General features: G+C 34.6%; 1 protein-coding gene and 1 long non-coding RNA gene across 2 annotated transcripts; one reads left to right on the top strand and one right to left on the bottom strand.

Moving 5' to 3' along the window:
- The first annotated feature begins 19,707 nt into the window (after nucleotides 1–19,707).
- LOC101257415 (uncharacterized) lies at nucleotides 19,708–23,326 on the top strand. The gene is made up of 4 exons (XR_183191.5): nucleotides 19,708–19,929; nucleotides 21,967–22,058; nucleotides 22,160–22,261; nucleotides 22,780–23,326. It is a non-coding gene; the product is annotated as an uncharacterized lncRNA (long non-coding RNA).
- Nucleotides 23,327–53,578: 30,252 nt separating this feature from the next.
- LOC101257119 (putative casein kinase II subunit beta-4) lies at nucleotides 53,579–70,585 on the bottom strand. The gene is made up of 5 exons (XM_004248934.5): nucleotides 70,094–70,585; nucleotides 68,391–68,609; nucleotides 54,801–54,910; nucleotides 54,480–54,645; nucleotides 53,579–53,870 (listed from the first exon to the last, which is right to left on the bottom strand). Exons 1-5 carry the CDS (start codon nucleotides 70,344–70,346, stop codon nucleotides 53,740–53,742), a joined length of 879 nt encoding a protein of 292 aa, XP_004248982.1. The 5' UTR covers nucleotides 70,347–70,585; the 3' UTR covers nucleotides 53,579–53,739.
- Nucleotides 70,586–72,089: the final 1,504 nt, after the last annotated feature.

Here is a 72,089-nt window from a genome sequence, read left to right as displayed (position 1 = left end):
CTCAGCAACATTATTGTCTCTTAATTTAAGAATAACGGAGGGTAAAATGAGAATATGGTTCGACAGCATTCCCCCCTCGCCTTGATGGTACCAAAAATCTTGGAAGGTACATATTCATTTTCAAGAAGGTATTGGTCATCAGCCTATTGAGACCTTACTGAAACATGAAAATTCACATGTGCTTCTGCCTGGGAGAGCATCAGAAAGAAAAGATCAACAACTAAAGTAAACAAATATACTTGGCATAAATACATTCCTTTCAAGGTTTCCTTTAACATGAAAATTCACATGTGCTTCTTCATGGGAGAGCATCAGAAAGAAAAGATCGACAACTAAAGTAAAAAAATATACTTGGCACAAATACATTCCTTTCAAGGTTTACTTTCTTCTTTGGAGAGCCTTACACAAGAAAGTACCCACTAATGACAAAGCAGTTTCCTTTGGAGTTGCGCCTGTAAGATGTTCCTGTTGCATCCAGTTGGGCTGGGATAACATTGAGCATATCTTTATGACCGGGCATTTTGCTAATTATATTTGGCTATTTCACTCAGATATTTTTGGGGTCAAGAAAGACAAATTTTTTGAAGAATCTGATCTTGAGATGGTGGAATATGAATTATGACAAAGACATTCAGAGAATTCTATTTCATGAACTTCCTATCATCATCAAATATTTGTATGAATAGATGTGCAGCCAAATATGGAGGAAAACAATCTAGTACTACAACGGTTAAGTTCATGATCTTTAAAGACATTTCCATACTCCTTAACACTATGTTTCCTTACTTATAATGGCCAAGCTCATGGCATGAATTGTGCAGCTACGTCCAAGCTCGTGGCATGAATTGTGCAGCTACGTCTAACAATGCTCTCATGAAATAGGGGCCAAGCATGTCATTTGGATCAAACCTCCTGTCGGCTGCTATAAGTTGAACACTAGTGGCAGTGCTTTAGCTAATCCGGGTAAAATAAGAGGGGATGCATTCTAAGAGATCAAACAGGGAACCTTATTTTTGCTTTCACAGTACCACTTGGTACAGACACCAACAAGTAAGTCTCGCAGTGGAACCGATAAATCCCGGTTACAGTTCGGTCCATCTCGATCCAGTTTGGTACCGGTTAGTCCCGATATAGACCGATTCGGTCTTGTTTTGGGACAGGTAACGGGACGAAAACTGGGATTTACCGGTCCCTCCTAGTTTTGGAAAACCGGTCAGGTCCGGTCTGGTCAATTTTTTTAAAAAAATACATCCGTTTATAGCCATTGGGTAACGGCTAGTGCCCCCCCCCCTCTAACGGCTATTTGACCCAAATTTAAGCCAATTACACTACTACCCCACTCCAAACTTTTTTAATACCCTAAAGTTTTAAAAATTATACTTTGACCCATTTTTTTACTTATAAATACCATAAATTTCATTCTTTTAAATCACAAAATCGTCTATTCATCTTCTACTCTCTAATCTCTAATTCTCTAATATATAATATATTAAATTCTGGTGTTGCCTTATTTGATCTTTGGAAATTAGATCTAGAGCTTCAAAATTCAACTTTCAACTTTCCACGTTCGACTTTCGGCGGCCATAAACGTCTACTTTTTTAAGTAGACGTTCGGTACATTCGTTCCAACTTTTATTTTACATTTCATTTATATTTAAATAATTATTTATTTATTTTTTGATTTATTATTTGCATTACATTTTTCGTATTATATATAATCTCACGTTTAATATTCTAATATGGATTTCGGTAAAAATATTGTTAAAAGTGCATTAGAGCGTGTAAAAGAATGTGTGTAACTTTACATCCTCCGATAATGCAAAAACACACATATTTTTTTACACGCTCTAATGTACTTTTAACAATATTTTTACCGAAATCCATATTAAATTATTAAACGTGAGAATATATATAATACGAAAAATGTAATGCAAAAAATAAATCACAAAATAAATAAATAAAATATTTAAATATAAATAAAATGTAAAATAAAAGTTGGAACGAATGTACCGAATGTCTACTTAAAAAAGTAGACGTTTATGACCGCCGAAAGCCAAACGTGAAAAGTTGAAAGCTGAAAGTTGAATTTTGAAGCTCCAAATCCAATTTCCAAAGACCAAATAAAGCAACACCGGAATTTAAGTTATTATATATTAGAGAATTAGATAGTAGAGAGTAGAGAGTTGAGAGAGTAGAAGATGAATAGATGATTTTGTGATTTAAAAGAATTAAATATAGGGGTATTTATAAGTAAACAATTTATTTAAAGTGTAATTCTTAAATATATAGGGTATTAAAAAAGTTTGGGGTGGGGTAGGAGTGTAATTGGCTTAAATTTGGGTCAAATAGCCGTTGGGGGGACCACTAGCCGTTACCCAACGGCTATAAACGGATAAATTTTAAAAAAAATTGACTGGACCAGTAACGGACCGGTAATTTATTGAACCGAGAGGGACTGGTAAATCACGGTTTCCGTCCCGTTACCTGTTCCGGTACCGGACCGAACCGGTCTATGCCTGGACTAACCGGTACCGTACAGGTAACCGAGATTTACTAGTTTCATTGCCGAAGTTAGTCATACCAACAACTAGGAAGAGGTGAAGGCTGCTGTCTTTGGATTAAATTTGTGTTTTCAGCATGAGTACAGGAAGGTGGTGTTGGAGGTGGATTCAGAACTCCTCACTTATTGGTTATATCACCACAATAACCCTCCATGGAAAATGCAACATTACGTTAGGGAGATGAATCACCTCATTTAACAGATTGAATCATTTCACCGCATACATACATACAGGGAAATCAACACAATTGTCGACTGCTTAGCCAAACTGAGTCAAAGGCAAGACATTCAAACAAAATTGTACTCTCAATCAACGACCAATTCCAGTTAATGGAAGCTACTTATTGTATAAGATGAGCATGGTCAACTTAAGAAAAAGGAAGCTGAAAAGAATTAAAAAAAAACCTTGAACTGTTTTTGGTCTATAGTCTGTTATGTATCCTTTTCAACTTAACTATGTCTAGTTTAGGTATAGTTGCTTTGAATAGGTTTTACTTGTGAGGGGAGAGTATCCCTTATTTATGCATTTTTATAATTTGTAATTAGAGGAGATATCTCCTTAGGTGCATCGTTCTAGTTTCCTTTTCTTGTAAGGGGATGAGTGGAATTGCCTTGATAGGAAAGTCCACTCAGAACCACCAAGGATTAGAGATAAGGTTTCTGCCTCCCTCCTCGTAATTATTTTTTGTCTATCTATTCTAAGGCCTGGGGGTGTTTCTAAGCCCCTAACCCCTCCAAGGGTCATCTCTAATTGACTAAAAGTGGCCCACAACAAAAGATTTCCATTTTTTTGCTTCACATTCAACTTTATAATAACACAACAAATAATAATATATATACATAATTCTGTTTGATTTGATTGAATAAATATTCTTTATACACCGTGAATGTATAAAACTTAAACTTCTTCTCTTCCATGCCTCATTCCTATATAGGCATTGGCAATTTAAATTTTTTCACATAATCAAATCAATCAGTAAGATTTTCTTTATTATGTCATTATTCATAAGATGAGTGGAATTGGTAACTTGAATAATGTTATTATAGTGGCATCCAAAACTATAAATTATAAACCCTCAATCTAACTTTACATAACAAAAAATTATTACAGTTTCAATTTTTTTCTCTAAACTATGGAAAGCCTTAAAATGTAAGCACAGACAAGTCTCAATTTTTTATTTAATTGACTAAAAGTGGTCCACAATAAAAGATTCCTAAAAACATAAAGTGGTATGTAGACATGAATGAATACAAGATAAAAAGATTCCCACAAAAGATAAAGTGGTGGTACAACATGAATGCAAACAAATATTTCTTTAACACTTTACCAAACCAACAAACAAAAAAAATATTTTTAAGAAAATGTGAACTTCATTTCTAGAATGTATACTTCACCAAAACTTAGAACGAATTTCACTATAAAACAAATATTATACAAAATAAAGAAAGAAACAACAAGAAAATACAACAACAACAGATAGATTCGACGAAAACCAAAAAGTAGGAAAACTTCAAAATTGAATGGGCACCTTTAACGAGCACACGATAGATTAGACGAAAACATGTTCCAATCTAGGAAGACAAAGCTGAATTGCAGAGGAGACGACTAGGATTTTGGGTGAAACGCGGCGGAGACGATCGACTACTTGGCCTTTGATTTGTGAATCGTGGCGGAGAGATCTAGGATTATTGGGTGAATAACGGCGGATTTTTCTTTGGATGTTTAGTTTAGGGTGTGTGTGTTTAGGATTATGGGGCGGGTTATGGCTATGGGTTAAAAAAAGGGATGAAACGGGTAGTATAATAGGATCATGATACGTGTTACAAAATATGGGTTTGTTAATGACAAGGTTATATATGTACCACACGTGTACGCATAGTATTATGGAGGGTATATACACACCTTTTAGTAAAGTACGGGGGTAAATGTATCCCTTTTTCCTTAGAGATATGAACTCAACTCTTGTTCTTTACGTAACTTGAATTTTTAACTCTTAGAGATTACTTAGTTCCCTAATATCTTTTGAGAATTTAACTCAACTATTTTCTCTCTACTAGTCTTGTAACTTGAGCCTTAAATCAAAGTTAAAATGATTGTTTAAGAAACTTTGAAAACTTTAAGAACTAACTTTGACTTGCTTCTTAATTTTTAAACTTGACTCTTAATTTCTTTGACTTTGATCTTAGCCTCCCTTGAATTGGATTATGGATTCAAAGATCATGATATCATGTGGATGACATAATTTTCAACTTGGAGGGTTCATGTGGAATTATGAGCATGAACTATTCAACTCAAGAACTCAAAGATACTTCTTAACTCAAGATTGTTCGACTTATAGGGTTCATGCGGAATTATGGGCATGAACAACTCGACTCGACTCGAATTTCTAAGTAACAATATGGAACTCATGCATATAAACCTTCTGATTACCTTACTTACTTGCTCAAAAAATTAGTTCAAACCAATGATGGATCTCAAAGAATTGATAATTGAACTTAAAGGCTTCCTTGAACTGTACTCTTAACACTCTCTTGAATGTGAATTATGAATTCAAGAGTTTTGGTTCATGACACAGAAGATCTCATGATGACAATGCTCATGAATAAAATTCTTTTCATCCTCATACTAACTTACTTGAGTCTTGAAACAAGTTACTAGAAGTTCTGGAAGACTCCCCAAAAGGACTCAAAGGGACATTCTTAGTATGCTCGAAAGAATTCTCAAAACTTAATATAAACTCTACCTTGAATTTTAATTATGAATTTAAGGTTATGATCATGTTAGGAATGATTTTAGGTGTTTAAAAGTAGCTTAGATTAGTTAGAATCTAAAAGGAGTGAAGGTTCGCTTTAAACGAACTCAAATGGAACAACTGGGGGCAAACTGGATAGGGCAGGCGACCCTGGGGTTATGCGTGGCCCGGAGAGCCAACCCTTGAAGTACAAAGATGGGTTTGGGGCGCTCTGGCAGGGTTGCACCAGGCCCCTACCCTAAAAATTTGCCAAGCACTTTTGCTCGTTTCTCACCCTATTGAAGTGATTAAGTGAAGTAGACTAGGATGTATGCTTGAATGAAGTTATTCTTGTTAATTGATTTATGAAACTTTTTATAAGAAGTAGGTCAAGATTATGTTTAAAGGACTTATATGATTATGTGAAGCATGTATGATGCGTGATGTGATAAATGACGGTCTAAGCATGTATAATAGTTAAATATGAATGAAGTGAAGCTTATGTGCAAGGTGTGATCACATGTTAAATATGAATGAAGTGAAGATTATGTGCAAGGAGTTCTCACATGTACACACACACTCACACTTGAATGAATTAATGAAGTTAAGTTAAGTCCTAAACGGGATTTTTAGGGTGAACACTCTTCGTGAGTTGTGATGAAGTTTTTAGTAGCAACCCCAATGCATCCCATGAGCTTTCTAACATAGGTTAGAGGATGAATGCCCTTTGTGAGTTGAGATGTGGTGTTCACTAGTTATCCTTAACCTATAGTTGAAAAGTGTTTAGAATCTATGGGGGTTATGTCTAGCACCGAGAGGATATAAAGAAGATATGGTTACACTTCGTGAGTTGAGATATCGTATTCCGATGCACTTTTAGATGAGTACTCCTCGTGAGTAGAGAATAAGTTACTTAGTAGCAATCTCCTTATCCCTTAACTATGCGCCCGCATAGGTGTAGCTATTGGGAAAGTCATGTAAAAGCTAAAAAGAATCACCTCATTCTAGGCAAGTGAGGATCCCTCATCTGATAGGGGTTAATATCGAGACTCCATTCTAGATCTCATGGTCTATGTCGGTTAAGGTAACCTCCCCCCCCCCCCCCACACACACAAAAGAATTGATCTAAGTCTTCTAAAAGAACGTACTACTTAGGGTTGGTGGTGGTATGGGATGGTATCTACTCATTGCACTTAGGTAGGACCTTCCAAAATGGAAGACTTGGTGCCAAACCTTCTAAAAGAATGTACTAGTTAGGGTAGGTGGTGGCATGGGACGCTATCTACTCATTGCACTAAGTAGCCATTTAGAGGGAATATTTTGGTGGTTTCTTCGGTGTCTTTTAATGTCTTTCCATTGATTGAATGGCTTGTTTCTCCCAAGTTTAGTAAGTTTAAACGGGTAGTCTTGCGGATTGCTTTGGTGTGTATTGAAGGAAGCATATGCATACTTCCTTCATGTCTTACCTTAGTGAGTCTTATGATAATACTGAGGTAGGGAAACTCTTACGGAAAATGAGTTAACTTTCTCTTTCACTTGGACTTGGAAGTCTACTCATTTAGAATAGGATGATTCATTGTCAATGCCTTAAATAATTCATTATTCAAGTTCCAATTTGTTCACTGTAATGTTAGTAGAGTTCACTGTAAGTTTTTGGGGGTTTACTATAAATGCCTCTTTTTGGTTAAAATTATTAAAATTCTTCTCTAAGTGTTAAATGATGATTCTTATGATGTTTTGATTTTATATTCTTGAATGTTTTACTTAAATTTGGCATGGAATGATATTTTACTAAAATGTCACTTTTCGCATGTTTTTGCTTATGCCATACTTAGTACATTATTTGTACTAATATCATACTTTTCTACACTATATAAGTATAGGTTGGAAGCAAGGTTGAAGAATAAAAGGCAAAGCTTGGGAAAGTTTGTCTCAAGACAAAGTGTCCTCATATATTCGAGGGCATAATTTCTATCTTCTTAGTTTCCTTATGTTAGGACTTATTATGTATTTTATTTCAATGTAAAGTGTCGTGTCCCTATGTTGTTTATGACGTGTATTTAAGTTTGGATTGTGACGATGAGATCTCTTAAGAATTTATAAAAGAATTTCTTTTTATATTAAATTATTCGTGAAAAGTTTTAATTCTGCATTACTTTTCATGTCTTCTGTGATGAATCCTAGTTAAAGGGTTTGTGCGAGACCCCAAAGGGTTAAGTACGCCAGGTCACAAAAAAAAGATTCCTCCTAACTTCTAGGGGTTAGTTTTGGGTCGTGACAGGTTTCTATGTACATGAAAATGAATGTATGGGCATGTTATGAATATGTCTTATATTCAATAATGTGAAGTATATGGTATGATGAAGTATGATTATGCCTAGTGTCTAAATGTGTTTACATAAAAGAATTGGTCATATAGCTACACTTGTACTTATGCATGAATTAGATGAAGTATGAACATGTATGGTTTTAATGTGTTATGTGAAAGGATTTCTCACATTATATTCTATAATGTGAAGTATATGGTATGATGAAGTATGATTATACCTAGTGTCTAAATGTGTTTACATGAAATGTTTTGTCATATAGTTACACTTATACTTATGTATGAATTAGATGAAATATGAACATGTGTGGTTTTAATGTGTTATGTGAAAAGATTTCTCACATATATGTATACACACACACACATGAATGATGATCTAGTCATAGAGGGGAACTTGAAGGTGTTCTCAATGGTACCCTAAACTAGATGGTTCTTTACATATGCTATGTCCATGTTAAAGGGTTTCTCACATAATTTAGGTTGATGAACTCTTATCTATTACCAAATGAGCTAAGTATATGAGCAGGCAATCTCCTAAAGCCTATGTTTTATAATGTAATGTTAATAAAGGCTTTTCAATAAAGGGAACTTATCTTAGAACCGAGTGAACTTGAAGATGAGAGGTTTCCCTTCCCATTATAGGAAGGTAGGTCATCATAATCCTCATGAGGTGGATAGATACAATTCCTCAATAGGCATAAAGAGGCCCCATTTGGAATAATTAGGGTTTTGACATGTACCTTCAAGTTCCATAACTATGCTTGCCGCATAGGAACTAGCAAGTGATTTCACTTAGTATGCTAGCATGTGTTAATGTTCTACCTTGGCTAGGTAAGAGCACTTTCCATTGGTGTAAGGCTCTACATCATAAAATTCCATGTAGAACCTATGTTTTTAGTGTCGGTTAAGGCTATAGTTTCCATAAAGTAAAATGGACAATGGAAGTAAAGTAAGAACTCCAACTAGGATAACCTAAGGTTAGTTACTTAGTGTAGGTCGGGGTATCGGAATTAACCTATGAATTGAAAAAATGGCTCTTGAGGAATTCCTAGGAAGGTTTTCTAATGCATGTGTCTATGTATATGTTCCTTATTCATGACTTTGTAGTAATTGTCTACTTGTTGTAATGAAGTGCATGGTAAGAGTCCTAATGGATCTATGTAATGTGGTCTTTTTGTATATGCATAATATTGATCTTAATGACTACATTATTAAGGTTTTTTAACATGAATGAAGTTGTCTTCACTTACTATGTTAGCATATGAAATGGATTTTAAGGCTTGTGTTCTCATAATAGGTTTACTCAGTATGTGTGAGGTTATGGGGCTTCACATGTACATTGAACTAGTATACTTATATTGGTATTGTGAGTAAGGTTCATAATGTTCTATTTGAAGTGACATTAGTATGTGTGCAAGTGAATAGAGTTCACTTTAATGTCCCTATGTTCTTGACCTAAATGTGTCTATGACTATACTTCTATAATGGTATGTATTGGCTTGTGTATGTTTTATGTATGGTTTCCTTGTGGTCCTAAGGTGATGCATTGCACCAAGTATCACTAGAGGGTTACTTGGGAGGTTAAGCAGTTAAAGAAAAAATGTTCACTGTAAAAGGGAATTAGTCATTGTACTTTGTATCAATTGAGAGATATTTCTCATATATGGTACACCCAATGGAAGGATAATAGGCCGGAAGAATAGGGTCCTACTGAGTTGGAAGAATTTAAGGAAGCTTTTCTCGGTAAGTACTTTCCCCAAGAGAGTAGAGAAATTAGGGTGGATGAGTTTATCAATCTCAAACAAGTCAATATGAGTGTTGAGGAGTACTCTTTGAAATTCTCAACTTTTTCTAGGTATTCCCCTTCTCTTGTGTCTAATCCAAGATATGAAATGAGTCGTTTTGTGATGGGAGTAGCCGACTTAGCGATGGAGGAATGCCATACCGCTGTGCTACATGATGATACAACTCTAGCTAGACTCATGGTGTATGCACAATCGATTGAAGAGTCTAAACTTAGGAGGATGGCTAGAAGTTTAAAAAGGGGTGGTGGTAATGATTAAGAGCAAACTAGGTTTAAGAAGAGGGCTCAAACTCAATAAGAACCTAAGAATGCTAAGGTGAAATTGGAGAAAGGAGGTGGTTCTCAAAAGGTCAAACCTACTTGTGCCAAATATGGAAAGAAACATTATGGTGAGTGTCTATTGGGTACCAGAGTTGCTTTTTGTTGTTGTAAGGAAGGACAGAAGGTGATATATTGTCCTATGATTGCTTCTAGAGAAAGAGAGGGTACTTGCTCCTAGTGTTCCAAAGGATGATGCTATAACAAAGAGGCATTTCCATGCACTCCGATCTAGAGGGGAGAAGCCGGATGAGAGTGATGATGATGTTGGTAAGTTCTCTTTATCTTGTTTTAATATGAGTTCCTTCTAAGTGGGGGAGTATAGTTAGTTGGGACAGAATGGTATAGAAGCATGTTGCATGTGCATAATGTTTAGGAGTTTTGTTGAAATTGAATTTCATTTTCTTGTACTCTATGTTTTATGAATCCATGATTGTGTTTTAAGATGTGTTTATATGATGTTAATTTGCATATTAGCATGTTTATATCATGAATTTCCTAAAAGTTGCATTTTTGGAAAGATTGCTAAAAATCACTATATGCTTGAGACTGCTCACTGTAAAATTTTTGGAAAAGTGACTAATTGATTCTTTGGTATAAAATTGTTTTAATTTGTTTATAATTTATGTATATAAGTATGATATTGATTATAAAATGAGTTTTTACTATTTGGAGTTAAGCCTGTGAGTTTTGTAGCATAATGAGTTATAGAATGGTTTTCTAGTTTCTTTTTGTGTTGTTACTCTCTTGACTATGTGAAATTGATTTTTTATTTTTGGTTATGTTTTGTATGGAGTGGTCATTAGCTTCTAGTTAGATCTCTATTATATGAAGTGTTTGGAGAGTGGCAAGTGTCATTTGAGGACGAATGTTGTCCAAGTGGGGGAGAGTGTAATACCCCGAAAATGACTTAGGCGAACTAGAGTCTAACATTTGGTCTTGATGGTATAAGGTACTAAATAGGTCTAATATATGGTGTAGAGGCAGTATCTAAAGTATTAGGTGCATTAGAAGTCAAACGTCAAGGGACGACCAAGACGTTCGACGACTAAGTCACCTAGGTGCCTCATATGTGTTTCTATGTGTTTAGGTGTTATTAATTAGGTTGTAAGGTCCTTAAATGAGTTATTATAGCATGTATAGGAAGTGTGTCAAGTTTTTTGGTGTTTGGAGGTCAAACGTCCAAGAACGTCCATGAAGTTTGAAAGATGTGCTTTGAGATGACCTTGTGTGTCTAGGCATGTTTTTTCGAGTTTTACGTGTTTGTGTTGGGTGAAATTCATGTGAGAGGTGCTAAACTCATACACGGTCATGTTTGGGTTGGACCCATGTTGGTGGCCAAAACTGCCCAAAGGCAGTCCACCTACGGAGGGCAATCGACGGCTTGTAGCCTGGTCGACGCCCTGTAGGAGGTGGGCATTGTTGGAGCCTTAGCCTAGGAAGACAAGCTTTCATTTACAGTCTCTTACACGATGGACAGCACGGTCCATAAGTGGACTGACGCACCGTCGATGGGTCAGTCGTCTGTGAGTCTGTGCTTGCGTGCAGCGCACTATTAAGTTAAGGGGTGATGTTGTAATTTCACTCCACTTCCAAATAAGAGTATTGATAGTTTATTAAGGGTATTTTAGGTATTTTAACCAACTATATAAGTGTTTAACACTTAGAATATTTCATTCTTCCAAATCAAAACCCCAAAATCCCTTAAGAACTCCCAAAGATTCCATTGAAGTACAAAATCAAGGAAGATGTTGGTGTTACATTTTGAATGGAAATTCTTCATCAAAGTGAAGAATTAGCTTCATCAAGCAATGGATATTGATCCTTGAAACTCGTTTCATCAAGGAGCCCCAATCCTCAAGATGTTTTCTATGTTTTCAAAGTTGAATTGTCCAATTTCATGATTCTACAATGGGTTCTTGCATAAATGATTTCTAAACATTTAATAATGATTTAATTGATTGTATTGATGTTTTTAATCTAAATAACCTATGAACCCATGAATATGGATGAACCCTAGTTTTTGATTAAGCTGTGGGTTACTTGATATTGATCTAATGTTGACGAATTCTTATGTAGTTGTATGTGGGTTACTCATTGATGTAATAATTGTAGTAAATTGATATCCAGATTGTATTAGATTGATAATTTACATTGATTTGACCTAGTTCATTGATTATTGTAGTTTTTATGTTGAATTGTTGGTTATGGCCTTGGGTAAGGGTCTTGTGTTATCGAATTCAGTAAGTTGACTTTGGATTGAAGTGTTGAAGATGATTTGGGGGTATGCTTCCCTTTTTCCTTTAATTTGATATTATTTATACTTCGATTCTATTATGATTGGTAAGGTCCACTTATGGTGGCGGTGTTATGTGTTTTACTTGAAATTGATATGGTTTTGTCGGCGTTACTTTATGCAATATGATGATCTTAGCCTTGTTGACAACTAATTGAAGTAATATGACTATTTGTATAGTTTGATTATGTGAAGCATGACAATATTTATCTACATGTGAAGTCATATGTGTATTCTTCTATTCATGTTCTCTTAGGTGACCATGTTAGACCATGTTAGGGTTGAGTCTTGGTTATTTCTACTTAACTATATGAGTCTATGTTTATTACATTAATGATGTTATCATAGTATATAAGATGACTTGAAGATGTTAGGGTTTTTCAGGTGCTTCTAGAATGACTTGCATTATGGGTTAAAAGTGAAGTATGTGTTGACTTGTCTTGGTTGACTTGTATCTCTTGCTTGATGTATATATGATTATGAATGTGTGTTGTATTGATTTAGAGTGTTAGAAATACTAGTCTTGAATGTATGAATGACATGCGACCTTAATGAACATAAGAGAGTCTTTTATGGGAAAACCTTGACTTAGTGGTAAGGTTAAGATTTTTTAAAGTCGTAAGTCGTAATGGTATCCTTCAAAGTAAAGGAATGATAGACTTAAGGTTAATTGGATGGAACGACATCATATTAATCCTTAGGAAAGTCATCATGAACTTCTTGTCGCCATTGTGAGGTAGCCCTAGTGGACCTTCTTTGGTAGGGTAAATGTTGTTGGGTTATGAACTTTTTATGGAACCCTTTTATGTGACCCTAATTTGTGAATTACTCTATGAGAAAGAAGGCTAGCACCGAGTGAGTATGGTTAGGGGAAGTAGTTCTAGCTAAAGAGTGGGACTAGATTACAAAGTATGCCCTTCATATTTCTTAACCATGTGCCTGCATTGGATGTGTCTAAGTTCTATCCTTGGCAAGTAGAACTACCTCATCAGAGTAGGGTAGAACTCCGGATTCCATGTCTTGCTATCATGGTCTATGTCAGTTATTGTCTATTCTCATCATATCGAATACCTATTAGCATTAGAGAAGTTTATGAGGTTTAGGTGGTGGTATGGGACGTTATCTAGACATTGCACAATAGATTTTGAAGGTGTTACTTGGAGTTCCTAGGTCTTGTCAAAGACCAATACTTCAAGTCCTCTATGTGATGTATGAGTCTTAATGAACTAATGACTTAGGTTATTAAGTATGTAAATGAAATAAGTACCTAATCCAAAGTGACTTAAGGATTCCTTAGCTAAAGTGTGAAGAGGACACAAGAGGTGATCTCTTCATGTCTTATCTTTTGAAGTCTTGAGGATGAATCTAGTTGGGGAAGATGTTTGGTGTTGTGGACATGATCTAAGCTTTATTTTGTCTTAATGACTACTTAGGTAATCTTGAAGAGGTTATTATGGACGTTATCTTCTTGATTTACTTGAGTAGGTCTTTTGATAGCCTTTGGAAAGAGAATGTCATATCATCTATGTATTGGTTTGTTAAGTGAGAATGATTCTAGTCTAGGGAGTCTATAGGATCTCTTAAGTGTGTGTGTAAGTCGCTTCACAACTCACTCAAGTGAGACTTAGAGTCACCTTTGGTAGAAGAATCTTACCTTGATGTTTATGATGCTTTGTAAGTGTGTATCTGACTCATTATAAGTAATCTTAAGGGTCGTTTAGGCAAATCTAGAGAGAACAATTTACCTTAAAGTTACCAAGCTGCTTCCAAGGCCAATCAGTCAGAAATCCAGGAGTATTAGCCATTAATTACTCTCTAATAATAATTACCTTAATGCATCACCAATTTATCGACTCAATGTTTGGTATATTAGGTGACTAACTTTTATTTCATTAATTAAAAAATATGAAAATAACTATGTCTTCTATATTTAACAATTTTCTCAAACTTTCCTTTATTTTAATTATTAATTATATAGTAGTAATCAAAAATAAGTTACACTCCCTCTATTTTAAAATAAATTATGTTTTTATATTTTTATTTTATTTCATTTCAAAAGTAATGGTATTTCACAAAATTAACTTCTCTTCTTATTTTAGATAAGTGAAGTTATTTTTGTTGGTCAGATTTGTTAATCAATTAACTATAAATATTTATACTTTCGGCTCATTGTACTCTAACATGGGGAACTATATTCAGAATGTCTAGTTAATACTCCTCGCCATTTACATTTTTGGCCAACTATCTATAACATTCCAACTATATCCTAACTCTATTTGTTATCTCTTATATTCAGATGAACAAATCAAAAATGATAAAAGATGTAAAGAAAAACAAAGAACTATTCGAGTCTACAATACCCATTGTGTCAACTTAAATAATTATATTTAATCCATTCAAGACTCGAGGTTGTACATTAGTTCGTTCCAACATAAAATGTATTAAACCATTAAAAAAGTAATCATACATCAAACTTCAATAATTTTAACGAACTCAAAATGACAACAATGAATCATTCACACAGATATGATCGATCGAATTTATTTTGTAAGAAATGTATGCAACAGAAGTGAAGAATTAAGTACAGAAAAATGAGAGAAAACCTCTCTATTTATAGCCAACAAAGGGTAAAGGTCACAACTCTTTGGAAAGAAGACAACCTTTCAGAAAGGTCACAACACTTTGGAAATTAAAGGTGCAACCTTTCAAATGGTCACAACCCTTTCGAAAGGACACAACCTTTCATAAAGGTCACAATCCTTAGGAATAGTCACAACCCTTCAGGAGAGTCACAACCCTTTATTTCCTATTCACACCTTTAAAACCCAACAATTCCCCACATGAATAGGAATAACTATTGTTAAAACATATGCATGAAAAATTGTGTGATTCGTAAGTAAGGATTGATTACATCTGGATAAGTGGGATTTTCCTTTCAACTATCCATAGTGAGCATACATCCGATATGATCGGGCAATTGATAAATTTGATATCTTTGAACCATTGAGTTTTGGTGTATACCTAGACAAGATAAGTCACACAATCAACCCTTCAACTGTTTTTGGTTCTCATTATTTTGTTCATTTCAGCCATGAACACGTCTTGGTTTATAAGTGCATGGAGAACTGGTATTATCGGATTCTCCTTGAAGTAGTTTACATTTCAAACTTAGATAAGTGATTTATAAATGTGTTATCCTGTAGATACACAATTTGATATACCTTGTATCAAACTTAGAAACCATTAAAAAGTCCTAATGTCTTTACCTTTGTTATTGAACATTGTCGTATCATGAGAATGGATCATAAAAAATATTTTGATAATGTTGAACCGTCACCAGTGACTTTGTTTGATCTCCTTGAACCTTGATCTTGGGATCTCCAGTATTCTAGGTAGATTTATCACCAAAATGACTTGTCCTCGGTCATAGTATCATTCCCTTTGATAATCTATAAACTCCCTCTCTAGTTAGTTATTTTGAAAGTTGATCTGAAAAATTATCCTTTTATTTTACATAGTCAATTATGATACTTTTCCACCAGAGAGTAGTTCTCTAATAACAATACAATGTCTACGTCATATATGACAAGACTTTCCGTTATATATCATGCTTCATGCCCTACCTATTGTAAATTAACTCTCACTTTGTCTACATATTGGAGCTAAGGATTTTGATCAAAAATCTTTCAAGAAATTTTGGAGTAATTAAACTTCTTCACCGACTTATATAGAGTGATAAGCTCTGGTTTCATAGTAGAGGGAGCGATACATTTCTAGTTGGAAGATTTCCAAGAAATTGCTCTTCCACAAGGAGTAAATACATATCCACTTGTGGATTTTACTTCATTTGACCTGGTGATTCAATTTGCATCATTACATTCTTTCAATATTGTTGAATATTAGTTATAATGCAAAACAACCGTTTTAGTATGTTTAAATACTCCAAAACTTTTTCATTGTCATCTGAGTTTGATAGATATTACTTGTGAACCAACTCAATTTACTAATAGCATATTCTATATCTGATCGTGCACACTTCAAAATATATATCATACTTCTCAATACTCTAGCATAATTCAAATGCGAGTCATTTTTGCCTTTATTCTGCTGAAGTACAAAGCTCACATTTACTAGAGTCTTGACAATATTGAAATTCAAATACTTGAACTTATCAAGTACCTTTTCAATCACATCAGTAATTTCAATATCTTTCATATCAAAGTTACTTTCTAGCATATGCTTAATAGCATCCATGTCAGAATTGTCTCTTTTGATGATAAATATGTCATCAACATAAAACAAACAACGATCTTTTTATTTGGAGTGCCTTCAATGTAAAAATATTTATCACATTCATTAATTTTGAATTCATTTACCATCATAGATTGGTCAAACTTCGCATATCATTATTTAGGCGCTTGTTTTTAGTCTATAAGTGACTTAACAATTTGACAGACTTTCTTTTCTTTACAAGGAACCACAAATCCATTGGGTTATTCCATGTAAATTTCTTCCTCCAATCATATTTTTTTTTTAAAAAAATGTTTTCACATCCTATTTGAAAAATTTAAAGGTCATATACCGCAACTAGTGCAATTAACATCTGAATTGACGTAATCCTAGTTAGTGGCTATTATGTGTCAAAATAATCAACACTTTCTTATTGTCTAAAGCCTATGATAACAAGTCTTGCTTTGTATTTGTCAATAGTTTCATCAAATTTCTTTTCCTTCTGAGATCCACTTTGATCCCAAAGTTTTATTTTCTTGAGGAAGATCAATCAACTCTCAAGTTCGATTGCTCAAGATTGAATTTATGTTACTAGAGACAGCATCTTTCAAAAAAAATAATTCCACAATGGGCATAACTTCTTCGAATTTATGAGACTAATTATCAAGAAGAAATGTTATAAAATTAAAGTCGAAGGAAGTAATTTGTCCATTGATATTTACTACGCCTCTGTATCTCTTTATTAAGTAGATTCTCCTTTGGTTCATTACAAGGTTATTTAGACCCTTCACTTAACTACCCGATGATTCGAACATATGAACCATAAATTGACATGTCTTACTATTTGTAGCATATCCAATGAACATACAATTGATAGTCTAAGGTCCTATTTTGACCCGTTTGGAAATAGTTTCCTCATTTCCATTTCTCATATGAAATAGACTGTATTGGAAATTGTTAAATCACTATCTTTCAAGAATTGTTTCTTGTATATACTTTAAAGTGAAATATGCAGTTCTCTATCAGGATACAACAAAGCGTGAACAAATAAAAAATTTTGTTACTCAATTTTTTAAAAACAATTTTTTTAACTTATTGCTCTTTTTACTAATAAATAAAACTTTAGTTCCTCTCTGTTTGAACAGACAAACTTTTTGTTGTTCTCTTTTGCTATAATGATAGCATCCACACAAATTTTGTGGTAAAATTGAACTTATAATTATGACATTCAACATTTCTTTCAAAATTTAGTTTTATCCTATCAATAATTTCATTAAATTTAGGTGAGTATATGCAAGAATTTGATGGATGCTTCCTTTTTCAAATAAATATATTCAAAAGAAGATTCATATTATCCACTTCTACCACTTTAATTCATGACAATTTTTTATCCAACTGATTTTCAACTTTAGTTTGTAGTGTTTATATGTTCCATTGTTTTATCCTTACCATTATAGACAATAGACAAAAGACTATGTAGTGCAATTATCAATAAAATTTGTGAAACACTTTTTTCCACCAAAAGATGATGTTCACTCCAACAAGTATCAATGTAAATCAATTCTAAAGGATTAAAATTTCTTTCCGCAAATTTATAAGTATTCTTAACATACTTAGATTCAACATATATTTGCTATTTTAGTTTATTTTACTAGAACTTAGGCCAAATTTTTAAGTTGATCAATTTTTGTAAGATTTTTATAATTTACATGTCCAAAGCATTTATGTTACAAACAATTTAATTCAAATAAGAAAGAACAAACAATAATAATGGGTTTGAAAAGACCTCTATGAGGTAATTTTTTTCTACAAATATTTTATTCTTTACTTTTTATATCTTTATAAAATACAGACACTGTTTTAGAGTTAGTACCTTGTCAGATGTTCTTTGCAAAAGGACCTCCCCATAACATTCAATTTGTTATAAAATTACCCATGACCATAGTATCTTCGGTTCAATAAGGACAATATGAACCAACTGTTTCTTTTACAACACAAACATAACATATCATTTTTCACCAGTGTTCATGTCGATACAAATAGACATATCTTTTCATAAAAAAATCACAATATATTAAGTGACATTTTTTTATCAAAGAATATAATTCTTTGAACGAGTAATATAATTTTGTGATTTTATACTAGTCATATCATATACTAGTAAAGAGAGACTCAATGACCACAATATCAAATATACTTCAAGAATTTTGTGGGTCTAACATAATATAAGTATGTCATTTGATTTCATGTCTTGTACTTTTAAATTTAAATTAGATAGTAAGTTTAATTTTGTCTTTATCACAAGTAAAGAGCCCCCCATATTTTAAATATGTTCTCAAAAATATTTTTCAAGTATTTGAAATTATTTTCACATATTTTTTTTCCATGCTTTCAAATTATGCATCATTAAAATCTTACATTGGCAACACGAAACCTTCTTTTGGAGATTTAATCCATAGAAACATCCATTGCAGACACAAAAATCACTAATATTATGTTACTAATATGTTCTCAAAAATATTTTTCAAGTATTTGAAATTATTTCCAAATATTTTTTCCTTGCTTTCAAATTATGTATCATCAAAATCTTACATTGAAAACATGTAGCCTTCTTTTGGAGATTTAATCCATAGAGACACCCATTGCAGACACAAAAAACATTAATTTTATTTTACTAGTGTTTTTTTCACTTTCTGTCACAACAAGACAGGTCACGTAGTATTTAGAATATTAACAATAAAGATTCAATCTTTATACAACTTTTCTCTAGTTTAACGATGATGTTTTTATATTCTTCTAATTGTAATTGAATGAACCTTGAATTCTGATGAACTTTTAATATTCTTCTAATCAGTTTCACATTGAGACATAGTAGTAAATCAAAAAAGTTTTAATCTTCAGAATCCTTAAATACAACATTGTTTCTATCTAAAGAGGAAGATTTTATCTCTTTCAAATCATTTAGCCTTAATATTCCTGACGAAGATTATGTACTGTTCAAGTTAGAATATTTATTTAAACAAATTATTTAATAAATTGGTGAAGTTTCTATATTCTTCAAACCAATGCAGTGTTCTTATATTCTTCAAATCGAAGGAGTAAAAAAGTCAGAAGATTTTAGTGTCCAAAAGTCAAACACAATCAAATTTCACATGTAAAAAACTAAAAAAGTTTAATTTTCCTCCTCAAAACAATACTACATATTACTAATAGTAAAAACATATTGTGAGACATCAAATAATGACCATCTATACTAACTTCTATGAATAAATCTCATAACTTATAAAGGATAAAAAATAATCAAGGAAAATAAAGATAGAACTTTATTTTTACTCTCCACTACCAAAAAAATGCTATTTAGCCACGATCGAATAAATCGTAGCTAAATTAACAGAAAAATAAAATTTTCTCCACATATTAAGAATTGTGGCTAAAATATTTTGGCGAAATCATGCGGTATATTCTCCCTCACTTTTTTCCATTCCCCCCATTAATTTCATAAAAAATTTTTTTTTACCAAAAATAAAAAGAAGAAAAGAATAGCAGCAGCACGTCTCCGCAGTCCTCTACTTAGCCCTAAAATATTAGAATCGACTGGTTCATCTTCTCCAAAAACAATTGCAGCAGCATGTCTCTTTAGGAAAAATAATTTCTTCGCATCAGGTACGAATCCCGGTTGTTTTATCATTATTTTTTGTGATTTTCTTCAATTTTCTCGAGTGCGATTAAGGATGGCATACAAATTTCGATTACGATTTACTCTATTTTATCCACTTTGATCAGGTGAGTTATGAGAATGTTCTCATATATTTTGCAATTGTATGGATTTTTCTTAGATTTATAGATTAGGAGATTTTCAGAGTTCTATGGATTATTTGTTTTAAAATCTGGGATTTTTATATGGATTGTTTTGTTATGGATTGTTTTTACCTGGAATGAAGGTTGGTCTATTTTTCAAGTTTTCATTGTTGTATGGAGCAAGGTCTCTTTTGTGTAGGGGTCTCGGTGGTCTTCTGAACTACTGAACTAGATTCTCTACTTTCTTTTGTTTTCATTGTTTTTCTTTTTTCAGTTTGTTGTGTTAGTGAAATTGGTAATTGCAAGTGTTATGACTTATCTGTTTTCTCGTAACTACTTGCTAACATCAGTAATTACTCTTATATAGTAATGTGGATATCAAATCAAGTAAATACAAGCTTTTTATGGTTGTTATTGTATATCTTTGCAATTTGTGGGGCAGTCTTGTGTTGTATAAGCTTGTGACTCATTTAGTTGTATCTCACTACCATAATTATGATCTTTTGTGTATGTGTTAACCAATCTGTGTTATCAAAATCAGAAATTATTGATTGTAATAAATTATTCAGAAACACGAAGTAAGGGAAATTTATAGAATCAGTAAGCAAGATAAACAGAAATTTATTTCACAAAATACTTAAAACGAACGTACCAGAATCTGAAACAATCTTTTAATTTGGAAGAAGATCAAGTCCACTGAACTCACAGTGTTCCCTTAAGGAAATTATTCCCCTCTAGTATCCGAGGTTTGATTTGGAATATAACCTCCCAGGGTAAAATGATCTTATTCAGTAGAATGTAGATACCAAAAACTCTACTGTCAGCGAATCAATCCTCAGCAGGAAAGTACACGAAGAAAAATGTGTTTAGAAGAAGAAGGAAGATCATAAAATTCGTTGAAAAATATTCTGAAGACTGAGTGCTATTTATAGGCAAGAAGAATATGTTCTGAAAGGTTGCAACACTTTCAGAATTAACACGACCATTAATGAAAGTTTGCAACCTTTCAAATGGTATTGACTGTTCCTGAATGTTGCAACCTTTCAGAACAGTCATGGCGGGAAATTTAAATAAAACGGAAAATAAAACAGGTCACGCGTGCGGATCCGAGTCGGGTCGGGTTTACTAAAAAGTTGAAAACATTTCGTTTAAATTCTGTTATCAACTAATTAATTGAAAATATTTTTTGGCCATTTAATAAATTAAATAAATAATTAAAACAAATTTTGTCCAAAAAATAATCTCTCGATCGATCATTTGCCGAAGCCGAAGCGAGCGACGACGACGGCGCGAGGAGGGTCCCTCTTTCCAACCCTTTTAACAATTAATAGGAGTTTTTATGTATTTAAACACTCCTATTTTTTTTTTCATTACCGATGAGGGACAATTGCTTTTTCATTAAAGCATAAGAGGACTTTTCAATTTCCCAACTCTTCAAGTTCTCAACTTTTCAAATTCCTCTCCTTCCCTCTATTTTCCGTTAATTCTTGCTACATACCCAGCAGTATGAGGTGGGCATAGCTACATATTAGTAATGTCTCTCTTAGTTGGTTCCGTTAGCCTTGATATAACACTTATTTTTTGGTCAAATTCGAATGAAATTGTTGTCACATATTGAGCAGAAGTACTGCAACTCTTCTTTTTTTTATGGGGCGGGGGGGATTTGAGTGAAGTTGTTGTTACATTTTGAGAAAAATTGTTGCATCTCTTTGAGCAAATTGTTTCTGCATTTGGGCTCAAACTATGTCTGCATTTTGACATGTTTGTTACTGCAATCTATCGCTAATACTTTTAAATAGCTATTACGCTTCACAAATTGTTATTGTAATCTATCTCTACTTTAACATACAAGTATTGCTACTTTGCGTCTATGTATTTGAAACCAATGTTTAATTGGTGCAGACACAAAGTTCACAAAATACGTAGAATAGAACAAAATTTAAAGTCTCGCATGCCGGTGGTAGCAAAAGTAATGCAAGAGAGGTCGTCAAATTGTAGGCTTCTTTACGTTGAAGTTTATTTGAGAATCACACTATTATACAAAATAAAATGTGTTTCTAGTTACTTATTTTTATCTTTACTTGATTAATAATAGGAGCAAAAATTGGGAATGCCTATGTGCCGAAGTGAAGTTCTATTGTCAACTTTACAGAAAAAGAATGGTAATTATGTGAATGAAGAAGGAAAGATTTTAGATGTAAGTTTCAAATACTCGTCTATTTTTGTTACAGACTTGGACTAAAACTATTTGATAGTTTCATTTTATATTTTATTAGATGTCTAAATTTATGGTATAGCAACATGTTACTGAATCTTAGCAGTACCATGTACGTATAGAAATTTTTTTGCCTTAATTATCTGCATCTTTTTAGTACACAATAGTCTTTTTCATTGCTCATTCCACTTTTGAAGTGTGTGACACCAACATATGCTTATTGCTACACCTAATATCACTATGTGGGATCAATATATGATCGATTGACAACCTTTTGAGTCCTCCAATTTCCTTTGGTATAGATGTAGAAAATAATAGTAGGAAAACCTAAACACAAATAAGTCCAACTCCTATTTAGATATGCTAAACACAATAGTTTCCTGGAAAATTTGTCATATAGAATCATCCAGACCCATTGCCATACTTGCTTATGAGTTGATTATCAATTCATTAAAAACAATGTTAGTAAGTCTCTCTCATGTCTTTTATTTTATTTGTAGGATAAAATATCGGAGCATCTACTTGAAGATCAAGAACAAGGTGCTACATTAGGTGTTCCGTTGAAGATATTGGTTCATCCAATGATGCCATTGGAAAAGTGTATGGAGTTGAACATTCTGGTCGTGTGCGTGGTATAGGTGGTAATATTTGTTTTTCTGTTGTTTTTGGGATGCCTAGACATTCAATTAGACATGAAAATGTCGATAGTCTCGGTAATACGCCTCATCAACGTGTTGAAGAGCTACAGAAACATGTGAAAACTTTGGAAGAGAAACTGACTGGATATGAAGAGACTAAGAAAAAGCTTGAGGAATCCAAGAAACGACTTGCAAAAAAAGAGAATCACTTGGAAACTCTTCATAGATTTTTACAAGTCGAATTTGGTAATGAATTGCCTAGTTTCAATATAGATTCTCCTTAGTTTATATTGTTGCTTCAACCTTTTGCATTTTGATTACACCAGCAGTACTTTTGCTATCTTTATTAATGAAACTCACATTTGTTTTGATATTTATGATGAATAGATATTAAAGTAATTTTTGTGTATTTATCAGTGTATTTGTAATAGTTCATTTAATTGCATCTTTAAAAAAAAATATTATACACATTTGCCACGGTTCAACCGTGTCTAATCTTATTTGAAAAACATGCAAGCTACCTACATTTTATTAGTCACGATTTCGACATGGCTAATTAGAAATTATAAGCATAATTTATTTTTCAGTCAAACAACTTTACCTACGAACAAAGCGTGGCTAAATAATTGTTACCACGGGGGTGAAAACCGTGGAAAAATTACTCGCGATGCCTGTTATAGGCACGCTACGAACCATGGCCAACAAACTGTGGCCAAAGTGTATTAGCCACGGTTTACGTACCATTTAGCCACAGTTTTGAGTGCGGTTAATGCGCGTGTTTTTTTGTAGTGTTCATTGAATCATATTCTATTTGTCATCAATGATTCCATGCAAGTCATTTCTCCTGTTATTTTTTTTCCTTTCATCATTTCCATTATATTGCTATGTTCTTCAAGAAGACATTTAGTTTCAACAAGAAACTAAACCCATGTTCAAATATTGCTAGGAGACAATATATGTTCATTTACTTCTTCTCATAGTTATATAAAACTAAGAATGTAGGAAAAATAATTAAAGTGCCCATATTAGCCTTTATGAACAATTTCTCATAGAAAAGAAAATTGTGCAAATGCTCGAATGCACTTGGGAAGAAAATAAAAAAAATTATACTTATCCAAGGAAAACTTACCACACAAAATATACTCGATCACATTAAAGTAGAATAATTCATCCCATATCTCTTTTATTATATGATAAAATAATTCTCTTTTTCTTCTTTTATTTTCTCCACAAAAAATAGAAGTAATTTTCTCTCCACAGAAGATACCACTAAGGTTAAATTTCTTAAGCTTGGTATCTCTTGTATTTAGATTAACAAACTAGAAATAATAAAAGATGAAAAGAAAAATAAATAACTATCCGAGTCCACAAAATTTACTATGTGTCCTTAAGAAATTTAATCCCCTCAAGTACTCGAGATTACATATTAATTCCTCCCAAGATAAAACGGATTAATCATTAAAGATGTAGCGGTACCTCAGACTTTAATAATTTAAACGAACTCAAAATGACAACAACGAATCACACACACAGACACAATCGATCGATTTAGTTTTATAAGAAATGTATGCAAGAGAAGGGAAGAATTAAGTGCATAAAAATGAGAGAAACCCTCTTTATTATAACCAACAAAGGGTAATGGTGCAACTCTTTGGAAAGAAGACAAAATTTCAGAAATGTCACAACACTTTGAAAAAGTCTCAAACCTTTCAAATGGTCACAACCCTTTAGAAAGGACACAACCTTTCATAAAAAGGTCATACCCTTTAGGCATAGTCACAACCCTTTAGGAGTGTCACAACCCTTCATTTCGTATTCACGCCTTTAAAACCCAACACTATCCTCCTTTATTATTTATTTTCTTTTGTTGAAATCTTCTTGCATTTATCTTATTCCGTGCATGATTGTAAATCATATAATAATAAATTAGATGATCAAAAACTTATACTAAAAATATAATAGTATTATATGGAAACTAATATAAAAGAAAAATATTATAATTGATAAGAGAATAAATCTCCCCATAAACTAAATTATTAAACGTCTACATTATGGATGTTATTGTCTTTTTTCTTTTAGAAATATAAACTTCAAATAAGGTAAGAAAACCAGGACGAAACACTAATAAATCTCCCCTTTTTGCTGGATTTTCTTGACAAACCTTGATCTTCCTTCTCATATGCTTTATAATCTTCTTCTTCACAACTCTAACAGATCTCCCCATTTTGCTGGATTTTCTTAACAAACCTTAATTCATCTGCTTCATATGCTTGATAATCTCGTTCTTCACAATTTTTTCATGTATTATTGTTGCTTATCATGATTTAAAAATTGATATGAGTTAAAGATGGAGTCATGTGTTAAAAGTTATTAGCAGGGTTGAAAGTGGTGCTCATGCATTAAAAATAATATACATGAGTTGAAAGAGGGGTTCATGTGTTTAAATAAGATGAATGACTTAAAAGTGGAGCTCATGCCTTAAAAGTAGAGATACATGAGTTAATTAAATGTGGAATACGAACATTAAAATTTAAAGGGGTTGAAAGTTGGAGCTCATACTCTAAAACATGAGTTGAAAATTGATTTTGTTTTCAAGGATGAAGCAACTAGATATTGTTGAAAATACAATTTGAAAATTTTCTCCATATATAGTATCACAAAAATCTTCATTATCATCACGTTGATTGCAGATTTATTTGAAACCACTTGAACATGTCTTCAATCTTGTTCAACCATTTGATCATTGAACCATGTCTCTGATACCACTTGTTGGGTTCAAAAGTGATTAGGGCATCATAACGAAAGTTTACAATTGCAAATAATATGATAATAAATTAGAATTAAAAAAACATATACAAAAAACATAATGTTATTATATGAAAATTAATATAAAAATAATAATAAAACTGATGAAAGAATATATCTCCCCATAAACTAAACTCTTAAACAACTATATTGCGGATGTTATTGTCTGTTCTTTTAGAAAAAAAATTATACTTTAAAAAAGATAAGAAAATTATGGCAAAATTCTAACATGAATTAGGTATTTAACCTGTTTAGGATGGACTAAAATTGAATAAATATACATTATTCATTTTAAAAAAGATAGTTTAATGGGTAACAAAAGTTTATTCACAAAAGAAAGAAAAACTAATTAAGTTTTTTTGGAGGTCTAGGGTTCAAGTCTTGGTAAGGAGAAAATTATGTTGGGAGCGCCACCCCCGAATGGGCCCTGCAGTACGAGATTTGGATTTAGTCAGAGCTTCAATGTAAGCTCCAAACAGCGGGTGAGAAACAAAAGGTATGGGAAAGGAGGTTAGGATGGGGCAAGGGAAATAATTTGATTTTTTCTGAAAAAAAAGAAATTAAATTTTTTTTTGGGGTTACAACTGATAGGGACTGATAAAAAATTTTAAAATTTTATTTATTTATATTTAAAAAATATATTTTTTAATTGATTTTTCCAAAAGAATTTATTGACATGAAATTTTTATTTAAAACTAAATTTTCAAAAATAAAAGAAAATATTATTTAAATTATTAAATAATTAAATAAGATACCAAATTAGCTCGTTAAATGTTATTTTTATCTTTAAATTATTTAAAGATATCGTCTAAATTAGTAGCCCATACGTCTCTCATTAATTTCAAATTGTTTAGATTGAAATAAAAAATTGAAAGAAACTGGAATAGTGTACATATGAGTTATTTATTGAAAGTGGATATGTACTAAGTTAAACGATATTTGTAAATAATGTTAATTGTATAATTAAATAAAGGGCAATTTTCACATATAGCAAACATAAAATTGATATTTGTATGTTATAGCAAAGTTTGCATAACTGCACTCCATAGCAAACATAGAAATGTATAACTCGCTATACGTATACAATTGAAGTGATTTTTATAAAATGAAGTGTATAAAACAAGAAAGAGAAAGAGACTTGGGCAGAGAATTGTATAAAACGAAGTGTGTAAAACGAATTGTATAATTATAAGTGTATAGAACGATTATATACAATTTGAATTTGTAAAAGATGAGAAAGAGAAAAAGGCAATAGAGACCTGGGCAGGGAATATACAATTGAATTGAATTGTATAAAACGATAAATAGAGAAGTTATTTAAAATTTGAATTTGTATAAAACGAGAAAGAGAGAAAGGCAAAAGAGACTGGCAGGGGAGTATTCCTATTGTATAATTATAAGTGTATAAGACGAAATATATGTATTTACATGTGTATATATAATTTTCTCTCGTTATATACAAACAAAAATGCAATTTATACATTTCGTTTCTGTTTGTATAAGTGAGAGAGGTGATGATGGCGAGCGAGATTAGAGAGAGTGGTGAGGGAGATATACGAGAGAGGAGAGAGGGAAACAAGAATAGCATATTTATCATATTACTTCACAAAACAAGCTTTAATAGTCTCATTCACAATAAACTAGTAACTTTACGTTCATACAATTCAAATAAACACCGCCACCAAGAAGGTGGATCATACCACTCAAGAGCATTTCAAAATTGAAACTAAACAAGATAACCAACTTACCCTTTAAACCAAGATTTCATCACCTATAACCTTTTTCTCAATATTTCATCATAATAAAGCCCTCTGGGCAGTACCTAAACAACCATAACAACAATAAGAAACCAAAGCTCAAAGACTACCAAATCATGCTCATTTAACCCATTTCTTAGGCCAACATTAGATGAAAAGATTTAACATGATTTTATTGAAGTTTTAACCTTAAAATCATCAACTAACATTAGAAATACCATTATTAATTCATTACAAATATTTTCATGCAAGACCCATATTTAGATTTGAAGATAGAAGAAACTAGGGTTGAGAACTCATTTTGAAAATTCATTAGAAGGAACTCCTTGAATGGAAGAGAGTTCAAGGATGGAAACTATACATCCCATTTAATAAATACCAAAGTTTTTAATGGATAAACTACCACCAACATCCCTCCTACAACTTCTTGACTTCTAGCTTCCATGGAGACTTGAGAGAGAATTCTAAGAGAGAGGGGTTTTGGGTTAAGGAAGAGGGGTCTAAAATGAGGTCTTAGGGTTCAGAACACTTTAATATACCTAATAAACCCTAAATATGATGTATTAGGGTCATAAAAGACTTGGGGTGAATTTACCAAACACCCCAATCGAAGGCAGCAAACTTACAGCATTTGGAAGTGGCCAATCGACGACCCAAGCTACTGGGCGTCGATGAGTCGACGGCCCATGCTGCTGGTCATCGATGGCATAAAAGTCTTGTTCAAGGGAGGGATGGACCTCCCACCAAGTATGGAACGACGGCCTTAGTCGATGGGGCATCGATGGGCCTACGCCCAGTAGACTGCTCCGTCGATTGGGCAGTGTTCTTGGCAGTTTTGTCCAAGTCTTGGGCCCTTCATCTAGGTCCCCATTGTGGGTCCCAGGTGGGGTCGTTCCTAGATGTTAAACCCCTAAACAAAATCTTATAGGTATTAGGAACATATCATGCAAGTTTCAAGCAAAACGAACACATAAAACTCACTCAAACACCTCAAGACACACAAGCGCTATTTAAGGCACACCTTCCGAACGCCATGGACGTTCTTGGACGTTTGACCTCCAAACTTAACCAAACTTCACACACTGACTAAGAACACTAAAGTAAATCATTTTAACTTAAAATTAACTCAATAAAAACTCACGGGGCTCTAGTTCACCTTATTTCATTTTGGGGCGTTACAAAACCAAACCTAGGGACTATAATATCAAGATACTCAAGTTCAATGCATCAACAAGGTCCCATACCCTTGCCCATACTAGTACACCTAACAAGTGATACTAGTTAAGGAATACATAACATAGTTCACATACATTTACCTTACATGCATAGTAGTAGACATTTAGTGAATATGAGAACTACCTTTCATTAGACAACATGACCCTATACTACATTGTAGGCAAGCATAATGTTTGAGTGTGTGTGTACATTCATCAAAATGATAACATAATGTCTATCAATCAACACATTGAGGCAGCCACGCTCTTAAGACCACAATGCACAACCAAGCATAGACCACATAACACAATATAGCATAGGAGTCAAGCTAACTTCATATTACACTTTAAGACTCCAAATGTTAGCTATTCATACATTCACATAGGGGTAAATGGGTAGGGGTCATCAACCATTAACATTTCATTAATGGAAGAACCTACACATGATCTTAACATAACCATTTACATGCTTATAACGCTAGCTACACAACCTAGATTCACAACTAGAATAGAAGACTAGGCACAAGTTACACATAGTGTGATCATCATAAACACACACTCATATATTCATCAATTTTTCTTCAAGGCCATAGTCAACATATATATATATATATATATATATATATATATATATATATATATATATATATATATATATATATATATATATATATATATATATATAATGACAATAAAATAAACACTTCAAGCATAAGTGGACCATACCATACAATTTCATACAAGGTTTTATCAACTACAATAATATAGAAAAGTAGAGGAGAAGAGTAGACTTTACCAATTCATAAACCTTTTGATCAACATTGATAATTACACCTTTTTAATCAACAATATGTGTATAGGACAGTATCTAAATGTACTTTAACCATGAAATAAACCATGTACAAGTCGTTATAAGATCATACTATAACTTAATACGATACATCACATATATACTAAAAAGTCGAGAGTTAAAGATCATCAACCAATTTCCCTACTCTTGATCATCTTTCATATATTTGTGAATAATATATTTAGGTCAGTATCTAAAAATATAGAACATCATAGCTAATCATGCTTCATCTACCCTAGAACATACATCACATCATATACATCCCCATAGCAAGTCATAGAGAATAACCTAAAGCATCCTTACCAATTCAATTGTTTTCTAATTATATTGGATCAATTATACCTATTTATCATCACATCACACATGTATGCAGCATCTAAGACAATTCACCATAATCGAGTCACATAACAACCATCCTAACGTCAAGATTACAAGTTACTACATGATAGACTTACCTTATCCAAAACCTTCAAACTTGACCCTCATGGATAATTCCTCAACAATTAATCATCAATCCACATACTATACAGTATGTATACACATATTAACACAATTCGATATACATGAGATCAAGATCATAAAGTCATACATAGGTTAAATCGAGTTTGTGAGAGAGCATGGATTAATCATGCAATTGTATTAAACATTACGTCGAAATCAGTAGATAATCATCAATACATTAATAATATTATTTTAAAATCAATTTGAGAAAGAACTCATGGCTAAATTGAAGAAGAAGAGATTTGATCATGGAACTTCTCTGAAAACATTGAAGAGGACTTTCTAGATGAAAGAATAACTAGAGATGAAGGATCACCATACCTTTATTATATGAAGTATCACAAAAAAAATGGTAAATAACCCATGGAAATCCCATCTACAAGCTGACCTTGAACTTCACCTTTAATGGAGGTTTCTAGAGAGGATATTTTGGGAGATGGAGGTTTTGATTTTGAATTGAGGATTGGGTATGGTCTATTCAGGTTTTAACCAACCTAATATACCCAAAAATAGGTAAATAAACTACCTAGGGTCAGGTCACGTGGGTTGAATTTACCATTAACCCCGTAATTAGGCAGCATGCATGGCAGTAACTTAAGCCTTCATCGATGCCACATTGGCCAATCGATGGACCGTCTATGGCTTCTGTCTTTTGGGTCTTAGGATATTATTTTGCTGAGACTTCCCCAGGATAAGTTTCCATTGACTCCTCCCCATTGACCGGGCATAATTCAACTGACGAGGTGTCGTTTGGCTCAGTCGATTGACACTACTAAGAAAGTGTCTCAACATCCTTTAGAACCTTCTTAAGGGCCTCTTGTGCGGCCCTTGGGAAGTCTTACTCGGACGTTTCAAATGTTAATATACACCTAAACAGGTTAAATAATTTCCATACAAGTTTCACCCAAGATGAACACATAAAACACATCCAAATATGCAAGGCACACTCAAGACACACGTGAACGTCTCAAGAGCTAACTTTCGAACGTCTTGGATGTCCTTGGACGTTTGACCTCTGTACTTCATGAAACTCAAAAAACTGAATGTAAACATCATTTTTACTCATATAAGGACCTCATAAGCTCATGAAACACACATAATCACATAAAAACACATAAGGCCCCTTAGGTGACTAGTCTTCGAAACTTTTGGTCGTCCCTTGACGTTTGACTTCCAAATGACTTCAAATCATCTGTACATACTTTAAAACACTTAATTAACATGTTAAAAATATTATATACACATGTGATTCTATAGACACCCTAACTCATTTTGGGGATCTCACACCTACCATCTCAAGCTATCATTAGATCCACCATCTCAAGCTTATCATACCTTGGTCTTATCTCACCAAGTCTATTCCACAGGAAGTTATCATACAATAAATCTTCAAGATACTCTAGCTCATCATGTCTTTATTAATTTTAGGTTCTTAGGTCAACCTATCATCTGTCTGTGTGATAGAACTTGTTTCCCCTAGCTTGTTCATGTCTAAGTATAAAAGAGAATGACCACATCATCACAATTCCTTCATAATAAATTCACCCCCAAATACCTAGAATCAATGGCATACAAGACCTACAATCAATTACTTCCCCCAATTCATCATGATCCGTGTTTAGTCATAAGTTAATTCATTCAAGTTGATTATTAGAAGGTTAGTCTAGGCATACATGATCAGTTAGGTTCAATTCCAACTTTACAAGTCAAGACCATCTTGGATCAATTAGTACTTTTTGAATTCATATCTAGGTGAATTCAATCATGATCAAATAGTATACAATACAATTGAATTAAGAAGATCAACTTAGACCTTTATCTTGGCTCTAATGGCCTAAAATCACCATGATCACCTTCAACATCAAATACCAAAATTCACAATGAAAACATCATTAAAAATCACATAATCATCATTTGTACATCAAGTCTTACCCACAATATAATCACAACCCTCTCTAGATTGGGGTTCTTTTGTTTACAATAGCGGAAAACTAGGGGGACTCCATGAATGGAAGAATCCATGGATAAATAAGCTTCATATACCTTATATTAGAGCCTTAATATCATCTTGAATCCTTGGTGAATTTCTTCCTAACATCAGCTCCCAATATCTCTTCTTCTTCTATTGTGTTCTTGAGAGAGTTTTAGAGAGTGAGAGGTTTGATCTTGGAGTCTAATGTATAAATAGGTTTCTTACTATTTAAATACTCTTAAAATAAGTAAAACCACCTAATTTAACTGCCAATTCATTTATTTGGAAGTGGCAAAAATCTCCCATTCACCTCTTAAGTTGGCAGCGTGATGCAGTAAAGTTGTAGGTGCATTCGACGCCTACAATCGATGGACTGTCAATGGAACAACGGCGCCACACTTCAGAGAGTCCCATTTTAGGGTCTCAACTCCCACATCTAAGTGTGGAGTGACATTCCCAATCGACGGGACGTAGCTCGAGTGAAGGGGCGTTGATTGTATGTCATCCTTTGACACTGCCAAGGAAGTACACCATCTACATCTTGGGTCCTCTTCAAGGACGCCTTAGGTAGTCCTTGGGGAGTTGTGCTGGTACATTTCAATCCTATATACGTCCGTCGAGAAGTTAGGAACCTTCCCTATCAATTTGAGATCCAAACACTACTAAAAACTTTACGAAACATACTAAGGCATGTAAGCACGTCTTAAGGCTAACCTTTCGAACATCGTGGACGTTCTTGGACGTTTAACCTCCAAACTCCATATATTGCTTCTAAACACTAAAATTAGTCATTTTAAGACTTATAAGCTCATGACACATATGATAGGCCATATTTTGGATCCTTACAATAACCCCCACTTGGGAAACATTTGTTCTCGAATGAAACCTTAGTAAACACTTCTTAAAGGACCAACTCTAGACTAGCAGCCCATCATACATGAATGATACCTGAATTCACATACCTAAATCAAGAAAACAATTCAATTCCAAGCCAAACATAACTACATATAACCATATAAAGACCTCATGAAACGGCTCCTTATCCCCCACTTGTGAATAAGTTACACAAGTCTTTCTAACATCAATTCCTCATCATTAGGAAAACAGTAAAATCACAAGACAATTCATAATCACAAGAAATTCTAGAAATTTTCATAAATCATTAAATAAACACATAACATAGAAGGACCTAAGGAGATTCTTGGGATCACCCTTGGATCGGAGAGCATAGAACCTATTCCTCTTTGGAGGACCATCTTCAACTTGAATAATATCAGCTTCCTTTCATTCTCTCAGATTAGCCTTTTCCTTAGGGCAGTTTTTCATCATGTGTCCACTCTCACCGAATCCATAGCAACCATCTCTGCCGGCCAAGCACCTAACCTCATGTTTCTTACCACACCTAGGGCAAGTAGGTGGGGAATACTAATTAATCTTCTCATACCTTGGAGTACTAGAGTAGCCTTGTCTTGGAAGACTTTTGTCGATTCTTAGAATGATCATGTCCATCGGAACCTTAATTTTCCATCCTAATTTTCTTTCCTCCTTTTTAAGCTTGGATTCTTCTATTAGTTAAGCAAACACCATTAGTGGAGAGATATCCATATTGTCAACAAGCATTGTCATACGACACTCTTATTTTACTAGTTGGGACACCCCCATCATGAACCTATTCATCAAGTCTACAGGGTTTGCCACCAAGCTTGGAGAATACTTAGACAATTTAGTGAAATTCAATGCATTAACTTCTCTTGCCTGAGGTGTATGAATTCCCTCAACATAGCCTTCCTCAATTCCCTAGGAAAGAACCTATCAAGGAAAGCGCGTAAAAGTCTACCACTCTATGGGACCCACTCTTACCTTCTAGAATCTTTCCATTTCTCATTAAAAACTTGAGCTACATCTTTCAATTGGTAAGCATCTAGCTCCGCTTTATCCCTAGAACTAAAACCCATAATAGCAAGAGTCTTATAAAACTCATCTATGAACCCATTTGGATACTCCTCCACCTTGGAGCCACTAAATTCTGGAGGGTTCATCCATAGGAAATCCCTAATCCTATAGGCATATATTTTGCCTATAGGGTTATCCACCACCTCCCTATTGATTGGGCCGTCAAGGCTTGATCCAACAAGTCATAGAAGTCATAAATTCGTCTAGAGTCACATTCTCCACTTGAGTAGCATTAGGACCTTGAGGAGGGAATTTATTCCCTTGGGAAGGAACCTATTGATTCTCAATGCCATATCTTTCCCTTCTTTCATTAGCCCTACTGTTATCCATAACCTGGACAAAATCATAGGAAAACATTAGAAGAAGGGCTTACTCAAGCCGAACTCTATAGCACGACTTGAAGAATGAAGTAGTGAAACTTCCTAACCATCATGTAGCCTCCTTCTCATAAATGTGTCGCGACTCACACCGATGAAAAGAATCTACTAAGCGTGGTTTTGGGACATCCTAGGACCATTTCCTAACCTTATGCGCTTATACGAAGTTTGTCACAACCTAAAGCACACCCTAGAAGGTAGGGCATCCTTCAAGTCTAAACACAGCGTACTTGATGTAAGTACACTCAAAATGAATTAAGGTGCTTAGAGCCTCACATGTAACTAAAAAGTATTAAAATATGTTAATTAAGTTTTTTATAGTATGAATTCTTTATTTCAAGTCATTTTGAGGTTAAACGTCCAAGAATGTCAAATGACATTTGGAAGCCAGCCTTGAGATGTGAATGTGTGTCTTGGTGTGTCTTGACATGCTTTGCGAGTTTGTTTTGGTTGAAACTTATGTAGAAGGACTCTATCATGGTAATGAGTATATTTATGTTGGAAACGTCTGGGTAGGACTCCTCAAGGTCCCGGCAAGGCCCTCAAGGAGGACCAAAAGTCTGCCTAGACACTTCCTTGGCAGTGTCTACCTACGCTAAACTACGGCCAGTATGTATGATGATGCCCCGTGGATGGGTGGGCGTCGTTCCATACTTAGCCTAGGATCCAAAACAACCAATTCCAAGCCTCAGAACCAAATGAGGAACTAAAGAACGGCCCGTCAATGGGCCTAAAGGGCGTAGGTTGCTCCGTCAATGCAACCTGCAACCCAACTGCCAGGTGAACTATTTCACTAAGGGGTGGATGAGAAATTCATCCCACGTCCTATCCTGGACCTAGGAGGTTAATTTAGATATTTTTTGGTATACTACTTTAGTTAAAAGGATCAAAACCCCTAAACCCAATTCATATTTCAAAATTAGACTTCCCTCTTCAAAAGAAACCTCTCTAGAAACCTCCATTGGAGATGAAGCTCAAGAATAGCTTGGAGATTGGATTCCCATGGATTCTTCAAGAAGATTTTGTGTCTTTCCCCTACAATTAGGTATGGTCATCCTTCATCCTTACTCAACCTTTATTCTAAGGATTTCCTTCTAATGTTTTCAATTAAAGTTCATGATCAAACCTCTAATCTTCCAATCTAGCCATGGGTTCTTTCTCAAACGTTTTCAAAAGCTTTTTTATGACGAATTGATCTTAATGTACTGATTATAAAGTGAATTACAATCCAATTGCATGATGTACCCACATTCCCTCCAATTTGCAAATTAGCCTATGTTATGGACATTGTGATCTTGATTATGCGTTAATTGAATTGTGATTCTATTATGTTGAATTAGCTATTAATACTGTTTTATACTCAAAATTGATGGTGAATTGTTGATTAGTGATCCATGTGTATCAAGGCTTGTAGATTTGGTAAGGATTGACCTATGTTCTTTTATCTTCTATTGATTGTTAATGTAGAGTACTTGGTATGATCTCGATTCTAGGGCAATTGAAGTATGATTTAGTTTAGGTTATGATGTCTTTAGATACTTCTCTATATTTTATTGTTGATGAATTATGAGTATTGATTATTGATGATCAAATCAAGGGAGATTTGGTAAGATTGATCTATGTTCTTCTATCCTCTAAAGATATATAATGCAATGTACATAATGTGATCTTAATTCTAGGATACATGAAGGATGATTTCGTTTAATTTAAGATACATTAGATACTTTCCTATACTTTAATGGTTGAGTAAATATGAGTATTGATCAATAGTGATAAAAAGGTTGATGAATTGGTAAGATCACCTACTTTCTCTACTTTTCTATGTAATTCCTAGTTGAAATGGCCTTGTATGACATTGTGTGGTATGGTCCACTTATGGTGGTAGTTTTTACTTCTTGTCAATCTTTATATTTGTTGATTATGGCCTTGAAGGAAACTTGATGATATATGAATGTGTGGTTATGATGATCACACTATGTGAAGCTTATGCCTCGTTTCTATTCTAGTCTAGAGGTTCTGTTGTAATTTTATAAGTATGTGGGTGTCTATGTTAGGTATGTTCTATATGTTGTCAATGATGAAGTGTAAATGGTGAATGAACCCTTACCTATGTATCCCTACATGAAGGCGTGATTATCTAATGTTAGGAGTCTTGATTGTAAAGGTTGAAGTTGTCTTATCTCCTATGCTATTTTGTGTTGTGTGGTCTATGCTTGAATTTTCATTGTGGTCTGAAGAGAGTGGATGCCTCAATGTTTTCTAGATAGTCATTGTATGATTATGTTGACCAACGTACACACACTTACACCTCATTCATGCTTACAAGTGGTATAGGTTCATGGTGTCTAATGAAAGGGTATTCTCAAAGGAACTAATGTCTACTACTAAGCATGTCAAGTATATTTTCATGAAGTATGTTATGTGTACCTAAACTAGGATGACTTTATAGGTGTACTACTATGGACAAGGGTATGGGACCTTGTCTATGCATTTCACATGTGTGCCTTGATAGGATAGTTCCTAGGTTTATGATCTATGTACATGAATATGAATGCATGAGTATGTTATGAACATGTCTTATATGTTATGATGTAAAGTATGTGATATGATGAAGAATGAATATGTATAGTGTCTAAATGTGTTTATATGAAAGGATTTGTCATATAGTTACATCTTTACACTTATGCATGAATTAAATGAAGTATAACATATATGATCAAAGGTTGTTTATGTGAAAGGTTTTCTCACATATATGTATACACACACACATGAAATATGTCCATTATGCATGTACGATGATCTAGTAAATATAGGGGCTCTTGAAAGTTGTTCTCAAGAGCATCCTAAACTAGATGATGCTTGAATATTCTATGTCCATGTGGAAGGCTTTCTCACATGATTTAGGTTGATGAATTCTCATTTATAAACTATGAGCTAATAATATGGGGAGTCAATCTCCTAAAGCATACTTTTATAAAGTAATGATAATAATGTGTTTTAATAAAGGGAACTTAGCTTAGCACCGAGTGAACTTGAAGTTGAGGGGTGTCCCTTTCCAATGTGTCGGTTAAGGCTATAGTTTCCCTAAAGTAAAAAGGGTAATGGAATTAAAGTAAGTACCCTAACTAGGATAACCTAAAGGAAGTTTCTTAGCGTAGGTGATGGTATGGGACTTTGCCTAGCATTGCACAAGTATCTCTTGAAAGGAGTTCTATGAAGGTGTTATAGTGTATATGTATATATTTATGTTTCTTATGCATGACATTGTAGTGTCCTCTACTTGTTGTGATGATATGCAAGGTACGAGTCCTAATGAGTCTATATGATATGGTCTTACCTTATATGCATAATGTGGGTTGTTGATCATATGATGAAGGTCTTGCTTGTCATGTATGAAGTTGTCTATACTTGTAATGTTGATGTATTTAGTGAATGGTATGCTTGTAGTCTCTTTGTAGTTTTACTTAGCATGTGTGAGGTTATGAGACTTCACATGTACATTGCACTAGTATGCTTAGAATGAGGTTATGTGTAATGTTCTATGATGCTTTATGAAGTGACGTCCAAGTATGTGTTGTTGACCATTGCTTAGGATGATGTTATTGATAGTGTGACTTTCATGATATCTTGGATTAAGTCTTATATAAGGTTTATGGATTATGTTGAGTTGTATGTGAAGTTTGTGTTATCATGATATGCTATATCTCTATGTATATGTGTATGTATTTGGTGAGTAATGAGGGTGCATGTATGATGACCTTGTGGTCTTAAGGTGATATTTGTGAGTGGATAGTGTAATGGGACATTATCTATACATTGCACCAAGTATCACTAGAGGATTATTTGGAAAGTCAAAGAGTTAAAATAAAGAAAGCTCGCTGTAAAGGGAAAAAGATGTCATTGTAAGGAAGTAGTAATTAGTGTAAAGTGATGAAAATTATGTCTTAAATGTAATGTATGATATTTATGGGATTTTATGACTATTGTATATGCCTAAATGAAGTATGTGAATTGTATGGTGTTTAAGGTATCAAGTTTTATGAAGTTTTCACAAAAAAGGCATGATGCATGGTTTCAAAATAAAATGTCCCTTTTTAAATGCATGGTTTTCATACGTAGTGCATTCTTGTACTAACATCATTCTTGTTTACCTTCTTACACAAATTGTAGGTTATGGATGCTTAAACCATGTCTTGAAGATAAAGGGCTTGATATGTGATTCCCAAGTTCAAGGAAAGGGATCCTTAAGCAAGGATTTCCTGTGTCATTATTTTAAGTGAAGTCTTGTAATAGCTTAGTTATGATTTATGTTGAACGGGTTGTGTCCCTATTGTAATCTAATGATGTTGAGTCTAAGATGGCAAAGAGACATAGAGTCTTTAACTATGTATTATGATATTTTATATATATAATTAAAGTGATGTTCTACCATATGATGTGCTATGAAAGTTTTAAATTTTCTGCTAAATTTACCTATGAAAATGCGATGAATGATAACTATGGGCTTGTATAAGACCTCCAAGAGGTCAAGTATGCCATATTACTTCAAGGGGGTGCTCCACGGTCATGACACTTGAACTCTCGGAGGTCTTGTATAAAAACTTAAACATCATTCATTGCATATATACGAAAAGTATCACAAAATTAAAATAATTTCCTCAAAACATAATGCGGAATTGTTTCATAAAACTTCTAACATATGTCTCAAAAAACATCTATGACATCATGAATACAATAGTATTCGGTGACATCCTATAAAAGTCTATACATAGAAAATAACATAAAAGACAACATAGTTGTGGTGTCCTCGGATGCTATGAGGATTCACCAATCTTCACTTCTTGAAAGCCTTAGAAACTCTACCCTTGAAAGAAACTTAATCTCCTTAAGACCCTACATTGGATTAGAATGTAGGAAAAATATATATTAGTATGAAATGTACCCAGTATGTAGACTATCATATCAAACATAAGATATCTCAAAGGGTTAGTCAACAGTAAACATAATCATAAAAGATAAAGGCATAAACATAGAATGTATATCATAAGAATAATAAAGCATCCTAAATCAAAAAAGAGTTCATACTTAACTCATTGGTATTCTTGTTCATATGAACTACTTCACAAGCCACCTCCAAGTATATTTGTTCAAAGCTAAGGTATCATCCCATACTACTACCAAAGCTAATTACGTCTCTTTGGTTATTCTTGGTCATAATATACTCTCATAATTAAGACTTAGGTTCATCAAAGATATAAGCACTATGACCCTAGGCCACCTCAAAACACACTTATGCAATGCATGTAAAGCATCCCATTCTACCTCACACACTAAACATGTCTTGGTGTCACCCTATTCCCTTTCATTTAATTTAGTAGTCTCTATTAGACCTACTTCATAATGAAAATTAACTATCATCACAAGTCAATCATGTCATGGAAAGCAACCATAGTCACTACTCAAGATAAGCATACATATCATAGGGGTCATGTCATAAGTAGTTTCAAGTCATACATGTGCCATGTGTGGATAGCATCCAATACTACCATCCACACTAAGTACTTTTCTAGACTAACCTAATCCAAGTAAACTAAGAAACGAAAAACCCATCCTAACCATCATGCAACCAATCATGTAGATGCAAGCTAATCATAGGGGAGCATTAATCTTCAACCCTAAGATATCATGAGAAACAAATCTTTTATTTATTTCATGAAATACACATTAAATGAAAGTCAAGCTAACATTAGAAGAGTATAGGTCTTTCCCCTAAAGCTACAATGAAATTGTTTTGGCCTGTAACACCCCGTATCCAAAATAAACCAAAAATCAGCTTTTCTGAAATCTACAGGTGCAATAGACGGTTAACATCGATGGACCATAGCCTGACCCACTGCCTGTGCTGCACATCCATCGATTGTGAATGAAACTCCCCCAAGACGCAGATCAAAAAATTTGACTAAGTGTTGAACGAGGGGCGGACGTACGGTCTGTAGGTCAGACTACGGTCCGTAGTTTGATTCTGTTGATTAAGACTCCATTAATCACTCTTTGACAAGAACCATGATTGACCAGCACGGTCTATAAATGGACCTATGGACCGTAGCTATGACCGTAGGTGGAAATTAACATATAGTTAGAGGGAAAATGTAGTTGGGTCAACTTCAAATGATCATAACTCTTAGCACAAAATGAATTAGGTGTCCCATGACCTATGAAATGATAGATAATTAAATTAACTTTCCATAGCCACTGACCTTGCCAAAATACGAGTAAAATGTTATGCCCGTTTTAGTAAAGGGATGTCGAACAGACCCAACCTATAGACCCAAAAGATGGACAATCGATTTAACAAAGACTCGTCTATCTAGATCATCGTTTGGTCTGACGGCAATTAACTCAGGGGTCTTTGGTCTTTTCGCACTTTGTTTAAACCCTAATATACGTTGTTTTGACCTTAAATTATAAGATTTTGGTCAATCTAAGCCTAGAAACATAACTAAGACTACCTAAGTCAAATCATTAATCAAAAACTTAGAATATTAGAAGTAAGAAATGAGAATAAGGTCAAGAAACCTAGTTCAAGAATGCAACAAGATTTCAGCAGTTCCAACCCCAAAATCTAAGTATTTCTCTTGGGATTTCACTAGTGGATTCTTTTCACCCATTGAGTCCCTAGTTTTTAGTTAGTTCTTGATTCTCTTATCATGATAAAACCTAGGGTTTCTAGAACTTTGATAGAACTTCATGGATTAGTTAAATATATGTTCTAAATTAGATTGTAAAGTTATTATTCAGTTTATCACATGAATTTCAAAATCCTATCAATGTATTTATTTATTTCTTGAATTATATATGTTAGGTCAGATATTTCAGTTATTCAGTTATACATGCCTCAGTTATTAATGAATCATTATCAGATTAAATTTTGCATTTTAAGTTTGCATGTTCAGTTTTTAGCTATCCAATATATACAGAAACTCGGTCATAATTAGTTAATTACTAAATTCATTGGGAGTAGCATAATACCGAGTTGGACTAGGGTTCAGTGTACTCAATTAGTCCCAGAACTACTAGCAAAGTAGGTTGTAAGTCCCCTCTGTGGGCATCATTTTAGTGATCACGCCGCATAGCTTTATACCTCTTGTAGGTTATATTGGGTCCTCTAGATAGGGCGTATACATCAGACTCCACATTTAGCTCATTTGGTTTTATTCTCGGTTATTAGTAGCTCCCACAAATCAGTCAGACTTCAATGCATTGACCATATTTATAGTTCAATTATCATTCAGTCTCAGCATGTTATAAATTTGGTCTTTGCATCCAGTTAGCTCAGAATTCAGTACATCATGTTCAGATTATTATACTTGCTTTTGTGCTTGTTCAGTTATGTTTTATTTCAGCTTTACTCTTTCCTACATGCTCAATACCTTCAAGTACTGATGCATAAATTTGGTACATTTTCTCGTGATATAGGTTCAGGTTCTCAGCATCCATATCACGCATATATCAATTCCCGATCTCTAGTTCCGCAAATTTAGTGGTGAGTCCTCATATGTCTGAGGACAATAGTCATGAGTTCATTTTAGTCATTTAATCCTTTAGTTTCAGTTTTTGCTAGAATTAGCTGGGGCGTGTGTTAGAGGCTTATTTCAGACATACTTACTTTCAACTTAGTATTGAGTTAATATTTCCTTTGTATTAAACTCATTGTTTTTAATTATCTCAGTATTAGAATATGTGTATTCCCCCTCTTTTCAGTTTAAATTATGATTTAGCTTCCGCATATATTTTATTATCTTTAGTATGCTCATGATCATGCCAGCAGTGTTAGCTTGGGATCACCTGTGGTCCTAGGTATCGTGTCCGCGTCTTGCGGGTAGCTCGGGGCGTGACAAAACTTGGTACCAGAGCACTAGGTTTAAGTGTCCAAGGATGTCTTAAAATCCGCACTAAGTAAATTCCTTTTCATGGGTGTGAAGTGCACCACATCTAATTAGAGAGAGGCTACATAGTGTTTTAGGAAAAAACTTTACTTTCTTGTTACTCTTATCGTGTATAAGGTATGATCTTATTCCACTCTAACTTGATGTTCTACGTTTCATATCATGCTTCCTCGTAGAGCTAACGTTAGGAATGAAAATGCCAAGAATACAAATGCAGCTCCTCTGGTCACAGATCAGGAAGTCTCCAATGCTGAGTTCAGAAATGCCATACAGATGTTGGCTCAGAGTATGACCAACCAGAACAATAGGGTTCATGCTCCGGTGAATGAAAATGGTGGATCACCAATAGAAATGGTCCGTGACTTTGTTAGGATTAATCCGCCTGAGTTCTTAGGATCACAAACTAATGAGGATCCTCAAAATTTCTTGGATAATATTAAGAAGATCTTTGAGGTAATGCAAGTCGCTGGGAATGATCGGGTTGAGTTGGAATCATACCAGTTAAAGGATGTTTCTCATATCTGGTACACTCAGTGGAAGGAAAACAGGGGTACATATGCAGCTCCTATTACTTGAGATTGCTTTAGTGAGACCTTTCTAGATAGGTTTTTCCCAATAGAGTTGAGAGAAGCAAAGGCTCGGGAATTCATGAGCTTGAGGTAGGGAAACATGAAACTAAAAAAGTAAAGGCTCAAGTTTAACCAACTCTCCAGGTATGATCCTCACATAGTTGCTGACTCCGGGGCTTAGATGAATAAATTCTTCTATGGAGTACCAGATTTGGTGAAAACTGAGTGCAGTAATGTTATGTTACTTGGAGATATGAACATATCTAGACTTATGACTTATGCTCAGCTGGTTGAGGGTGATAATCTTAGGGAACAAGCTAAGGAGAATAAGAAGGTTAGGACTGGGAACTATGACTATTCTAAGTAGAAATTGGGTGGTCGAAATCGCTTGCAGAGTTAGCAAAAGTTTCTAGCTCCAGCCCCTTCGTCAGCTAGTTCTCCATCCTCCAAGAACAGGTACGACCAGAAGTATAGAGCACCAGGCTCTAAATCTTAGGGAAGTGTTTCAGGCACCAATACTTACCTCACTTGCCCTAAGTGTGGTAAGAACCATCCGGTCGAGTGTCTCGCGGGAAAATAAGGATACTTTGGGTGCGGTCAATCTAGTCACAAGTTGAGGGAATGTCCTTCTAGACAGGGTCAAGGAGGTGGTAATGGTAGAGCTCTATCTATAACTTCATCAGCACCAGCAAGTCGCCCGACTCATTAGGGTAACTCGTCTGGTATAGGTGGCGGTCAGTTGCAGAACAGGTTGTATGCTCTTCAGGCTCGCCAAGATCAGAAAGGTTCTCCTGATGTAGAAACTGGTACATTATGAGTCTTTGACCTTGATGTTTATAAATTGTTAGATACAGGGGCTACTCTTTCCTTCGTACTCCTTACATAGTAGTCCAATTCAGTGTCAGCCCAAAAACTCTCTCAGAACCTTTCTTAGTCTCTACTCCAATTGGTGACCCAATTATAGCTAAACGGGTATACAGAAATTGCCCTGTCATGGTATCTCAGAAAGTCACCTCAACAGATCTTGTATATTTAGAATTGGTAGACTTTGATTTCATTCTAGGCATGGATTGGCTACATTCCTGTTATGCCTCAGTCGATTGTAGAACTAGGATTGTTCGTTTTAAGTTTCCATACAAACCAGTATTAGAATGGAAGGGTATTAGCTTAGCACCTATGGCTCGATTTATTTCTTACCTTAAGGACAGAAAGATGATCTCTAAGGGTTATCTCTATCATCTAGTTCGGGTTAAGGATTCTAGCTCTGTAACCCTAACTCTTGAGTCAGTTCCAGTAGTCTGTGAGTTTCCATAAGATCAAACTCGAGTCCCTCCCGTAAAAAAAATCAACTTTGGAATTGATCTCCTTCTAGATACCTAGCCTGTTTCTATTCCTTCTTAAAAAATGGCTCCAGCAGAGCTTAAGAATTGAAAGAGCAGTTGAAAGACCTTTTATATAAGAGCTTCATCAAACCTAGTATTTCACCATGGGGTGCACCACTGTTGTTCGTAAAGAAGAAAGATGGTTCTCTCTGCATTAACTATAGACAGTTTGAACAAGGCCAGAATCAAGAATAAGTATCCCATCCCTAGGATTGATGACTTGTTTTACCAAGTTCAAGGTTCTAGTCATTTCTCAAATATATACCTCAGATTAGGTATCATCAGCTTAGAGTTAGAGATAGTGACATTTCGAAGACACCCTTCAGGAGAGGTATGTTCATTATAAATTTGTGGTTATGTCAATTGGACTAACCAATGCTCCTTTAGCTTTCATGGATTAGATCAACAGTGTGTTCAAACAGTAATTGGACTTGTTCGTTATCATCTATACTAATGATATCCACATTTACTCTATGAATAAGGAAGAACATGCGAGTCATTTGAGAATTGTTCTACAGACTCTCAAGGATCACCATTTATTTGCTAAGTTTAGCAAATGTGAATTCTGGTTGCAATTCTTTGCTTGCCTTGGTCATATTGTATCTAACGAAGGGATCTGAGTGGATTCACATAATATAGAAGCACTGAAACAATGGCCTAGACCTACCTCTGCTATAGATATCAGAAGTTTCTTAGGTCTAGCATGTTATTATAGAAGGTTCATGGAAGGATTCTCATCCATAGACTCACCATTGACTAGGTTAACTCAGAAGATGGTTGTTTCAATGGTCAGATGATTGTGAGAAAAGCTTTGCGTAGTTAAAAACTAGATTGACTATAATGCATGTCTTGACTCTACCAGAGGGTTCAGATAGTTATGTGATCTATTTTGGTGCATCCAGAGATGGCCTAGGTTTTGTGTTGATGTAGCGAGATAAGGTTATAGATTATGCTTCTAGACAGTTTAAGGTTCATGAGAAAAACTATCCAACCCATGACCTCGAGCTTGCAACAGTGGTGTTTGCATTCAAGATCTAGAGACACTACTTGTATGGTGTTCACTAATCAAAAGAGCCTTCAGTATGTGTTCACCCAGAAAGAGTTGAATCTTCGCCAGAGTAGATGGCTTGAGTTCCTTATAGATTATGATATGAGTGTGCATTATCATCCTGGTAAGGCAAAAGCAGATTATCTATGGGTAAGACCATGTTGAGGAAGAAAGGAAAGAGCTAGTGAAGGATGTTCACAGGCTTGCTCGTTTAGGAGTTTGCCTAATGAGCACATCAGATAGTGGTGTAACAGTTCAGAATGGGGTAGAATTTTCTTTGATAGTGGAGGTTAAGGAAAAGCAAGACAATGATCCAATCTTGCTTGAACTTAAGGGTGCAGTCCACAATTAGAGAGAGGAGGTTTTCTCCCAAAGGGGAAATGGTGTACTTCGCAACCAGGGTAGATTATGTGTTCCTGATGTAGGTGAGTTAAGAAAGCATATCCTTGCAGAAGCCCATAACTCTAGATGTTCTATTCACCCAGGTGCCACTAAGATGTATCGTGATGTGCGGGAAGTCTATTAGTGGAATGACATGAAGAGGGAGATAGCAGTTTTTATGAGTAAGTGTCCCAATTGCCAGCAAGTCAAGGTAGAACATGAGGTATGATTCAAGAGATCCATATTCCTACTTGGAAATGGGAATTGATCAATATGGATTTCATCACAGGGTTACCTCGTACTCGCATACAACATGACTCAATTTGGGTAATAGTTGATAGGATGACTAAGTCTTCTCGCTTTTTAGCAGTCAAGACTACAGATTCGGCAGAGGACTATGCCAAGTTTTACATTAATGAAATTGTGAGGTTGCATGGGGTTACTTTGTCTATCATCTCAGATAGAGGTGCTCAGTTTACCTCTCATTTATGGAAGTCATTTTAGAAGGGTCTTGGTACTCAAGTTAATCTTAGCACAACATTTCATCCACAGACAGATGGAAAGGCAGAGCATACATTTCAAACCCTAGAGGATATGTTGAGAGCTTGTGTGATAGATTTCAAGGGTAGTTGGGATGATCACATTTCTCTGATTGAGTTCGCTTATAACAATAGCTAATATTCCAGCATTCAGATGGACTCTTATGAGGCACTGTATGGGTGTAGATGTAGATCTCCTATTGGTTGGTTTGAAGTAGGTAAAGCAGTTTCAATAGGGCCATATTCGGTCCTTTATGCTATGGAGAAAGTGCAACTCATTAGAGATAGACTTAAGATAGCCCAAAGTCGTCAGAAATGTTAAGTAGATGTAAGGAGAAGGGAACTAGAGTTCCAAGTTGATGATTGGGTTTCCTTAAAGTGTCACCTATGAAAGGGATAATGAGATTTTTCAAGAAAAGAAAGCTTTGTATGTAGGCCCTTAGAAGATCTTGAAAAGGGTTGTCAATGTGGCATATGAGTTAGACTTGACAACAGAACTAGCAGTCGTGCATCCAGTCTTCCACATCTCACTCTTGAAGAAGTGTGTGGGTGATCCAGCCTCTATAGTGTCATTAAAGAGTGTAGCGGTGAAAGATAGTCTTTCCTACGAGGATGTACCAGTTGAGATTCTTGACCGTTAGGTTAGAAGGTTGAGAAATAAAGAAGTTATTTTAGTCAAGGTTTTATGAACGAGTCAATCCGTAAAGGGAGCTACTTGGGAAGTAGAAGCACCCATAAAAGCCAAGTATCCTCACCTCTTTCCTTCCTATTCCACTCCAGCCGGAGGTAATAATACTTCTTAAGTTTTTCAGTCATTCATGCGTGAATTCAGCCTTAGAATCATGTGCCCTCAATTTGTAGTTGCATTTTTAATGTATTTGCATGTTCTCGGAACTCAATTCATGAGAAACTTAGTTCTCAGTGTTTAATAGTAGAGATTGCATCTCTCTCCCTCCAATTTAGATAATTTAGTCTTCATTTGAGTATGAATGTTTCCAAGGGGGAGATAATGTAACACCTCGTGTCCAAAACAGACCAAAAATCAGCTTTTCAGAAATCTGCAGGTGCGAACGACAGTTACCATCGACAGACCGTAGCCTGACCCACGACCCATGCTACACATCCATCGATTGTGACTAAAACTCCCCCAAGATGCAGCCCAGAAAATTTGACTAAGTGTCGAACGACGGAAGGACCTACGGTCCGTAATCTGTGTCCGTCGATCAAGACTCCATTAACCACTCTCTGACAAGAACCACGATTCACCAGCACGGTCCATAGATGGACCTACTGATCATAGGTATGACTGTAGGTGGAAATTAGCAGACAGTTTGGGGGGAATGTAGTTGGGTCAACTTCAAATGATCATAACTCTTAGCACAAAATGAATTAGGTGTCCTATGACCGATGAAATAATAGATAATTGAATTAACTTTCCATAACCACTGACCTTGATAAAATCAGACCTCCAAGTAAAACGTTATGCCCATTTTAGTAAAGGCCTATTGAATAGACCTAACCTATGGACCCAAATGACAGACAGTTGATTGACCGACGGCTCGTAAGTATAGGTCGTCGTTTGGTCTGACAGCAATTAACTCAGGGGTCTTTTGGTCTTTTCCCACTTTGTTTAAACCTTAAAATATGTTGTTTTGACCCTAAATCATTAAATTTTAATTAGTTGAAGCCTCAAAACATAACTAAAACTTACGTAAGTCAAACCATCAATCAAAAACATAGAAAATTAGAAGCAAGAATGGAGAAAAAGATCAAGACCCCTAGTTCAAGAACGCAGCAGGGTTTCAGTAGTTCCAGCCCCAAAATCTAAGTATTTCTCCGTGAATTTCTTCACCAGGTATGTGGGATTTCACTAGTGGGTTCCTTTTACCCATTGGGTCCCTAGTTTTCAGTCAGTTCTTGATTCTCCAATTATGATAAAACCTAGGATTTCTAGAACTTCGATGGAAATTCATGAATTAGTTAAATATATGTTCCAAATTAGATTGGAAAGTTTTTATTCAGTTTATCACATGAATTTCAGAATCCTAGCTATGTATTTTCTTTAGTTCTTGAATTACATATGTTAGGTTAAATATTTCTGTTATTCAGTTATACATGCCTCAGTTATTAATGCATCATTATCAGATTAAGTGTTACATTTTCAGTTTGCAAATTCAGTTTTGAGCTATCCAGTATTTTAAAGAAACTTGTTCATAATTAATTAATTACAGAATTCATTAGTGCTACCGAATGGGACTAGGGTTCAGTGTACCCAATTAGTCCCAGAATTACTAACCAAGTAGGTTGTAAGTCCCCTCTGTGGGCATCAGTTTAGTGATCACGCCAGTATGCCTTCATACCTTTGGTAGAGTATATTGGGTCCTCTCAATAGGGCGTATACATCGAACTCCACATTTAGCTCATTTGGTTTTATTCTCGGTTATTAATAGCTCCCACTGATCAGTCAGACTCTAATGCGTTGACCAGATTTATAGTTCAGTTATAATTCAGTCTCAGCATGTTATAAACTTGGTTGCATCCAGTTAGCTTAGAATTCAGTACATCATGTTTAGATTATTATACTTGGTTTTGTGCTTGTTCGGTTATGTTTTTTTCAGTTTTACTCTATCCTACATGCTCAGTACCTTCAAGTACTGATTCATACATGTTCTACATCTTCTCGTGATGTAGGTTCAGGTTCTCATCATCCATGTCACGCATAGCTCGATTCCTGATCTCCAATTTTGCAGATTCAGTGGTGAGTCCTCATTCTCCGAGGACAATATTCATGAGTTCGTTTTAGTCATTTAGTCCTTTAGTTTCAGTTTTTGCTAAAATTAGTTGGGGAATGTCCCAGCATTTCTAGTCAGTTAGAGGCTTATTTCAGACATACTTAGTTTTAGCTTAGTATTGAGTTAATATCTCCTTTGTATTAAACTCATTGTTTTTAGTGATCTCAGTTATAGAATATGGATATTCCCCCTCTTTTTAGTTTAAATTATGATTTAACTTCCGCATTTAGTTTATTATCTTTAGTATGCTCATGCATGCCAGCAGTGTTAGCTTCGAACCACTTGTGATCCTAGGTTTCGTGTTCGCATCTCAGGGGTAGCTCGGGGTGTGACATGGCCAATCCAAGTCAATCTATAATGATCAAGCATCCTAGCAACACAAGACCAAGATAATATGGGAGAGCTTACTTCTTCCATCCCAATCTATCATGAGATTTATCAGCTCAAGCTACGATGAGTAATTCATCTCATACTTCCATGAGACTCTACATCTCAAGATACCATGAGTATTTCAACTCAAGCCTCCTTAAGATTTACTATCCCAGGTTACCCTTGATACCTACTATCTCAAGCTATCATGAGATCCACTATCTCAACCTTATCATACCTTGGTATTATCTCATCAAGTATATTCCACAAGAAGTGATCATACAATCCATTGTCAAGCTAATCTAGTTCATCATGTCTTCATTCATTTTAGGCTCTTAGGTCAACCTAGAATCTATCTATGTGAGAGAACTTGTTCCCCTACCTTGTTCATGTCTAAGTGTAAAATCCAAAGAAAACATCATCACAATCCCTTCATAATGACTTCACCCCAAATCCCTACCATCAATGACATACAAGCCCTACAATCTATTACTCTCCCCAATTCATCATTATCCATGTTCAATCACAAGTTAAATCACTAAATTTGATCATTAGAAGGTAAGTTTAGGCATACATGATCACATAAGTTCAATTCCAACTTTACAAAGCAAGACCATCCTTGATCAATTAGGCCTACTTCAATTCATATCTAGGTTATTCAATCATGATAAAATAGGTGACAATACAATTGAATTAAGAAGATCAACTTAGAAGTTTCATCTTGTCTCTAACGGCCTAAAATGACCATGATCACCTTCAACATCAAATACTACAATTCACCATGAAAACCTTATGAAAAAATTACATAATAATCATATGAACATAATTGAATGCTACCCACTAGATTGGGATCACAATCAAGCCTTACCCACAATGTAATCACAACCCTCTCTAGATTGGGGTTTTTTGGATTCACAATTGAGGAAAACTAGGGGACTCAATGAATGGAAGAATTGATGGATAAATTATCTTCATATACCTTATATTAGAGTTTTAATACCAGCTTGAATCCTTGGTGAAATTTTCTAAGAGCAGCTCCCAATTTCTCTTCTTGTTATATGGTGTTCTTGAGAGAGTTTTGGAGAGGGAAAGGTTTTTATCTTGGAGTCTAATGTCTAAATAGGTATCTTGTTGTTTAAATACTCTTAAAATACCTAAAACCACCTAATTTAACTGCCTATGCATTTATTTGGAAGTGGGGTGAATTTCTCATTCACCCCTTTAGTTGGCAGTGTGATGCAGTAAAGTTGTAGGTCCAATCGATGCCTACAGTCGATGGACTGTCAATGGAACGATTGTGCCACACTGTAGGTCCCTCGTTCCTTTCATAGAGTCCCATTTTGGGGTCTCAACTCCCACTTCTAAGTGTGGAGTGATGCGCCCAATTGACGGTACGTAGCTCAAGTGACGGGGCGTTGATTGTTTGTCGTCCTTTGACACTGCCAAGGAAGTGCACTGTCTACATTTTGGGTCCTCCTCAAGGAACCCTTGGGTGGTCCTTGGGTATTCGTGCCCCAATGTTTCCACCTGAAATACATCCACTAGATGTTAGGAACCTTTCCTATCAATTTGAGCTCTAAACACTACTTAAAACTTCATGAAACATACTAAAGCACGCAATCACGTCTCAATGTTAACCTTTCGAACGACTTCAACGTTCTTGGATGTTTGACCTCCAAACCCTTCCAAACATCTTCGACGTTCTTGGATGTTTGACCTCCAAACCCTTCCAAACTCTATATAGTGCCTCTTAACACTAAAATTAGTCATTTTAAGACATTATAAGCTCACGATACACCTGATAGGCTCTATTTTGGACCTAAATCATTTTGGGGTCCTTATAATATTATACTCTAACGTCTAATAAAGACTCAAAGTCTTGTCAAAAAGGAAAAATTATTTTAGCAGAACTTGACAATGAGAGGTGTCCCTTACCAAAAGGAATGTAGGTTCACCAAATAAGGTGTACCTACCCAAAAGTAAGGTAGGTTAACCAAATTCTCTCATGAGGTGGAAACTTAAATGTGATACTTTGATATGAATGGGACAACATTCATGCAGTGAACTAAGCATTACTTAAGATTTGCTTTGGGTGAATAAGTTAAGGTAAAAATAAAGGCAATGCTATGAAGATATTGAATGTGTGTTAATGAGATAAATGAATTTATGTGTTGTTGTGAATAGTACCCATGTGTATGTAATGTATGTGAACTATATTGTGCTTATTGTATCAAATGTCCATGAAGTTTTACTAAAAGACATGATGCATGGTTTCTAGCTAAATGTCCTCTTTAACTCATGTTTTTGCATGGTTATCATATTTAGTGCATTCTTATTCATCTTTTTACACAAAGTGTAGGTGGTGATGGCTAGAGGATTTTTCTTAGAATGAAGAGCTTTGATAGTTATTCTCGAGTTCAAGTGTGTCCTTAATGCTTCAAGGGTCTTCATGTCAATTGTTGAAATTAAGTTCATGTAATAGTATAGATTATTCATTTATGTTGTTAAGTGTCGTGCCCCTGTTCTATTCTATTCTATTGGAGTGTATCTTAAGATGGCAAGACGAGACTTCATGTCTTAACTATGTACTTATGATTTTTAAATGAAATGATGTTCTTAGCATTATATTATGTTATGAAAAAATTTTAAATTTTCCGCTAAATATATGACAATGGAATGAAAGATGTGTAAGGGCTTGTATAAGACTTTTGAGAGGTCAAGTATGTTTTATTGCTTCTAGGGGTTGCTCCCCGGTCGTGACACTTTTTGTGTTACAGTTATTTTTATTATATTAAATTAGAACATATATTTATTAATTAATATATTTTCGAAAGACAGTATATATCTTAAATGTTCAATTTAATATCATTTATAAAGGCCTTAAATTTTAGTTTTAGATAATTTTTATTTTTAAAATTAAAAATAACCTTATGAGTAAACTTGTAATTACACTATAATGACATTATGGCAAACAAACAAGACATCATAATTACGAGGTTGTATAATTCTTAGATTAGTATTTATTACCCTAATAATAAAAACAAATTCTATTATCTAAAAGCTTTCCAAACAGACCCCTAATTAAAGTAAGATACGTGTGTGTGCGCGCACGCGTTATTACCCTAATAATAAAAGCTAATTCAATTATTTAAAAGCTTTCCAAACAAACCCCTAATTGAAGTAAGATACGTATGTGTGTATGCGTGCATGCGCGTGCACGTGCGTGTGAGTGTACATAATTCTTTTCTTTTTAACAATTAAAAAGTCTTGTCCGCAACTCACTACATCAAATTTTACGCCAAAAAGAAATATTTTTCTCTTCATTATTATTATATTATTTCTTATTTCATTTATATTTTCTTATTTGTTATTCGTCAAATATAATTCATGGTGAATGTCAATTATCACTTGTTGAATGTTTATTATTTTCTATTAATTTTAAGTACATTGTATTATTTATTTAAAATTTTGTATGTTTGCATTTTTAGTTTAAAAATGTATATGCTTGCATTTTTAATTTTTGTACAAGTTAATTGTAGTTATGTCCAATTATAATTTTAGCAAAATTAACATAACTTTTATTTATTTATTTTTATAATGGCCTGTATAGAAAAATTACTTTATAAAAAAGCCAAATTTTATATTTAAAGTTAATATTTACAAAAATATTGCATAAAGAATAATTAAATATACGAGAGATTTAATTAAAACATACAATTTATATATTATAATTTATAGCAGAATTAATATAAAAAAAATTTTAAATGGCCTGTATAGAAAAATTAATTTAAAAAAAGCTAAATTTTATGTTTAAAATTAACATTATAAAAATATTGTATAAAGAATAATTAAATATACGAGAGATTTAATCAAAACATGTAATTTATATAATATTTAATTAAAAAATAGTATAATAAGATAATATTAAAATATTTAAAAAGTGAGTTCTAGCTAAATTTGGTGTGCGGTGGAGCTCAAAACACCAAAGTTTACGCCTAATTTAAAATTTGATGTAAAATTTGGTGTTGGGTTAGAAATGGTTATCGATCCCATCTGGAATTGGTCCTACTAAAAGTGGAGCGAAACACAAAAGTATCCTAATGTAAAATCCAAATATTAGCAGAGCCAAGACTACATGAAAAATCAGGTGTCAATAGAAGTGGAAGAAGAAATAATAAGATTACAAAAGAAATTTAAGGGGGTAGATTGGCTGGCAACAGTTACTTTTTTCATGAATGAAACAATTTTGAACATTAACAACTCAACATTTCCTGGTTCTACCTTGATAAATTGTACATAAATGTCAGGTGAGAACCATTCACTGGAAACTATTTAATCTCATCACATTTCACAGAGCACCTTCAATCTCAAGTCCTGTGGATCTTAAAACCGAATACCCGTGGAACATAATTCTGTGTTGGCTTTTGCGGCTTCAGGTGTCCATAAGTCATCAAAAAGAGGTGAGGAAATGTTGTCCCGAAGTAAGCTCCATCAATATCTTGGTCAGTCAAAGAAATCAGATCCAGGGAATAGTGATATTTTAGTCGCAGTAAGGGAGCAAACAATAATACGAACTATGAGCAAAACTACTCTTGATGTTTATATGCATCCATGTCCAAACGCAACTTGAACTATGGACTATGGAGAGAATAACAAAATAAAACTGTTTGGAACAAAATCAACCCAAGCTACCAAAAAAAGTTCTTGAGCACCACATAAATGTACTAGTAGAGTGGAGTGGTGTCAAAGGACGGGCAGTGGCATGCTTAATCCCTCAAACTAGGTTGCAGAATACATCGTATGATTCCCCTGGCTCAAGACGCGCTCTAGTGAAGGCACTATATAGAGCCAAGACATGTGCACCATTGCCCTAAGGGCTCTATCATGAAGAGAGTAGATATAGCAATAAATACCCACAAATATATTATTTTTAATCTTTCCCTTCAAATTGAGCCTTTATCCATTAAAGGCAGCACATAATATGCAGTTTGTCCTTGAAGTCCCAATAAATTTCAGTGATTTTTTTCGCTTTTTGCATTCGAAACACTGCTATAGAGGAAATGTGATGAGGAAGAAAAGGCATAAAAGCTATATTAGTGAAGGATACTGCCTTGGTACTTCGATCGTGGATAGTAGATATCTTCACATTTGGGACAGTAAATTTTTACAGTACTTGAACGTGGAATATCAGACTGACCGACTGGAAGACAAGGCTGTCCACTGCAATAAACTCGTGGGCATCTCCCAAAGTCGTAGTTCTTGTACTTCCCTAACTGAAAAATGTTTACCAGGAAATCATTTTCTGAAAAGATGCACGTTAAATAAGCACCACCAATGGAAAGAAAAGGAGTGGAGAAGAGGGGCTAACAAAAGCAGGTAAGACTGAATCACATAAATTACTGAAAGCCTGATATATAAGACGCATTACCATTGCAGCCATTCCCTTGCTAGTCAAAATATACCGGACGTGGATCAAGCCATAAAGCATCTCTGCTGCTGATTCAACCAATTCATTTTGCTCTTCAGTGAACATATCACCTATTCAAAGCAGGAGAAATTTTCAAAAGATCACAGCAGGAAAAACTACAAAATCACTTTTACAAATGTCAAAAGTGTAATCCATTTTGAATTAGTGTTGACATTTTTAGTGGCACTAAAGTAGACCTGAATTTGCACTTGTGAATACAAAAAATGTTTTTGTTTATTCAAAAGGAAGTTGATATCAAAAATAAATTAATCGAAAAGCCAGGTAGGACATGGTATGCACAAGGACATGCTGGCAAATATAAGGCCGGAATACAATTATTTTATCCAAGATTCAAGAGTTCAAATAGAAAGAAAATAATATCATCCAAGCATAATATCATCAGTTTTCCAAGCATTAGAATTCTTTCAGAGACCATAATATCTGATTACAGCTATATGTCTCTTCCAAGAGGAAGTACATGAAAATTCCATATTATATAAAGCAGACAGAATTAAGTTGCAAGTTGCAAGAGAAAACCATTATAGAAATTGTCTCCACTCATCCAATTAAGCCTAATAGTCCCAGACTTCCAGTCCAAATGAAGCAAACAATCTGATTTAGAAAAGGTGGGATCCAATTCAATTTTTCATAAACCAAAAGGTTAATTTGTATCATAAAACAGATGGCAACATGCTTCATATATTTAGCAGGTTCATCAACAGAGGTTAAATACTTTTTCCAAGATGTGCTAATTTTTTACCAATAACCACCCCCAGATAACACAATCTTCAGGAGTGTTTACCTACTGAGACATAAAATTATGAGAATTCCTTAAAAGAAAACCTTCTTATATGATGCACAAGTACTACACAGCAGAATTTAAATAATCTGCCCAATAAAAAATGGAATTGAAGTATGCTGCCACAGAAAGAATAACTAAATGGTGGATGTGGCAGATTAATCGTTGATCCAGCCATACAAGGTAAATATATCATTGCATGTTTGCATTAGATGAGAGATGAAGTATAGATCTCTCAAAAAAAACTACCAATGGATAATCAAAAACCACAAATTCTCCTGCAGCAGATTTATGGATGAACAAAAACATTGACTGGTGATGTTTTAGATGAATTGTTTGGTTCATATATCTGATTCTTTTGCCGTCAACTTTCTCCGATGACTTTTCTCTTTTCTAGATATGGGAGAGAATAATTTTTTTATTTCAGACGACAAATGTTTTGAGTTATTAAACACTAGTGAAAATTATGATCAATGGTTCACTCTGATTGAACGTGGGAAGAGGTTTACTAGCAGCATCAGAATCAATGAAGCAAATCTGTGTTGCGCGTGTAAAGCTATCCTTGAAGCTTCGCAGGGAAGGGGAAATCGGTGCAGAAGGTGGGCAAGAAAGATCCAATGTTACTCATAGAGGGTAATCCAAAATTTCAACATATATGGCCGGTACGTGAGGATAGAAACTCTGCTTGGGAGAAAAAAGCATCGGTGATTATCCCGGAGAATGACTACACCTGGGGGTGGGAAGATATTGCAGGGAAGATCAAAAATTTCTGGGGAAGGCTGTTAATCCACCATTTCAGCTCGCAGATTCAAAGGTAAAATCATATTTTCAAGCAGCATAAATTACTAATTGGCCAACTAATTCTGACAAATCTTCAGAGTCTCAGGCAATAGAAAAGGAGAATTTCCTTGCAAAGTGAATAGTTAGAACGTTCAACAACTCTTTTAATATCAGCCCTAATCGAGAGATAATTCAAAAATGATTTCTCAACAGATGGCAAATCATTGCAGGACTTAGAGTCGCTCCCATAAATCACAACAAATTTCTCTTCGAGCTACACTCCAAGCAGGAAACTATAAGAGTCAAAAATGGTGATTGGTTTTAGAACAAAAGAAGGCTGACTCTCAATTTGCAGTCACCGGCTGCTGAATCCGAAGTAACACACAGAGACACAGGTCAGAGATGGGTGAAGGCGTTTGGGATCCCCTTGCATGCTTGGACGACTGAAAATTTCAAGAAAATAGGAGACCAATGCGGGCGGATATGTAGACTGATCAAAACACAGAGAACAGGAATCAACTTTATTGGGCTCGCATCTGTGTACTCTAAAATGGAATTTCCAATGAAAGTGGTTGCTGCCCTTCAATATCAGAGCATCCTACACTAGTTGGAACTCTACGGAAGTTCTAAAATCCATCAGGAAAATCTGGATCACGACCCCAGCTTGTATTTTGTGGATTATTTGGAATGAAAGAAACAGGAGATATTTTGATGGAGTTTTAACTCCAATTTGTAAGCTTAAGGTTAGTTGTCTAGTTAACCTTTTTAGTTGGGCCAACTTTTCCCCTGAAAATAACTTAGATCACTACCTAGATTTTGTCAGCTCCTTGACCCTATAAGTTTTCTGTTCTGACGGAGCTGACAGTCCCCCCCCCCCTCTGTACCGTTACATCTACTGGATGACTTGATGAAATATAACTTCATCAACAAAAATGAAGTATAGTTTATAGCATGATCCCATATGCACTAACAACATTAGCTCTGCAGGGACTCGAAATACCAACATGATTGCAATAATGGTGACCTTGATATGCCAAAGACAAAAACCAACACAAATCCCAACGGTTGTTTGGTATGAGAGATATAGTAGAAATACAGTGTTCAGGAAAAGCGATGAAGCGAAGCGATGCGAGCCTTCTACCCTTCACGGACTAGAACGAGTATGAGAGCGCTTCATCGCTTAAAGCGTGAAGCGGGGCCGTGTCACTTTTTTTCCTCTTCACGCTTCCCCGTACACTAGGTAGAATGAATAATCTCGGGGATTATTTCATCCTACACTTGGTGAGGGGTATTAGTTAGGCCCTGAATTATGTATCCCACCATTTATACTATAATGATGGGATAGTTATCTCATATATACGGTGGGATAACTAATCCTGTGGAATATCTCAATCCATGGGAGGGATAAGTTATCCCATATATATGTTGGGGTAACTAATCATGAGGAATGTATCAATCCATGGGATAACTTTGTCTATCCCACCCCCATACCCAATACCCCCCTCAAGGTTTAAGTTTAGTATGGATTGAACTATGTGATCCTGTAACAAAAATATAGAATCTGTCCCTACCATAGTTCACGTCTTACTTATCCAACTCTTTACCCCACCCATCTTTGCACACTAGCCCTTGCAAAATGATTGCCCCCTTTTAGCTATAACCAACAAATATATATCTATAGCGTATAGCAGGCGTGAACATTTGAATTTCCTAATGCATTTGTGAGCACCATAACCGAAGTTGCTCGAACTCGGGTGCTTGTACCCTATACGGGTGCGGATCTGGAGGTTGGATCCTTCATGATCTAGTTTTTAAGATTCGGAGATATGGATCCATGTATGGATATGGATACGGGGATTCGCCTAAAAATAATTAAAATATTTCAAAATAGTGTTATGTAACATCCAAAAAATTGATAGGTGAAACTATAGCCTTACGTTAGAGTTTTAGAATTTTATGTGTGGTTTAGAGTTGTAAAATAACTCCCTGCACTTAGAATAATGTTTTTAGGGCTAAATGTCAAGGTACGACCCCCCAAGGGCCAAACTAGAGTCTTGAGGACCCTAAATTAGCCCCAAAAATTTGGCAAAGTATAAGTTCAAGGAAGAGTCCAAGGAAGGTGAAAGAATCCACGACCGGTGAACCTAAGACTAGTGAAAAATATTCAAAACAAGGTTCTAAGGAAGGGTTCAAGATCAATGGAAGAGTCCACAGCCTGTGAGCCCCATTTTTGTGAACAATATTCTAAGGCAAGTATTTAAGGAAGGGTTCAAGGACGGTGGAAGAGTCCACGGCCGGTGAACTATCCTTGAACCAAAGCCCTGTGAAATATATTTTAAGGCAAGGCTCTAAGGAAAGGGTTCAAGGATGGTGGAAGAGTCCACGGTTGGTGAACCCAAGCATTGTGAAAGATATTCAAAGGCGAGATCTAAGGAAGGGTTCAAGATGGTGGAGTCCACAATTAGTGAACCCATCCTTGAAACCAAGCCTTGTGAAAATTTTTCCAAGGATTGGTGAACCCATCCTTGAACCCAAGCCTTGTGAAAATTTTTCTACGGTAATGATTGACGGACGTATCCACTACCAGTAGAATGGTCCGCACACGATAGACCCATCCGTGGAAATTTACTTTGAAAAGTAAATTTTACGCCACAAGTCCATGGAGGGGATCACGGCTCATGGGAGCCTCTCGTGGTACTTGCCTTAGTTTTTTTAGACAATCCACGTGGGGGGCAAAAAGGAGCAATTTTGTAAATTCTAATTTTTAGTCCAACTAAAATGGGTATATTTTATATTATTTTTAAATCAGTATATAAGATTTTTTAAGTCATTAAACACCCAAACTAGATCAATTTCACAAAGACCCGAATAAAAATCAAAAGTTCATCTTCCTCACAATATTTTTCTCTAAAAATCCAACAAGAAGAAGAGTAAAATTGAAGCTTGGACTAGAAGAAATCAAGGGTTTTTCATCAAATTCATTCAAGAGTCATCATCAAGGTATGGTAGTTTTCATCCATGGTAGACTCCCCCCATGGAGCCCCTTCAAAACTTGATTTTAAATCTAACAATTTTCCTCAAAAAGAAGGGTTTAGTCGACTAGCATGGGTTTTTAAAAAAATGTTTTAATGGTGCAATTATAATGGGTTATGATTGAATTGATGATTTGTGGTTGAATTATGGTGAAATTCCACCAAGAACCCATGGATTCCCTAAATTGCAAAATTGTGATCTTAATGTGGGTGATTGATTTTAGAAGCAGGTAAATGGGTCTTATTTAGATTAATTGAATTGATTGAATTATATTACTACTCATTATCTAATGTAGAAATTCTAGATGTTAGGTTAAATGTGATTTATGATCCTTGAAGGGCAAATTATTCGTATAATCATGATGCTTGTGTACATACTTTATGAATTCAATGAAAGTAATGTGATCATGACTATAATGCAATAGTGATATTGTTGAAAGGTTATTCTCAATTATACACTTGTGAAGGATAATGACATGTTGTGAAAGGTTTTTCAATGTAATGATACACCTTGAATTGGTAGGCTTAGGGCATCCACTTCGGTAGGCCAAGTGGCTTCCCTTTCATAAATGACTAATGGAGTATCCTAGGCTTTGTCTTGAATCGATAAACCATTTATAGCCCTTTCATGATGATCTATGAACTACTATAATGATGAACCTTGAATCGGGAAACCTAAGGATAGTAGCCCTTCATGAGGATTCAATGAGCTTTCCTAATAATGTACCTTAAATCGGTAGCCTAAGGGCACCCTTTCATGTGTGTAAAAATGTACTTTGGGTCGATAGGTCAATGGCATCCCTCTCATGAGTAATAATGTTAAAAAGAGAATGAACTACTCTATGGGAATTTAATGCTTAGCCCCGAGTGGATATTGTGAGGTGAAAGCTCTCCCTATGTTAAGTCAAGTTTCTAGTAACAACCTCCTCATCCCATAACTATGTGTCCACATAGGTTATAGCTAGTGGATCCACCTAAGCTAAATGACCGATTCTACCTTAGGCAAGTAGACCAACCCTTTACGGTGTGGGATAGACACCGGATACCATGATTTGCTTCATGGTCTATGTCGGTTAGGGCTTATTCCCATCATATGAATTATGTGCTATGGTTATTTGTGAGGTTCTATGAAGTGCGGGTAATAGTATGGGATGTCATTCATGCATTGCACGAGTAGGCTTTGAGAGTGGCTATGGTGTGTTACTCAAATGTCATATTGTCTAATGAAACGAATGAGCTCATAATGATGCTAATGAGAATGTTCACTTAAAGGCTTAATGTAATAATGAATGCTTAACTTGGATTGTTATTATGAGTTGTTTTCCTTGTCGTGACTTATAAATACGAAGGTTCCTTGTCTATGTGTATTAACTAAAGATGAGAATGAAGAATGGTAAGTATGATTATGATGGCCTCAAAGTGGTACTTATTATGTGTGGTATTATGGAATGCTATTCATCCATTGCACAATTATAACTTAGGGTTACCTAAAAATGGTTCCATTATGTGTTATAATGACTTATACGATGAATATGCTTATGTTTTATGTGTTTATGCTAAAAGTGCATGAGGATCCTCTAACTTGTTAAATGCATGGTTTTCAACCGACATTGATTTTTGCATGGCTATCATACTTCATTCATATTTGTGTTAACCCATATTTCTTCTACATTTTTCTACAAAGTGTAGGTCTCGGTGTTTGAGGTGTTTTTCTTGGACACAAGCTTGGATTGACTATTCTCCTAGCTTGTGTTGAGTCCTCAATATTCGAGGACATATGAGTCTTTAGTAGTTTCCTTCATGTCATTTTACGTTTCGGACTATGTTGAAGGGATGTGACCTTGCTTGCTTTTATAAAGACTTCGATTGTATTGATAAAGTTAGACTTCTGCTTGCTTTTATAAAGACTTTGGTTGTATGGATAAAGTTTTTTAAACTCTGCATCATTTCTTATGCCTTTTGTTATGAATGATATGAGGCTTGTATGAGGCTCTTCAGAGTCTTGTACGTCGTGTTACATTCGGGGTGTAGGCTCGGGTCGTGACACGTTATTAAACCTAATTTACGTGGAGAACTTGAGAAGAATCCTAGAAGGAGATTAACAGAAAGGAGTGACATAGAAATTTCAATATAAAAGGTATACCATTTTCTTCAATTTCACCTTAGTTTTTGTATGGACTGTTGAAATCATTCAAACTGTCCCATCAATTTTGGTCAAGGTACCTGAAAATGGTTGATCAGATCGGACACGGATCCCACACCCACAGCCATGTCGTGTCAACAAGGGTACAACACCAAAAGTGAAGAGTTCGAGCAACTTAGACCATAACAACTTAAGGTACCAGCGACGTGCTTATGATGCCTAGTCAATTGGTTCAACTCGCACTATTCATGTAGGTATACACTGAGTAAATACAATCAACGTCATTAAAAATTAGAACACTGACTTAATGATTTGGAGTTCTAATTTTTTATCAATAATCAAAGTCTCTCCAAACAAACTCAAAACAAAATTGCAAAAATACATTCTCCCTCCGTTTCAAAAAGAATGACCATATTTCCTTTTTAGTCTATTTCAAAAAGAATGACCCCTTTCCTTTTTTGGCAACACTTTAACTTTAACTTTCCATGTGGCATCTTTAAGACTACAAGATAAAAGAGCATTTTGATACATTTGACATAACTTTAATTTAGAACCACAAGATTAAAAGGTCTACGTTCTTTTCTTATATTCCATTACAAATCAAACTAGGTCATTCTATTTGAAACGGAGGGAGTACAATTGTACCTGGTCCAAAAGTGTCGAGTTTAGGTAATATAAACTAAGACCTTAAAACGTAGGGTTTCCTAAATTGATCTTTAGCTTCTCTTTCTACATTGAGGATGTTGCCATTGTCACTTCCAAATGTTGGTCTTCGACTCCTTTTTCTCTCCGTGATCAACTTCCTTCATTGTCAATGGAGTTCATTCTTCTTTGATGTTGCCACTGAAACGAACCATTAACTCATCCCAAGTTTGTAATCTAGAAGAGACCCGAGAGTTTTGTTGAAACTTGAAAGAGGATTATAGAACCCTGTATTCAGCTCCATATTTCTTTGTAAGCATTCTTGTTTTTGTCTTAGTTCCTTCTTATTTTCAACTTGTATTAGTTGAAGCAATAGAGGAGAAAACTATGTTGCTCCCGATCTCCTTCCTTTTTTAGCTCTCTGTTGAATTTTTTCACCCTCGCTTTTTGTTGGTGAACCTTTTTGTTGGCTAACGTAACTTAGGCTAGGTTCATAAGAAAGAAGAGTTGAATTCTAAACTGTTAAAAGCAATGTTTGGCCACTTCTTGGGCAAAATAACTGCAAGAAAGCTACGTTAGCCTACAAAAAGGTTCACCAACAAAAAACGATGGTTGAGAAAAATCCAATTGACAGTTCAAAAGGAGGGAGACAGGGAGCAACATGGTTTTCTCATCTACTACTTCAACCAAAGAAGATAAAAGGATTGATATAAATTAAAATGGAAAGGAACTAAGACGAAACCAATAATACTTACAAAAAAAAACTATGGAGCTGGATACAAGGTTCTAACCCTCGGTGGAATTTTACTGAAACTCTTGGACCTCCACCAAATTACAATCCTGGAACATTTATTGTTGTTCCAAGGGACAACATCAAAGAAAAAGCAAAGAGAAAGGGATAAAAATAAACTTTTGCAAGCTGAGAAAAAAGCACGAGTTCCATTGACAATGAGGGAAATTTAATCACCCAGACCAAAATGAGTCGAAGACCAACGTTTGGAAGGGATATCGGTAACATCCTTAGTAAAGAGAAAGAGAAGCTAAGGACCAATTTAGGGAACTTCATTGTAGGGTCTTTTTATATTATCTGAATTCGGACGCTATGGGCCAAGTTTAGTTGTATACATATTTGCAATTTCATTTTGTTTTAGGCTCATTTTGAGCCTGTTTGGACAGACTTTTATTATTGAATAAAAGGACCTTTAGTCAATAATTTGCTTTAGAAATAATTATAATAATATCATGAAAAAAGGTAGGAAACTGAATAAAGTTGCACAATACTATGTCCTTAAGATCATGACCCTATTTACAAGAGATGAATTCTGGATTTAGAAGAAGTGATACCTTTTAATAAGGGGGTCTTACGTAACTGAACAGACAACAAAAAAGTTTTAAACAAAAATGGTCGTATGTATATGAGTAATGTATTGATATTGTACAATGTTATTAAAAATGAGTGCTCCATTGCTTAAAGCGAGAAGCAAAGTGAAGCACCAGGTTATCACTTTTCTACTCGGAAGCAAGGCTATCGTGAAAAAACAAGCGCTTCTAGCACTTAATCGAGAAGCAACGCAATAATTAAAGCGGGAAAAAGCTTGCTTAAGTGAGGTTAGATTAACTAGTTTTTTTTTAAAAAAAATGTAAAAACACTTGCACCACTTCTTGCTAAACATTTCCCTCCATTTCACTTTCTCTGGTGCAACTGAAATGTATGTTTTTCATCTTCTCTTTTTTTCTCTAACTCTATAATTTGAGTCAACTACTAGGCAGTTTTATCAAAGGCGAAAAGCGCAAAAAAGCTCTAGGGTATGTGGGGGCTTTAAGCGCAAATAAGTGTGGGCTTTAATGAAAAAAGGCGCAAAGGGAGAATAAAATACAAATATACATGTTTAGTCCAAGACTAATAATTATTAACATTAATGACAATATATGACCAAAGAAATTGAAAAAAAAAACATCATAAAGTGAAATATCATTTAGTTTTCACTTCTTCATAAGAGGCTCATGGCAAGAAAACATTTTGCCTTAGAATCTTGATGATGATACTAAAGCGCACATAAAGCGAGGTGAAGCGCTCAACAGATTTTGAGCCTCGCTTCAGGGCTTAAGCCTTTGACAACACTACTACTAGGTGTTTTTTTAAACTTGTTTTGCAATGCTATTGTAGGTCACATTCTACAATTCTTTTCTTCTATTTTTTGATATAATCCTCTGCTATTGCGCTGCAATTAATCCGCTCTATTTTTTCCTTTTTAGCAATTTTTTACTCTACTTTGTATTCCTTCCCCTATTATGCTCTTTTTTCCATGTTTTGAAATTTTCCCTCTATTTTGTTATGTTTTTTGTTGTTGTCATCTTTGTTTTCACTGTTCTATATTTTTGTAGTTAATTCTATTTTTTATTAAATAGCACGAAAAGAGATCTAGCTTGGGCAACACAATTGTAGGTCACATTCTGCAATTCTCTTCTTTTGTTTTCAATTTTTCAATATAATCTTCTCCGCTACTACGCTACAACTAATCCACTCTGCTTCTTCTTTTTATTGTTTTGTTTTTTATAGTCTATACTATATTTGAATTCAATGTCACAAAAAGAGAGGTCCAACTTGGGTGTACCGTAGGGGTGGGGGCATAAATAGCGAAAAGCCAAAAACCAAACTAATTTGGTTGATTTCATTTTTTTTATTTTTTTGAATTTCAATTTTTTTGTTTGGTATTCGGTGTAAGGGTAAACCAAAAAAATTCGGTGCACCGAAAAAACCAAAATTTAATTAACTAGATTTAAAATAATATTTTAAATTTTATTAATTATATATTTTAAATTTTAAACCAAAACATTTTAATATTTGACCCACCCAATTCCAAATTTTGGAGCCCCTAGTCTTAAAACAAACAAAAGAAAACTAACAAGTCATACTTCTTACTTCATAACACAGCCGCAACCCACACTCTAGTCTTCCCTTCGAATTTTCACAAGAATCTCAATTCTCAGTCTTCTTTGCGGCTACCGGCATGACTTCTCTCCAACAGTGTAAGGTATCTCTTAGTCGCGACAATATGTAAGTTGTAACTCTCACTCTCGTCTGACATATCTCACTCTCTGTCTCTCTTCTCAGGCGGCTCTATTTATTTGTGTTGTCAAATTTAAAATGCTCGTCAATACCTACTACTGCTACAAAAAATCTTTTTTTTAATGATTTCATAGATTGCTATTGGTTGTGCTAGAGTGACTTGGTTCTTTTGTTGTTATTTAGTCTTCAATAATCACCTTGCGTTTTCATTCTCTTACACTATAGTCTTATAGTTACTCAATTACTCTTTTAAATTTTCACTTATGGTAGATGGAGGATGAAAGTAGAGTTACTATTGCCCAGTTCAAATGATCACTTAACGAGCTACAATGAAAAACAAAGAAATGGGACCAAGATCCAGAGCTTGGCAGCATTTCGATAGGTGGTTGAAAATGGTATTAGTAAAGCAAAGTGCAAGTATTGTCACCAGCTTCTTGCTTATGCTTCCATCAATTGTACAATATGATTGAACCAACATTTAGCAAGGTGCCATTTTATAAACCTATCATTGAAAAGTCCCTCTCAACACAAGATAAACTTTCCATCTAAGTAAGCACCACTTTGGAAATTTGAACAAGAATTAGTTAGGAGGATTTTAGTTGAGAAAATAATTGTGGATGAACTACCTTTTGGCTTCATTGAGAAGGAAGGCTGCAAAAAGTTTATAAATCAAGTCCAACCTCTGTTTTAGATTCCTCCTCATAGAACAAAAACAAGGGGTTGTTATGAACTTTATGGTGAACTTAGATACAATCAAAAAAATCCATCCACAAAAGTAAGATTTGCATCACCACTGATACATGAAAATTAATGCAAGGAGTTAATTATATGTGTTTGACTGCTCACTTGATTGGGTGTTGCATAAAAGGAACACTAATTTTTGCCAAATCTCTAGTCATAAGGGTGGGTAAATGGCAGAGGCTAATGGTAACTGCTTGCTTGATTGGAACTTGGACAAAGTATTTTGTGATACTGTTGACAATGTTTCTTCTAATACTCTTATGGTTACACAATTGTCAAAGCAGATCGATATGTGGGGAACTAATATAATGGGTGGTGAGCATCTTCATGTGAGATGTATGGTTCACATACTTAACCTAATTGTGCAAGAAGATTTGAAGGAAATTGATATTTCTGTCAAACGAGTTAGGCAAATGGTGAGGTATGTTAAATCATCTCCAGCAAGACCAAGAAACTTTGTGAAATGTTGTGTAGTCTAAAAGATGGAATGTAATAAAACATTATCGCTCAATGTGCCTACTATGTGGAATTCCGCCTACCTGATGCTGGAAAAGACACAACATTTTGAGAAGGTCTTTGATAGGTTTGAGATCTTTTTGATGCAAATTTTAAAACTTAGTTATCTACTCATGTTTGTGAAGATGTAAGTATTGTAGATGCACTTGAATGTGATGATTGGGCAAATGTGAGAAATGTGGTAAAAGTTTCTTGAAAAGTTTTATGAGCTTACCATAAAGGTTTCTAGGTAGGATACATGTAGCTAGATGTATATTTGAAATTGTGTTTAACAAGTGACGGTCTTGATTTAAGTACTATCATTGGGCATATGATCAAAAAAACTCAGGAGCTATTGGGGTAATCCTAAAATATGAACCCAATGATTTATATTGCTTCCGTGTTAGATCCTCGTAATAAGTTTGTGTATGTTAGCATTAAAGAGCTATTTCGGGAGGAAATAGGAAGTAAGTAGATAAAGGAGTGAATGTTTATATGAAAGCTTTGTTTGGAGACTATTTGAAAAAAAAAAGGTTGGACCCATTCGTGGACCCCTAAAGTTGACACTAATTTTTACTTACACCTAAACTAAGATTTGTTCATTTTAAACACCTCATGCCAGGACTCAATGTGTTATTTTGACACTTTTTGCTTATATGATATAGTGATTGTAATACACTCGCTTATGGCGCGGCGCGTGAAAGACTTATTTAGCCACTTCTTAGTTATTTCTTCTTCTTCTTCTCCATATTAATCTTCAGTTAATTTCCTTACTAAATTTATAATTTTATTATTCTTCATGCGCTATTCAACTAAATTTTCTTAATAATGCTTTCATAACAACACCACTTTGGGCAGGGCATCCCAGTGCACAAAGCATCATCTGTTCACACGGGATTTGAGGACCCAAGGGGTATGCTGTACACAACCTATTCTAATCAAAGCACTAGTAGTTGCTTCCACGATTTGAACTCGTGACCTATTCACAAGAAGACAACTTTACCGCTTAACATTAACTTTTTCGTAAACTAACATAACTAAAATTAGTTGGTTGATTTTTCCTGAAGGAGGACATCATTGCACCTTGGTACACCTCATTGAAACGCAGACAAACCTAAGCAAGTGAAGCGACCAACCAGCACTTACTTCCATTCGGTTCTTAAGTACAACTCGGGCATGCCTTCAATCAAATTGAGTGTAACATGAAAACCCTATGAAGCATAAAACAACATCAGAGAATTAACCTAAATAGTCGCTCATTCAACAGCTTAAACTAAAAATAGCCTGTGCATGTATAGTATGTGTATATATATGTATAATCAGTATGTAATCCATGTATACCGACTAGAAAAGTAAATAATGAACCCGCCAACTATTTCTGTAAGGATCCCCAAACATCAGTAGACATCATTTCTTACAAACCTTAACACTAAGAAAGGGCATGTGTAAAAACTCATTTAGTTCATCTCAAATCCAAATTCATGCATTTGTCTACAAACGATCTAACCAGCTAAGCACAATCTCGCATGGTACGTTACCAGAGACTAACTTTTCCCTTTTCCAGCCTTGAAAACCAAGTAGCTCAGTCAACCTCAAAATATGAAGTCAAGCTTACTAGTTTAGAAACGTGTAGACTTTACACCGAAATTAACATAGTATTAATTTGTATTAGAAAAAAAAGACAGAGTTCCACAGGGAAGTGTGAAGCAAGGTAGAAAATAAAACCATGTTTTACCTAGTTCTTTCTATCTACAGAAAACCAACAACTTGAATCATTCAACAGTTTAGACAAGTCAAATGTTGTTATCCTGCAATTCATCAGAAAATCTAAAGAAGCAATTGTACTTACCATGAGATGATTCAACATCAAGGATTAAGTCAAGTGCATAGTCATAGTATGGAACTTGACCACTCAATCCACAAAGATTAAAATCATCTTGAATGTAGTCATCATCAACCTCACAAAAGAACTCATTCCCACGCAGGTTACAAAACCAAGAAATCCATGATGTGTCATCTCCATCAGAACCACTAACATCAGATTCTTCACTGTCTGATTCAGATTCCTCTGCAACGTACACAGCCATTGGCATTTACTCATATCAGGTTTGACATGCAAGTAAGAAAGTCGGAACTAAGAAAGCAGAAGCATAGGCAAAATAAGTGCAGCCATTGTACTAAATGGCCGGTGTCATTAGTGTAACCAAAATATAGCAAAAATGTTTTGGCTTTTCCTAAGGGGAGTAATGAAAATATAGAGGAAACATGTTCTGGCTTTTCCTAAAAGGAGTAACAAAAATATAGCGGAAACTATCTTACTCTTTCCAGTATCTATGGGTAAAATACGCCAACTCTCTGACATAAAGCACTGGAAGATACCACTAATCAAAATTCAAGGTTGGTGTAGAAAGATTAGTGAAAATAGAGTGGAAACATGAGTTGGCTTTCCAAGTAATTGCGGGTAGCAAGGAGAAACAAATTGATAAATACTCTTGGTTTCAATTGTTGTGAGATACCAAATGAGAGCATCATTTATAACCACATTACCCCACCACCCTAAACCATAACTGTCAGATGTTGCAGTTGAGTACTCATTAATAAATCATCTACAATGAATCCACTTGTCAGGAAGTCCCAAGTAAGCAAGTCTAAGAATCCGACAAAAGAAGCAATCGCTAAAGAGACCTACTATCGAAAGTCACAACTTACAACCGAGAACGTGACATGCTTACAACCAGAATATTTTGCAAAAAAAATGGAGTATAACCTTTTTAGAACCAGGTGATCCCCAACAGCTAATGGTACACAAAATGAAATTACATGTATAATGGGTCCACCAGTCTACCCTTCTCCACTTAAATACAAGTCCTTTGTCTGGGTTCAAACAGGTGATGTGTACCTAACCCACACATCATGCGTCTAAAACCATATAAGATTTTACCTTAAATGGTTTTGAGAATCTAGAACTATCTACAATGGAACTTTAGAAGATACAAAAGGAACCTCGAGCAGAATAGAATAGCATTCCAGTAACAGCTTTTCCAGTCATGTTCCCCCTTTGACACTTGACATAACTTTTTCCTGATCACATTCTACGTTTTTCTTTTTTGATAAGGTGCCATAATCCTGACCACATTCGAGATGCTTTCCGAAGAAAAAGAACATCCTATTACTCCAGCCAAGTTAAAACACATTTTATCAGGATATAAACCCCTACTTAAAGAACATAAATCCATGCAAGACAACCCCACTGAGAAGTGCCAAATTAGATCCTTTACATATACATACAGATAAATATAAAGTTCAGTGAATTTTAGAACCAATTTACATGTATAATTTGAACAAGAAAAAGAGAGCCAGTTGGATCTCCAAAAAAAAAAAGTTGGAAAGAAAAGAGAATTGATTGGACCAATTAAAAAACAAAATATCAGACCAAACCTAAAGCCTCAAACTCATCTCCAGCTAAATGAATGATATATGAGAACAATGTAATGCACTAAAAAACATAAATATTGATAGGGAAAAAAAATTAACATAAAAGATAATCCTTACCATCGGAGCACTTGTTTTTTGTGGTGGGAGTAGATGAAGAGAGAGTGTCACGCTGATGATCCATATGATGATTAGGATGACGCTGATGCAATTTTCCAGTAACTGTAGATGTAGAGGGAACAGTTTTGTCCTTCAACGCCCTTGACGTAGACGCTAAAGACTTGTCCAACTGCTTATCTAATGCATCGTTTATTCGCTTACCTCCAACCATTTCCGATTTGGAAGAACCACCACCACCTCGATCTCTATACATTTCCTTTCTTTCTCTATAACAATAACTATATCTATGTCTCTATCAACGAAATGGCGAGAGATCGAGAAGAACTTTGTGTGTTCAGGAGAAAAGGAGATAACTAGGGTTTCGTCTAACAATCCACGGAGGAAGGACACCAGACTTCCTCAGCTTCTATTTTCTCTTTCTTCGTTTTTTTTTTTTTTTAATTTCTCAAATTGAATTGTGTAATCTTGTTTCTATTTCGATTTGGATAAGTTATTAGTTAAAATTAAAATCAAATCAATTTAAATTGATTTGGAAATTTCTAAATCAAACTAAATCAATAAAATAAAATAACTATCGGTTTGATTGATTTTTTCTGTTCAAATTTGTTAAGCATATACGCATCTCGATAGACACAAACACTTAATATATGAATAATTCACAAATAAGCTTATTACATGAATAAATTAATTCATCCAATGTTCCAAGTTTTAGGGGATTTTTTGAAAAAAAGTGACAATAAGGTTTTAAAATAAATGGGTGGTGATATAAGTTTTAAGTATCGGTATAGGTGACAATTATGTGATTAATGATTAAGGAATGTGGAGTTACCTTCAAATTTATAAGTTGACGATTTGGTCATCGTTCTTTTTTGCTTGCTTGTCTTTCTTTCCATTCTCTTCATCTTTTTCTTGTTCTTTTCGTACATTATTGGTCTTGGCTGCTAGTCCTTGAGCTTTCTTCTTTTCTTCTTCTTGAATCAGATTTAACTAATTTAGTCAGTGGATTAGATTTTGTTTGCTCTTAATTGAAATTACTTCATAAATGATTACGGTCATACACCATTATTTTGATATGTAAAATTAATAGTTCTTTGAAATCATTCATCGTCATTTGGGCATCTGTAATTTTTTCAGTAATTTACATTCTCGTTTCCAACATATTGCTATATGTTGCAACAGATTGCTATATGTTGCAACAATTGACTATTGGAACAAACACACCATTGTTTTGTTTGATATGTAAAATTAATAGTTCTTTGAAATCATTCATCGTCATTTGGGCACCTGTAATTTTTTCAATAATTTACATTCTCGTTTCCAACAGATTGTTATATGTTGCAAAAGATTGCTATACGTTGCAACAATTGACTATTGGAACAAATTATAACTATATGTAGCAACAAAAAGGTTATTTCAATAACAACACAATTTACACAAGCTGCAACATATAACTTACACAAGCTGCAACATATAAGCTAGACATGTAGCAACATATGACTTACATGTCACAATCGACATGATAGTTATATTATATCCTTGGAAAACATTGTTTCAAGTGTTATATCATATTTTTATTGCTTAATTATGGTTTAAAGTACTAAAATTTGGTCCAATTTGACATTTTTCCATTCCTAAATCGCTCAATTTATCGATTAAGTCATCCTTAAAGTGACATATGTGGCAACATATGCACGTTTTGTTGGGAAAATTCCAACAAAAATGTCATATGTGGCAACATATGTATATCATAAAATGATCTTTTTGGGGTTTATTCAATTAAATTGTAACCTATTCAACATGTAACACTAATATTAGTCCTACAACATGTCTAAGTACAAAATTATGGTCTAATAAAACAACCTTCATCAATTCTATCAATTATTTTTACAAAGACTATCATTTACCACTAGTTCATCATACAATGACCAATTAACTACATATGATAGTTATATAACACCCTTATAAATCGTTGTTTCAAGTGTTATAACATATTTTT

The sequence above is a fragment of the Solanum lycopersicum genome, chromosome 10, assembly GCF_036512215.1.
Source record: "Solanum lycopersicum chromosome 10, SLM_r2.1".
Lineage (NCBI taxonomy): Eukaryota > Viridiplantae > Streptophyta > Magnoliopsida > Solanales > Solanaceae > Solanum > Solanum lycopersicum.
Note: the sequence above shows the minus strand (reverse complement) of the source record. Positions and strands in the feature narration are given on the sequence as shown.

What these genes read in the sequence shown, in the direction of transcription:
- LOC101257119 (XM_004248934.5), bottom strand. Translation starts at nt 70,346, where the DNA reads ATGTATAGAGATCGAGGTGGTGGTGGTTCTTCCAAATCGGAAATGGTT. An exon ending in AAAAAACAAGTGCTCCGATG is followed by an intron (nt 68,610 to 70,093) that starts GTAAGGATTATC and finishes TGTACGTTGCAG; the next exon opens with AGGAATCTGAATCAGACAGT. An exon ending in TGATGTTGAATCATCTCATG is followed by an intron (nt 54,911 to 68,390) that starts GTAAGTACAATT and finishes TGCTTTGAATAG; the next exon opens with GTGATATGTTCACTGAAGAG.